This window comes from Mya arenaria, chromosome 4 (assembly GCF_026914265.1).
Source record: "Mya arenaria isolate MELC-2E11 chromosome 4, ASM2691426v1".
NCBI classification, from domain to species: domain Eukaryota; kingdom Metazoa; phylum Mollusca; class Bivalvia; order Myida; family Myidae; genus Mya; species Mya arenaria.
Genome location: NC_069125.1, coordinates 65,817,167 through 65,889,255, shown reverse-complemented (window position 1 = coordinate 65,889,255; position 72,089 = coordinate 65,817,167). Strand labels below are relative to the sequence as shown.

At 34.7% G+C, this 72,089-nt stretch overlaps 4 protein-coding genes across 5 annotated transcripts in view; all 4 read left to right on the top strand.

Moving 5' to 3' along the window:
* Positions 1-4,327, top strand: part of LOC128231002 (transcription elongation factor SPT6-like) — a 24,361-nt gene extending 20,034 nt beyond the window's left edge. Inside the window, exons 27-32 of the mRNA XM_052943426.1 lie at positions 42-164; positions 396-556; positions 716-969; positions 2,589-2,785; positions 3,262-3,385; positions 3,765-4,327. Coding sequence (XP_052799386.1) covers positions 42-164; positions 396-556; positions 716-969; positions 2,589-2,785; positions 3,262-3,385; positions 3,765-3,925 — 1,020 coding nt within the window. The 3' untranslated portion in view covers positions 3,926-4,327. The remainder of the gene's footprint in view (positions 1-41; positions 165-395; positions 557-715; positions 970-2,588; positions 2,786-3,261; positions 3,386-3,764) is intronic.
* Positions 4,328-6,852: 2,525 nt separating this feature from the next.
* On the top strand, positions 6,853-10,354 carry LOC128231984 (serine racemase-like). The gene is made up of 10 exons (XM_052945297.1): positions 6,853-7,163; positions 7,391-7,432; positions 7,646-7,812; positions 7,988-8,072; positions 8,293-8,419; positions 8,560-8,610; positions 8,740-8,867; positions 8,976-9,026; positions 9,321-10,069; positions 10,215-10,354. The coding sequence occupies exons 1-9, from the start codon at positions 6,975-6,977 to the stop codon at positions 9,477-9,479; spliced, it is 999 nt and encodes a 332-aa protein (XP_052801257.1). The 5' UTR covers positions 6,853-6,974; the 3' UTR covers positions 9,480-10,069; positions 10,215-10,354.
* A 2,325-nt stretch (positions 10,355-12,679) lies between these two features.
* On the top strand, positions 12,680-24,034 carry LOC128232519 (zinc finger protein 76-like). The gene is made up of 16 exons (XM_052946105.1): positions 12,680-12,731; positions 13,327-13,474; positions 13,649-13,837; positions 14,130-14,323; positions 15,967-16,120; positions 16,337-16,417; positions 16,618-16,752; positions 17,230-17,435; positions 17,735-17,821; positions 18,731-18,838; positions 19,053-19,254; positions 19,464-19,643; positions 19,851-20,123; positions 20,889-21,010; positions 21,399-21,554; positions 22,930-24,034. Exons 2-16 carry the CDS (start codon positions 13,360-13,362, stop codon positions 23,134-23,136), a joined length of 2,409 nt encoding a protein of 802 aa, XP_052802065.1. The 5' UTR covers positions 12,680-12,731; positions 13,327-13,359; the 3' UTR covers positions 23,137-24,034.
* Positions 24,035-31,157: 7,123 nt separating this feature from the next.
* Positions 31,158-53,428, top strand: LOC128232330 (very-long-chain 3-oxoacyl-CoA reductase-like). Of its 2 annotated transcripts, XM_052945825.1 has the most exons (10): positions 31,158-31,399; positions 34,037-34,159; positions 34,779-34,889; positions 35,364-35,428; positions 35,868-35,912; positions 38,459-38,575; positions 38,983-39,048; positions 39,335-39,484; positions 41,354-41,475; positions 41,651-43,410. In XM_052945825.1, exons 1-9 carry the CDS (start codon positions 31,213-31,215, stop codon positions 41,465-41,467), a joined length of 978 nt encoding a protein of 325 aa, XP_052801785.1. In that variant the 5' UTR covers positions 31,158-31,212; the 3' UTR covers positions 41,468-41,475; positions 41,651-43,410. The 2 variants fall into 2 exon arrangements, with proteins under 2 accessions (XP_052801785.1, XP_052801786.1); XM_052945826.1 differs by lacking the exons at positions 41,354-41,475; positions 41,651-43,410 and adding an exon at positions 52,990-53,428.
* Positions 53,429-72,089: the final 18,661 nt, after the last annotated feature.

The following is a 72,089-nucleotide window of genomic DNA, read 5'->3' as shown; positions in this document are numbered from 1 at the left end:
CATCTTTCTGTAAAAAAGTGCATGATTGTATATTTTGCCAGGGTGCAGACCACCTGACTGTGACATGGAAGGTAGCTGATGGGGTCTTACATCACATAGATGTAGTGGAGCAGGGCAAGGAGAATGCCTTTAGTCTCGGCAAGTCCCTACTCATCGGTAATGAGGTATGCAGGTTTTCTGAAATTTGCATGTCATTTGTTTTGTTCCATTTAATTAGTAAGAATTTATAAGGGTTTGTGGGTTTCAATGGTTATTGTACCTAAAATCTACAAATTGTTTAGAGGCTTTCTTGTACATGGTTAAAGATTGTGTTCCTTTCATTTTATTTGGTACTCCTACACATGTGAAAAACAAATATAGCAAGTATCCTTTATGGTGTGTTTTTCCTTTTGTAGGAGTTTGAAGATCTGGATGAAATCATAGCCAGACATGTTCAGCCCATGGCATCCCATGCCCGTGACATTCTCAACTTCAAAAATTACATGGACATGGATGGAGGAAAGAAAGAGGTTGCAGAAAGGAAACTGTACGAGGAAAAGAAAAAATACCCATCTAAGTAAGTTACTCCATTTTGACCTATAAGCATGGGTGGGGTTTATTCAAAGCAGTTGATTAGTGATATGAGTCATAACAGCAATAGGTCATTCACTCGTAATTTCTGAGAAGAAATATAAAAAGAACAATGAAAAAATATATAAGAGATTTCCCCCAACAGGATTCCCTACTACCTGAGTGCCACAAAGCAATATCCCAGCAAGTTCCTGCTGTGTTACATGCCTCGAAACAAGCCACGTTCAGAATACATCAGCGTGAGCCCGGAAGGCTTCAAGTACCGTCACAAGAGCTTCCATTCCCTCAACTCAATGATGCGCTGGTTCAAGGAGCACTTCCGGGATCCCATAATTGGCATGGGTACACCCAGTGGTAGAACACCCATGGTTGGCCATACTCCAAACTTCAGCATGCAAGGTGAGTCATTTTATGCAAAATGAGGTGTCAAATTTCACCAAAGATTAGTGGGCATCTCCTTGCGTGTGTGTAAACAATAATTACATATATTGAACTAACTTGACATCACTTTCAGGTCCTTTTGTTTTTTTATGCCCCCGAAGGTGAGCATATCAAAATCGCACCGTCCGGACGTCCGTCTGACTCAATAACTCAGAATATTATGGACAGATTTTAAAATAACTTCCCACATGTGTTCGGCATACCAAGATGACATGTCGCGTGCAAGAACAGTGTCCCTACCTCTAAGGTCAAGGTCACACTTAGGTGTTTATTCCCAATGGAATGCTGCATATAAGGACATAGAGTATAGGTTGTCGTGTCCGGGCTGTAACTTTCCGTTGTATGGACAGATTTTAAAATAACTTGCCACATGTGTTCGGCATACCAAGACGACGTGTCGCGTGCAAGAACCGTGTCCCTACCTCTAAGTTCAAGGTCACACTTAGGTGTTTATTCACAATGGAATGCTGCATATAAGGACATAGAGTATACGTTGTCGTGTCTGGGCTGTAACTTTCCCTTTTATGGACAGATCTTAAAATAACTTACCACATGTGGTCAAGGTCACACTTAGGTGTTTATTCACAATGGAAAGCTGCATATAAGGACATAGAGTATTGGTTGTTATGTCCGGGCTGTAACTTTTTCTTGTATGGACAGATTTTAAAATTACTTGCCACATGTGTTCGACATACCAAGACGACGTGTCACGTGCAAGACCCATGTCCCTACCTCTAAGGTGAAAGATACACTTTGAGTTTATTCACAATGGAATGCTGAATATAAGGACATAAGAATGTAGGTTGTCAAGTATGGGTGGTATTTTTTATGTTCAGAGGCAATTTAAAATAACTTGCCATATATATTTGTTTGATCTTTAACTTTTTATGTACTGACCTTGTTCATAGGTCAATGTCACATTCGGGGGCATTCGTCACATACTGTGACAGCTCTTGTTTAATCATGTTTTTAATTCATAAAAAATCCACAATCTTTTGTATTATTATTTTTATACCACAGTTATTTAGCACTTTTATCACAAAATATATACGTTCAAAAGTGCTTAACAAACAAATATACGTATACATACAAACAATCAATAGAAAGAATCCATGTCAAAAATACACATGGTAAAAAGCAACACTATTAAAGTCTACATACAAATAAGATAAAAAGCAACATTTAAACTGAACTTAAATGATATGGACAGAGTTAAGCAATCACAAAGTATACAAAAACATATTAAAACTGTTCTTTAAGATATCCCAAAAGTACAAATACTTATGATCTGATAGATCATGTACAACTTGTTTACTATCTTCATATGATAATACAAATACTGTCATTCATTTGTTCCTTATTGCAATAAAATGCTAATAGATAATTTGCTGGTTCATAGCTAAAAATGGTGAATTGAAGTTTAACAGGATCCTTAACATGTATTAGTTTAATTTATTGGTATTAAGCAAATGGTACACTACCAGTATTCAACTATCTAACATGAAACATGGTCTGAGGTATGTAACTTTAAACCAATAGTTGTCTCCTTATTTATAATTATGGTTTCTTGCAATAAGGTGTGGATGCTGCAGCCATCCATCGTGCAGCAAAGGGTCTTCCCAGCAATATTTACAACACGTTGGCCCAGGTGGCGGGCGTCACTCCTGCTGCTGGGGTCACACCAAGGGTCACACCTGGATTCACACCCGCAGGGTTCACCCCCAGGACGGGCTTCACTCCACACACACCACAGGCTGGCACCAGTGGATACAGGGTACGCTGGTCTCAAACTTTTATGTTTATTAATAAAATACAATACAATGGAAACTGGTTAAATAAACACACTATTATCATTTTTAGTTAAGATGGCAGTCAATTCAAATGAATACGCTAACTGTATATTGTTGTTAGAAATGCTGGGTAAAGATTCTCTCTTGGCCTAAATTGGACCTTATTGAATGGCACCCCAATTATAATGAAAACATCTTCAAAAAGCTGCTAGACACTGCTCTCCAAATGGGCTACATTTACAATGAAAGCTTAATAGTTTTAAGAATAAATACTAGCTCTGGTATCGGCATTATGCCCAACAATTCCTTATATCTGAGATACTTCCTTTTTGCTGTTTATATTAAATAATAGTACTTGCATCTCCCATGCAAACTCATTCAGGCATGATTTGAATAAGCTAATGGCTGTCTTTGTAATTGAGTGAAATGAAATAACTAAGTATAAACTTCATTCTTTCAGTCTGGAGTAAGTGTGACCCCACTGCTGACCCCAGCAGCTGCTGCCACACCCTCCTATCAGCCAACCCCGAAGGCCCAGTGGCCAGGTGCTACACCCAGGACCCCCCGCAGCAGTGGACAATCTAGTATGTATCAAATACTGTTTACGAGGGGTTTTCAAAAGTTCTGTTATGAGTAAAGCATATATTCGGGGTTTTTTACTCTAATTTTTGTTGGAACATTATTTGGGGCAGGCATATAATACTGCAAATTACATTGAAAGGCAAATATGGGTTTACAACAAATTAAGATTGTGGATCTAATGTGGTCAGCTTAATATTAAAGTGAAGATGTAACTTTTTGAAGGACTCCGGTATGTTGAAAAATCCGGTGCTAGTTAAATGAAAGGGTTATAACTTTAGAAAGAGTACCTGATTTGTTTTTATGTATTTGCTTAATTTCCTTTATATCAGTTATGATGGCCATCTTTTATATGATTATATATCATTTACACTTAACTTACAGGTAGCAAGGCGGGCACAGACTGGGCAAAGGCTGCGGAGATGTGGGCCAAGCACAAAAAGTTGGCCCCAGGGACCCCTCGCAGTCCCGCAGTGCGTCAGTCCCCCAGGGGTCGCGTCGGACAATCTCCCGCGGGAGACGCCACACCACTGTTTGATGAGTGAGAGGAGATGGGACTGGCAGATGGATAAAATACGTGGACGAGAATAGAGAAAATATGATTGATTAATGGCCAAATCATGAAAGACCATATTGACAAAAATCAGTCTTCTGCATGTGACATTGTGTGGATTGTGTCAAGTGGTGTATTAAGAATTTTACCTTTGGTATTCGATCTGTTCAATTTAAGTGGATGCCAGGTTTTTTCAGCAATTTTCTCAATCATGAGTTGCTTTGCCTATTAACAGTGTGAAGTTGATTGTTTTACGTTAAAATGCATGAAAGCATAGTGTCAGAGCAAAGTATGCGTTTGTAAAGTGTCTCTTCCTCATCATGATAGAGAAATGTATATACAATGTAGATTTTTTTATTTGTCTTATTTTATTTACAATAAATATTTAAGATAATGTTGATTATGTCAGAGGTTTGAAACCGCACTCATGTCATTATTAAGTTTTATATCTGCCTTCTATATAGCGTGGGGCCTATGATAGAAAGTATGGTTGCAAAGTATGGTAGTAAAACAAAAATACCTCCATACATGCACGTGCATGTACAGGCTGTCAGACTTTTCAACCCCAAGACTTTTCAACCCCTTTGTCATTTGTGAAGTCAAAGACTTTTCAACCCCTTTGTCATTTGTGAAGTCAAAGACTTTTCAACCCCTTTGTCATTTCAACCCCTAAAAGTGCTAAGACTTTTCAACCCCACCTTAAACAAAGACTTTTCAACCCCTAATAAACGAAGACTTTTCAACCCCTTAATTTCTCACCTTTTTAAGAAAATAACTACAACAGCAAACAATTTATTTTGAAATTTCTTTTAAAAATCAAGAATATCTTAAGACTAAAAATATAACAAACAAAAAATATGTAATACATACAAAATATACATACTTGAAACACATGATATTACAATAATTCATTAAATATTTACATTGAAATAAATTTAAAAATGCTCGACTGTCCATTTAGCTATTTAGTCACTTAGCCATAAATCCCTCCCTATCTCCCTGAGGAAATCCTCACACAATATATTATGTGCATGGTACTGCTCCATCAATTAATTGAAACAGCGTTTGTTTTTCTTTTAGTTTGTTTTTAAACACTTTTTTAAAAACATTTTGTCATCAATAAAAAAGACAATAAAATGAGTTGAACTTTAAATAAAATTCTTCATAATATTTCAAAATATCATGATTTAGCAGACAATGTTTAAGAAATACAAAAGTATACATTGAGTTCAAAGATGTTAAAAATGTATTATAGATTGAGTTCCAAATGCTTTCAAATTACATAAGTGTAACATAAGATTTTATTAACGTTTTTTTATTTCTCAGTTTAAAAAAATAAGGACATTCTATTATAAAGTGGTATATATGTAAAAAAAAAAAATGCTATAAGCATTGTATTGTCTTTTCATATATGCAATTAAAGAATGGAATGAAGATCGCACATTCATTAATGGGCAACAATTATTGTGTGACAAGGTCATAAATTCCTAAGGGATTATAACACATTTAATTGAGGTTATAGTAACTTGAAAGTGACAGTTTATTATGGTTCTAATATCATGGCCATCATTCCAAACTATGGGCAGCTTGATACATTTTGTGTATGATTTTCAGGATTTAAAACCAAACAAAAAATATATTTTATTTATTTATACCCGCAAACTCTGAATTTTTAGATGATACATTATCAAGAATTAAAATCAAACTATACCGAAATAGCAATATGGTACTACAAAAAAAGTTTCCACTGTTGACCTTTTTTAAAAGCAATGAAAGTTTTATAAATGTTCAAGTTCAGGTTTTTATTGGCATTCTACAGGCACAAAAAGGAGAATGTTCCGTAAATTCTTCTTTGCTTTCATTTTCTTTTGCAATTATTCAAATTTGTTATTTAAAGAACACAATTATGGTAATAACATTGTACATAATATATGTGAATTCGCTGAGATATGTAATATCCTTCAGAATAATACAACAATTGCATGTTCGGAGTAACCAGGCACCAAAATCTTACTTTACCGTACCATTGTTAATGTTCGGAATATTATTTTGAAAAAACCTAACCATCAAGTGCTTAGTAAATCAAGGCAAAGCCTTTGTAAATTTCATCCAATACTTTGGAGAAAAGTGTAGCAAACAAGCCAAACAAATCTCTAATTGTATTTCAATAACAACTGGTAAAGTTTCTTGCAAAAACAATGAAAAAGACAACACCTGGCTGACAAAAATAATAGGGGTTGAAAAGTCTTTGATATAGGGGTTGAAAAGTCTTCAATATGGCTATCAAAATATTTCAACTAGGGGTTGAAAAGTCTTTGATTTAGGGTTTGAAAAGTCTAAACAGGTAGGGGTTGAACAGTCTTTAAAATAGGGGTTGAAAAGTCTAAGGGTTGAAAAGTCTTCATTTTGAGAAGGGGTTGAAAAGTCTTGGGGTTGAAAAGTCCTGCTCCCCATGTACAATATGTTTGTGCAGTATGGAAATACTACATGTGTATGTACTGAGGACTACACTGATAATTACCGTGAGTTGGAGAAGCTGCCTTTTGTATAAAGGTGGTTTATTCGTACGGTAGTATACATGTAGGCTTATTCTGATGCTCGTTGTGGTCGCACGCAATATGGATGACAAATGTGGCAATTGTTCAAAGTGTTACTGCATCTTTTGGCCGTAGAAAACAACAAAAGATTTGTGTAAAACTGGTTTAACATAAAAGTACAAACAGTGCTTAAGTTCTTAATTAGTATGCTCATGCTTATGGAAATATGGCTGTTTATGATTGAAAATGCAATAAAAATGAAAAAAAAGTATTTTCTCTTCCTACTGCTTGCCAGTTAAAGCGACCTACTGCTTAACCATGGAAACGGGAGTTAACTCCAGTATATTCAACAGTAGGGCAGCGTATTTACAATGATATTATGTCACAGACAAGGTTTTGATGCGAATGCATTAAGTTACCAAACTTCATGTACTTGAAAACAAAATATATGAATTGTGTGCACTGACTAACAAGTAAAACGTGCAGCTTTGACGCTTCACAAGGATGAGTGGACGACTAACAATAACAGTGAATGACATTTTAAAGGCTAAGAACAGAATCCACTCGTGTGTTCATACCACACCTGTGTTCACCAGTTCAACATTTGATGAAAGTTATGGCAGAAAGTTCTATTTTAAAGCCGAAAATCTTCAGAAGACCGGGTCGTTCAAAGCCAGGGGGGCACTTAACGCGGTGAGTTTCAAACAATATTTACTTCATCTGAAATATATCAACTGGCGTGTACCTCAGTGTACGATACAGATTAGTCAACTGTTTGCAATAGTATACCTTCTATGTTAATGCTAGTGTAGTTTCGGTCACTGGTGATAAATAGTACAAATATGAACGATATATACTACATGTAAACGTATGCAGGAATACCCGGTATACATTGACCTTGAAAATCCATTCTTTTCCAGGTGACGCTGCTAAAAGAGGGCGAGAGTCCGCCCAAGGGCGTGGTAAGAGCGGACAACATTGATCTTAAACCCACTTTACCTAGTATTACTTCATTTGATGCGAATGGCTGAACCCTACAAAATATCAGTATGCATATAACTCAAATATGTTTCACCACTAATATTGAGAGTATTCGTATATCCATGTTTTTCTCTTCACGAGTTGCTCTTTGCATGCAGACTGCTAGAAAATAAACGGGTGCTTTTTACTTGTAGGTAACGCACTCTAGCGGGAACCATGGGCAGGCACTGGCTTGGGCGGCGAGGATGCGGGGACTACAATGTGCCGTGGTGGCCCCTAACAATAGCCCCAACGTCAAGCTGGATGCCATCCGCGAGTACGGTGCCGATATCGTCATCTGTGATCCAACACCGACCTCCAGGTCTCATATGGTTTTACTATCAAGATGTATTGCTTCATATCTACCTTTTTCCAGAGGTACCTGACATCTCTTTCAAGATAATAATGAAAGAAAAGTATATTAGCATTAAACTGTGTGACTAATGTTTGTTTTTATGGCTGTTCACAGCAGAAACATGACATCTTATTTCACACAGACAGGAGACTTGTGATCGGATAGGGCGAGAAAGAGGCTTCCATTTTGTGCCGCCATATGATCATCCGGATGTCATTGCGGGACAGGTATGCACCCAAGCTCTATACATGTTGTCTTTAAGATGTATAACCAGTTTAAATGATAGTGATACATATGATATTTAAACGTCCGACATGTCGGTAATACGAACCCATTGATATGCATTTTAGTCAACAATGGGTTCGTTTAGTACGTAATTTCGTATTATATAATATATATATATATACATCTAGACGTTAACAATTGTATAGCACATATATTACTCAGGGGACGTTGGGTGCCGAGTTTCTGGAGCAGATCCCGGAACTGGACGCCATCCTGGTTCCCACGAGCGGCGGCGGCATGGTTTCCGGCATTGCTATCGCCGCAAAAGCCCTCAAACCCGATCTCAAAGGTAATATCTTCATACCGAAGATGTATTCAGTCGTTTAGTAAACAGATTAATACGTTTTTCATAATCTTACATTGTATTTGACAATATTGTCATTCGGATCAGGACGAATGTAACCGTTCGTATGGTTTGAATATTTTCAGTTTTCATAGTGGAGCCCAATGGAAAGGATGTTGAGAAATGCTTACGGGCAGGTGAATAAAGTTTTGTACAATTACGAAAATAACTTAAAATATAACGCTTGCAGTGTATAGTTATCTACACCATTTTCTTGTCATAGACTTCTCACACTAAAACATAAAATTAATTTTGCCGATCTGCAGGTGAGCGCCTGTGGCCGAACCCGCCTCGCTTCCTTGAGACGATCGCGGACGGCATCCGACTGCAGCAGCTCGGCCACGTGACCTGGCCTATTATCCGAGAACTCGTGCAGAAAGATGTCTTCTCTGTGGTATTAAGTTAATATATTGACGAGTTCTCAAAAAATATAATATTTCGGAATTATTTGTAAATATACAGTAACGAATACATGTACACAGATGTGTGTTTTCTCTTTCAGACGGATGATGAAATAATGAAAGGAATGAGATTTGCTTTCGAACGAATGAAGGTGTGTTGTGCGGCTTATACATTCAAACTATGGACTCGAGTAACTTAAATATAGATATGTTTTTCGTTACATGATACAGAAAAAAGCTAAACAAGCTACAAGTAGTTGTATGATTATCCATGATAACCCAGATAAATGCGTTTTGCTACATGTGTTGGAATGGTACACTAGTATATAACAAATTAGTTAATACTGGAATAAAGTTTGACGTAGCCATGCGTTAGTCATTTTTTTTATTCAAACAATAAAATGATAAAAAGAAAGTGCCATAAACGTGTTTTTATGCATTTCCAGCTGGTGGTCGAGGCGGCGTCGGGTGCTGGTATCGCTGCGGCCATGTCTGAGCGGCTGCGGCAGATGGACGCGGGGCTCCGGCACGTGGGGGTCATCCTGTGTGGTGGCAACACGGACATCGACCGCCTGCCTTGGTACCCAACACCAGCACACTCCTGATCGCTCCTCGGATTTTGTTGTTACAATCATGCTAGGTTTTATGTGTGAGAGCTTAATTGGAAGATGCAAACACGCAACACGTTCCAATGATCGAAGTGTTCAAATGTTTCATTCTTTTACTTATTTTGTACAAACTTTATTTAGATGGCCTGTTTTCTGATGATAACACGCCAGAAAACTTATCACAGTTTTAAACACGTATTCAAACAGTATAATTATATTAGTGTTGATATTATGTGTACTTTTATTCACAGTTATTTGATATTAATTAGACAACTATATTACTGATATTTTATGTAATAACTATGTATTAAAATGTTTAATAAAGAATCAGGAAACCAACTGTGTTTAATAAGAACAAAATTCCGTTCCCAAATGTTTAAGCATTATTATTCGAGAGGTCTCTTACATTAATTTCTACTGCTGCAAGTACCTTATCTCCTTATCTCGTTGATACTTGTGAATGTATGCGGATCTGATTATTCAAAGAACTTCAGTCTATGAAAACGATGCGCAATATGAACATTGCGTTTTTCTTTACTTGTTTGGTTGGATTTTTCATCCGAGGCCATTATGGGATGTACTTTGCCGTAAGCACTTTCATAATCATTAATTATATGGTGTCTTTATCAATCATGTATATAGCACAACATTGTGTTACCTTCTTTCAACATAGCAATTGATGACTATTGTTAAAATCAATATAATGAATTAAGCATGTATACTTTTCGCAAGGGTGAGTGCGACATGAGTAGCCTGAGTACGCGGCAGGCCACCTGTCCTCCGGGCTCCTGCTGTTGTAGCGACCCATCGGAGCCCACTGTCAACTACTGCAAGCCAGTGAGTGGCGAGGGCGGCCCCTGCTATGCCAAGGCGGTGGAGTGGCCCGGAAGCTGCCCCTGCCCCGTTCACATGACATGTGTGCCCAATCTACAGGTGCCAACGTGGACCTCGACGTACGGGCGCTGTCAGAACGAAACGAAATAGTAATTCGATTGCCATGATTAGACAGTGTGAAAATGAACATTTCCCGGTTAATACGTTCCCATCGAAAGTGTGTTCGCTTTTCTTGTAAACGTGTGTATCCACAGTATTGCAATATTTTATCAAGGTCATATGTAATAAATCCTTTTATAAACGCTAACTGTTGTTCATTCGATATATTTATACAAACAATCAGTCTTGAAAATCGTAGTACTTGTGACAAAAGTGTGCTTTTTGATAACTATTTCACAAAACCAGTGCTGAACGTAATGCTTAAACTATAAATGAGTGTTTTATATTGTCAGTGTCCTGTTTTATATCACTAGTGTCGTTGAGCATGCCCTGCTTCTCCTGGAACTGTCATATGTGTATTTGCTAGGTATATTCTAATGTCATCGTTAAATTACGTGTGTCACAAACTCTTTAGGCATATAGATTTTTCAATCAGTCTGAATTGATGTACATGTATCCACTAGTTTTAGTAACAAAAAATAATATTTTATTGAAACCTGGACGGTACACGCATTCCAGTGCAAAACATAAACACAATCAACCGCAGCAACAATTGCTTTAAGTTTTATAAGTATAGGACCATAGCAAATCGTGGACAGATAAGTTTTGGGCTTCCCGATCGAAAAAACAACAACCCATTTTACATGATCAACGATCTTGCCGAATATATTTGGTTTCCCTTTTCCATAAAACCGCCTACAGAACAAAAGTGTAAACAACATTAATCATATTAGTACTGGTAATTTTTGGCATTTGATATCAGAAAATGATAAATTTTATGTGGGAGCTGTCGTACTAAGGGTTGGCGCTTAAACGTAAAAACAATTTGGTATGACCTTAAGTATGGGTCTCTCGTTACGTGCATCCGGCACTTCAAGACTAAACGGGAGATCCATACAAGATACAAGAATCTTTATTTAAAATGGGTGAATTATAACATGTCATAAAACATTAGCCCATCAAGCTATTTTCCGACATGAATAACAAACATACATAATAACATAACTAAACAAAACAATGAACTGGTGACTTGAAAATTAAAGCATATAGTTTTAAATATGTTGCATGTTTGGAAAAGCCGTTTCTTATTACATTCATGCAGACAATTGCAAAAAGTAAGACGTAGGCTAGAGCACTGTATACAATGATAACATCAACTAGTTTTGCCGGCTGTACGGCCAGTCCACACGTGCACGGATCCGCTAGTTCACATACCACTGTAAAATGGTTAGTTCTTTAAAGAGTATAAATTAAGAATAATAATGATATACATTTTAAACAGCCAATTTGTAAGCAGCATTATGAACATGGGATTTACACCATGGGATAATAATGTGTAGTTGGTAAAAAAATGTTTTAACTTATTTCTTTTTTTACTTCAGCTTGCTAGAAAAAATATTTGTAACCGGTAATTGCTTTAATTAAAGAGGTAATTATTAGGACAAAGGATACAATATGTTCCGGTGAAGCACCTCTTAATTCTCAATTTCTTTTTATTTTCAATTTATAAAATATTATTTACAAGTGAGCCCTGTCCAAGTGCGGATCAGCCTTCTAAATTCCAGGTAGTTTTGAGAGCAACATATTTCATTTTGGAGGCTGTTCCATACCTGACTTGCCTCAAAGTTGTTCTTACTGATGGCAAATGATGACATCTACACAGTTTTCATATCTGAGATTAAAATTATAAGTTTTAAAAACTGAACATATTCTAGTGAAATAGCGTACAGGCATTTGTAAGTCAGTTAAATAGCGATGACTCTTATCCTTCTCAGATCTGTGATATTGACAATTGAACTAACATATAACATAACAAACAAAATGTTTATGTTTCGGTGTACTATTTTATAGATAATAATTTCATCTGTTACAAGCAAGTTAGTTTCTTTCATAGTAACATTTATGACACATGTACTATTTTAGCAGCATAGTAATCAGTCTGGGCCGGCTGATGATACAACTCGCGGCACTTTCCGGCGCCACTTCATCATTATTAAATAATTTTATTTTATTTTTTCAGATCATTTGTGTTTTTTCCATTGCATATCCAAAGTATTCAGTTAGAATGAGTGCTGTGAACATCTATAGGTTAAATTAGCAGCAATATTTAAGGAACATAGCTTAACTACAATATTCTGGAAATATTTGACCGACTTTTTCTACGCCGTTATAACATAAAATAATTACTGTTTTCCTGCTGACTGGTTCCCTGTAAAAGTGTCGCAGTGCATGGCGGTACTTGCTAGGGATTTTTGGGTAAGTTTTCCCAGTGTTCCTTGTCAAAAATGAAAACAATGGTCCTGGATCCTAAAATGTTTGTTTTGAGTTGGCAAAGCTGTCTGATTATGCAGCTGAATTGTTTTATATAAATGGTACATTAAGTAATTGAAAAGATTAAGCTTAGTTATTCAAAATGGCTTCCGTTACTGAGGGCAGGTAAAACTAAAAGAATAATTCGTAACCAAAGCATTTGGTTGACCTACTTTCGGTTTGATTTCTCATTTTAAAATAGGTTTTGCTGTATTTTGATTGTCTAGAATGTTTGTCTAGTTAATTTGTTCTTCTCTAATTTATTGATTTAGGGTAATCATTTAATTTTTGCAGTCGAACGAAAGTTAGCTGTAAAACATATTTTCGTAATCAAACTCATTCACACTATTCTTGATTCGCTCTGCTTTGGAGTGAATGATTTTTTAAGGTATACAATATTGCTGTTAGAATGTTTCTCCTTTAAACAATGGTGAATGTATTTTGTTGTTTTAATCTTTCAAACATGTGTGTACATAATTTTAAATCCATTAGCTTTAATATTTTTCTAGCCAGTTCATATTTGTTATTATACCTCAAATAGGCCAGTACAGAAAAGTGTTAGTACGTGTGTGCTATGGAGGAACTACAGGAGGAGGGGGAACATGACCTCATTATGTCCGAACTCTCACACCCGGACATCAAACAGGAGATACATGATGCAGGAGAAGCTGTTAGCATTAAAGTATTATGTAAGTTGAGTTGACTTAACTTGATTTTCATGAATACAGAATGCTTAATTATCTATTGCAATTACTAACAACGGCTGGAATTACTGATACTATGTTGCATATGCAAAGTTGTTAACTTGATTCATTTTAAAGAACATTCCTTAGAATTATATTTAACATGCTTTCACTTTTCAGGGAGTCATGCAGATAGTGATTCACAGTTGGAGACCATTGAGCTGATGCCGGAGAGTATTAAGGTTTATAAGTCATCCAGCACAGATGATGAACAATCCCTGGGAGGCCATGACATGGAGGCTGGCGGAGATCAGATCTTAGGAGAGGAGGGAGACCTCTCTGTTCAACATGAAATAAAGGAAGAAAACGGTTCGTTGATTACATTCCAAAAGCTTCTTGTATTCTATAATATGATTAAAAACAAGTTCAACTTAAATTATGGACTGAAAATCTGAGCTTTCCAGCTAAAGAATATTACTTTTGATCAAAAAAAAATTTAAGATATAACAGAAACATTTACTTACATTTCTTTTAAACAAAGGAGAGGAAACTTTGTTGGGCTATGTTTTTTTTAATGCATTTGGCATCATTAATGTAAATCCTTTCTTTATTCACTGTAACAGTAAGTATTTCATGTTATTGTAATACCTTTCTTATTAAGATGGGAATGGTCACAGTATGTTGACAACCGGGGAGTTGTCAGACAGCCACATCTTGCCAGTGGAAGGGAATGAGCCGACCATGCTTACTGAAGAAAATGGAAGTATTGCAGTGACGGCTAACCTGCCCAGTGACATGGCTGGTGCAACTGACCATGATGTCATACAGTTCTTGATGCCAACATCTACAGATGAGGTACTTAAGTAAATGATAAATTTATTGTTGTGTTGTAACATGTCAGGAGTTCTTGGACAGATTGATATTGCTCGACATCCTGAGCAAAGTATTATTATGTGCCAGAACATGTGCATATATTTTCATATCAATTTGATTACCTTTTTAGCTTGAATATTCAAAGAATAAGGAGAGCTATACTACTCACCATGGCATCTGCGTCTTCGTTAAGGTTTTGTATGTAAGCACCTTAAAGTCATTATCTCAACAAATACATCATGTATTGCATTGAAACATTAGATATGAGGTCACATTCATCAAATCCTATATTAATGAAGTTAGATAACCTTTTTACGAATATAATGCAAATATGGGCCTTTATTATTCAACTCCGAAATTCTAGTGAAGGTTTGGCGTGTTAGCACTCATAGGATAATATCTCTGCAACTACTTGATCTATTGCATTGAGACATTATACAACATTACTCAACAATCCAATTTACATGAATCACCAAGTGAGTCTTAGACTTTACTAGACCTGACCAAATTACAACTAGATCAACCTAGCCTAAAAATAGGACTATTTTGTTAATCTGATGATTGATGTTTTAAATGAAGTAAGATTTCTTAGAAAAATGCCTTTACGCTTTTGCTTTCAAGTAATTTTCTTTTCATTCTCTTTTACTCTTTCTTTTCCGTGACTTATCAGTCTTTGGGTGTTGTTTTTTTAAATCAGTATTTAAGCAGTTCCATTTTAAGTATCATCTACTAAAAAGGAACATTTTAACAATTTGAAAACCAGAAACTAGTGTTGTAATATTTGGGAAACCTGAACCTGCTCACACATAAATAATACATTTGTTTAAATTTGATCTGATCAAACTGTTTTGTGACACATTAGGACTCAAGTGTGCAGTGCACAACTACATTTATAAAGAGCCGTATGCATGTTTCACCAAACTTTTCCTATCCTTAAACTTATAAGCTGCAGAATATTTGTGTGCGCTGTCTCTGTGACAGCTCTTGTTATTACATATGCTTCCAACAGAAATAAAAACAGTCAAAATTTTCAATTGAAATAGTTTATTTTAGAAACAAACTGTGAAAGGTCATAAATTATATAATATCAACAAACTTAAAACTAAAGTTCAGCTCTGTGGGAATTATAAAACTAGGCTGCTAATGTCATCGCTAGGGCTGTCACTAATCTAATTATTATATATGTATAACTCTACTTTTCCAAAACATGGGTTTGCATTAGTGGCTGATCATTTCTTTTGACCTGTTTCCAAATCAGCCTATGTTTTACAATTTCTACAATTTAAACACTAGAATTAACAGTGTTTAAACTAAAAAACAACTAATTTGATTACAAAATTCCAACAAATTTTTATTACATCATTGAATGCCTTTTGTAAGTCACTAAGTGGCTTGAATGCTTGAGGCAGGAAATCATTTGATAAACAACTAACAGAAAAAACTCTTTTAGAAACAACTGCCAGGAAAAGTGAGCTCTTTTAAAAAAAAAACTATCAGAAAAATACTTGCTTTAATGATTTACCTTGTTTCAAACAAATGATTTATTTTTTATTTTTGCATAAGTTTATACATGTTATTTTGTTGAAGTTGCCCTTAAGTTGGTTCTTGTGGTTACGGTGTTCCAGGGTTCTGAAGCAGGTCATGCTGGTGTCCAGCAAACAATTAATCTTAACCTGGATTCTGTGGGGCTTGCTGGGAGCCAGGTGCTAGCTCAACCCACACAGACTGTACAGGCCATTACTCTCGCTGACGGAAACACCGCCTTTATACAGCACCCTTGTAAGGAAACTTTCATTTTAGTTTCTTGATAAAATTCCTTTCATTAGAATTAATTCATAGAATTTTTGTGTTGATTGGCATTTAATATGAATTGTCAAAGATGAGATGAGTATTTAAAAAAAGCTGGTAAAAATAAGTCTTATGTTGACAATAATTCTATATCTGGTTTTTTGTAAGAACATGTACAATTTTGTTAATTTAGTATGAATATTTCAGCTGGAGCTAAATTCCTTGAGGGTCAAACAATTACACTGGAGGATGGAACTACAGCAGTTGTTCAGGCGGTTACTAGCCAGGGTACCATTTATTTTTTGTCAGTCATAGATGAGTAGTTAAGAATGACAGATTATTTCCTTTTCATTGAATTTTCTTTGTACAAGTTAATTATTTTGTTGATGTTAGAAATTGTAAAGAGTGTCTGTTCAAACTGACTGTGGTAGTTGAAATCATATGCCTTGAAACAAGCACACTAAGACACTGATTGTTTGTGTTTGCAGTTCCATCCTTGAACCTGCTGTCCTCCATGGGCGCTCCTTCCATGGGATCTGGTGACCCTGTTTCAAACCCTGTTGTTTCCCAGCATGGCTCTCTGGAGGACCCTGCTACCTCATTCATCAATCAAGCAGTCAAAGGTACTCACATACTTTTGATGGCTTTTCTGCTTTTCCCATTTTTTTTAAAAGAGATTTGTAAGCAGATCATTAGTGACTAAGAATTGTAGTTTATTGTAATGAGTTTTTTATTTTGATTTTTTGTTCATTTAATCTGGGCAGATTACTTGCTGATTTTATTAATGTATTTCAACAATGGGTGGAAACAATCATCAATATCTTTTTACTAAAGCAGTTATTGAACCTCTGTCAGTCTTTATCTAGGCTGGCCACATACCAAATGTATCCTGATATTTGAATATTAAAGTTCGCATTGCTGCTATATTTATGCCTCTGAAGAGTGGCGCATAGTTACAACTTCTTTGTGTCCTTTCTTGTTTTTTATGCACAAATGTTTATCACATTAATATGTGTTGGGCACAAGTCTGACTTTGGGGCAGTTCTCATTATGAGTGATAACTATGTTTTGAATCAATATACCACTGCCGTTGTTTCAAGATGGTCTGCAGGCAATTATATTGGAAGATGGTACAACAGCATACCTGGCGACCCAGCCTAGCCCACTGGGTGGTCTTGTTGAGGGGCGGAGCTTTGAACCGACCACCCTTACCCTTGACCAGCTCACTACACAGGTTTCTGCAGTCCAAGGGGTACTCTCAAATGGCATTCTTACTGTCGACCCCCTCAACAATGATAATTCTCAGGTAATACTAGTCAAAAAAGGATTTTTTGAAGGGAGCAAAGAAGACTGTAGTTTTGCATGTTTCATACTGATAAGAAGACATGGTAATGTTTATATTGTCTGTATAGTATTTAATAGTTTACACTGTACATGATTGTAAGAACACAAAATGACTAATGCAATGGGATTATAACATTTGACAAATTCATATAATTTAGACTCTATTTCCCATCTATTAAATTATTACTTTAGAGAACTGATATTAACACTGAATCTAAAAAGTTTTGAATACTCAAATTTCATTCCTGTTTGTTTTGCAAGGTTGGCCATGTGGCTACAGTGGGGGCCTTCCAGGAGACAGTATCTAACACTGGAGATGACAAGAAGCCTGGGCTCTCCACAACCATTGTAGGGAATGTTCTAGTTCATATGCTATACAAATGAATAACTGTAGTCTCATGTCAAGATAAAAACATGTTTACTTTACTGTTCTTATTGAAGACTTTACATTTTGTGTAGATTCAGCTTTAATCTCTTCATTGATATCTTATTAAGTTATATCCCTTTACCTGCAAGTTTTTTCTTCAATAGCATATCATTTGATGTCTAAACTTTTAAGGAAGTACCAGTATTATCAATGTTTTTTCCCAAAAGCTATATTAAAATCACACTGTCTGTCCTTCTGTCCGTATTTCATGTCCGGTGCAGACCTACTTCCCAACTTTGAAGGTCAAGGTCATACGTAGAGGTTAATCTGGTTAGAATTCTGCATGAATGCAGATGTATTATAGGTGGTTGTATCCAGCTGTGACTTTGCTATGCACAGAAAGGAATTTTGAACTAACAAGTCACAGATGTTTGAAACATAAAGACGACATGTCTGGTACAAAACCCATGACCCTAGTAAGAATGTCATGGCTGAACTTTTTAATATTTCAAGCAGGTAATAGTAAATTTGAAGCTTTCCATTGTCATTTAAGTAAAATTATCAAACAAAACATATGGCTTCATTATAACCATGTCCTTCCTTGGTGTTCCATGACGACAGAGCTACCTTGTTTGTTGCATACCGGTATACACATTAATGACAGAATATTAGACAAAAGTGTTAATATTTCTTAACAAATCATACATCACAAGTACTTGATTGATTTTGAACAGGCAGTTGATATATTTATTTAAAACAAAATGGTGTCTGTCAGATATCTAATCCTGTCTTAAATATGCTCTCCTATTGGTACATTTACCAACTGTAAAAATGACGTTGGGTACATGTCCAATATATTCAAAGCCTTAAGTTAAATGTGTACATCCCAGGTACAGAATTTTGATGGTGACAAGGTGAGCCAGCTGATCCTGGAGAAAGGTTACCGCTGCAAGTTTGAGGGATGTGGGCGATACTACACTACCCTACATCACCTAAGGGTGGGTACTGGTGATAACATTATTCTTTTTAATATAGGAAAACTTCTTAAACTGCTGTTTAGATATAGTCGAATCGGGAATGTTTTCAGCATTTATATTGCATTTGATGTGTTTCTTACAAAATGTTTTCTGGAAAAACTAATTTAGATTAATAGTGCTTTGAAAAACATCAATCGGTTATTGTCTAAAGGACTGTAGTAAAAATAATGTGCAGGTACATGAGAGGTCACACACAGGAGACCGACCGTTCAAGTGTGACTATGAGCACTGTGGAAAGGCATTTGCCACAGGATACGGACTCAAGTCCCACATGCGTGTTCACACAGGCGAGAAACCATACAAGTGTCCACAGCAGAACTGTGACAAAGCATTCAAAACATCTGGCGATCTACAAAAACATGTTCGTACACACACTGGTATGTGCATACAGTTCATATTTTATAATTCTACAATGTGGATTCAAAGTTCTGCTTGTTTTTAAGAATAGTTTTGTGATATTTGTATGATAACTAACAACTACAATTAGTCTGCATAGTTCAAGAGGAACAAGTTTCATGTAACAAGGAACAGAAATTAAGCTTAGTTCAAAAATGAATATTACATTTTCAATATTTTGAATTTGCAGGTGAAAGGCCATTCAAATGTCCGTTTGTTGGTTGTGATCGGTCTTTTACAACCTCAAACATCCGGAAAGTTCACATTCGCACTCACACTGGTGAACGTCCTTACATCTGTCCTGAGGAAGACTGTGGCAGATCATTTGCATCGGCCACAAACTACAAAAACCATGTGAGGATACACACAGGTAAGTCTTATGGGATATTTGTATTATTTACATTTTTTCTTCAAATACAGTGTTATGCAGGAACGAGAAAGATGAGTTGTATGGTAAAGTTAACCTTATAAATTTTAACTGCCTATCATTCTTAATATATACAATATTGTGTTTGCAACACTTTACTTAAGTAGGCATGACAAATGTTAAATATTAATTCTGTATTACATATTCCAGGTGAGAAGCCGTATGTGTGTACAGTTCTTGGTTGCGGGAAGAGATTCACAGAATACTCGAGTTTGTACAAGCACCATGTGGTCCACACACACTCAAAGCCATACACATGTGACCGGTGTGGCAAGACGTACCGCCAGACCTCCACACTTGCAATGCACAAACGCACCGCTCATGGGGAAAATGTGACCGCTGAGAGCGAGGCCCTATTATTCCAACAACAACAACAACAGCAGCTACAGCAGCAGACAAAAATGCAAGAAGAACAAATGTTAGGTTCGTCTTTCAAGATTTAACCATTTGAAGTAGGAATGTTTATGTTCTAAAGGTTAAGTACATTGTTTTTAGATATTGGTTTATTACATGTTGAACCTCAAAATTATTATCGCACTTACTGTAAAACCCAATTACATATGTATTAAATTTCAGTATGAAATGTTTGAAGATTTTATTATCTTCAAAATTAGGTTGAGATGTTTAGAAACATAAAGCACGAAAGCAACTAGTCTTGAAATTCAGCCTTTTTTAAAGAACATACAATGATAAATCACAATGAGAACGTCACAACTTTAGTTTGACAGGTAGCAACCAATTCCATATTTATTACAACTAACACAGTGACACACATGTAGTCATATACAGCACTTTATCTGTATAACTAATCAGATACAATCCAGCTATAAAGCCTAGCTTCTACTGCTGTTTGTCTGTTCAATAACAAGGTTTGTTAAAATTGTTATTACCAAAACTGCAATTAATTTAACTTTTAAAACCTTTTCACAGGATGTTAGGAGAAGAGTTATATCTTTAGCTACAATGTTAATTATTTTCCAATTTGGTTTTAAAGCACCATTTTTATAAGGCTAAATTTTGCACATTTAGGGAAATTTTAGCTTTTACACCTATCAGTGCTTTTCCCAACCAGGCTGTGGAGGTGAACTTAAACTCACCCCTTGAGCAGGGAGATGTCAAAATCACCGGAATCTTCCTCACATCAAAAATCCTTTGAATAAAATCCAGCAAAATATATTTCCGTTTTAGGTCCTGACATAGAATCTCTTGAACCTCTTGAGAAAAGACCTCGGCTCAACTTCATCAACACACATGAACAGACAGATGAGGGGGAGGGTGCATTGGTGATAAACACGTCAGAACAACAACAGGTTGCACAACTAATATTGATGACTCATTTAATATTTGTTATTTAATGACCTATGTTCATGAGCACATTTGTTTACTTTCACTGCTATATGATAAACAACATTACTAATTAAATGTAGATTAAGTGTTAACCAGGATATTTTATACTGAACAATGTACATGTTAACAGACACCAGAATTCCTCCTTTGGACATGCTCAAATTCTTATTAAAATCAGAATTTGAACAAGCAGGCAAACATTTTACCAGTTGAGTGATTGCAGGATTGTACTTATTTCAACCACTGTTGCAATAGCTTTTTCGTCACAAAACATGCGTGTGTAAACCATAAGAAATTCTTATGGTTTACTTATTAAGAATGTTTAATTAAACTGTGATGCTATTGTTTCAGTTTGCGTTTGTTGGTGGTGACGGCGGGGTAGGAGTCCTGGCAAACCCCCTGACAGACCATACCCTCCTTCAGCAAGGGGGCCTGGCATTTACCCTGGGAGACAACACCCAGCAGGTGTATGTCATCACTGACCCCGCGCAGCTAGAGGCTTTACAGGTATGAACACTCTTGTGTTGAGGCTTGTCTTTACTTTCACATTTAATGATTTTCATGATTCATTACACTTTTTAACATGGAGGAATAATGACTTTAATATGTGTTTTTTTGGTTTGTTTTTTCCCCATATGTTAAGGAAGATGTTTTTGAGGAACTGCTATAATCTGGTAAAACAACTATGATCTGTCCTTTAATAATGTTATCATGTTGACTTTTTGCAATAACTCTGCTGATAACAATGATAAAGATAAGTGTTTAATTGATAGACTCTTAGTGAAAGAACTCAAAGTGAAACAACAGTTCAAAGCTTATTTAGTTATGTTGTTTGTTTTTTTTGTTAAAGTTTGGCCTATAATTTCAATTTGTCACATTGATATTACTTGAAAAAATATTTTGAAATCAGTAATGTATACAGTTGTTAGGTTTTCTTTTGGTTTAAAATGTATTTAGACATTTTAAATCTTTTAAAGCAAATTATAGAAATTGTTTCTACCAATTTCTATTGTTTTCATGGAAAATCATTTTTGTTCTGGTTAAACTTCAGTTTATTTTTCTGGCCCTTTTTGGGCCGGAATTTGGCTCCAAAAAGTATATTTTATTCCGCTACCTAGGCTTAAATATCCCCTTTGGAGGAGGACCATTGAACCCTAAACATTTAGCAATTGTAGCAATAAAGTGCCATCCATGAATATGTCAGCAGGTTTGTTAAATAAAAGGTTTGAAAACAAGTTGAACATTACATGAATCATACAGTATTTTTCACCTTTTTGCCCACACAACACTTTTTCCCCTTTCTGAGGCCCCCGCCATTCCCTTGAAAGCTGAAAAAAAGACTACAGTAAATTAGTTTATCAAAATTAACCGTGTGCCCTTTCAGCCTGTCCGTCCCTCCATCCATGATTTTTTTGTAAATGACTTATCAGCCGTTCCAGATATCACTACTACTACCTTCTTGAGTTACATTGATATTAAGTATATGTATATGATGATCAAAAGATAGATTTGTGGTTATATACTTAATAACATGGCTTCAAATTGCAACCCCATGCAAATGTGCCACCATTTGGGCAGCTTATCACTCTTGTGATGGCTCTAGTTCACTGCAACTGATTAGGAATGATTGAATCATCAATTACTGTGAACCATCATATTGACTGCATTGCCTTACTCATTTCTCCTCTTCAAACCCTTATCATATCAATGCAAGATTTTCATATAATTATTAAATGCAATATTTCAGCACAATATTTGTGTGTCCTTTATATGGAAAAGCAATTTAAAGGATGTCTTATTATTAATTATTATAAGTTTATAATGCATATTTTACATCATTCTTTTCTCACATTAAAATTGAGTTTGAGGGTTGATTTTTCAGCAAATAGCCAAGCACCAGCTGGACACGGATGGAGAAGATAATCCCCTATTGACCCCTGTGACCTCCTCAGTCCAAATGCCCCTGGATACGACAGGCATGACCATGGTTACAGAGATTGACATGGGCACGACCAGTCAGTCAGACATTCCACCATCTGCAATCATCAACTCAGCAGCACCGTCTGTGACTTGTATAGACAATATATGAGGAGAAATAGCAATTCAAGACAATGTTTGTTTCTATTGTGTGAATGAGGATTGAAATTCAAATCCTCACTACAAACACACACACACATGAAATATAATCAGCATTATGTATGGAAAGAACTGTAGTACTGTGCCCTGACAGTTAAATATTATCTGTTTTCAAGTGTTGTTTTCTGGCTGTGCTGATTTAAGGCACAATTCATACTATTGAAATTGATTTATTCCGGGGAATGAATAATCTCAATAAAGTTATAAAACACAACCAATTGAAGCAGAAATGTTGACATGTGCAAAAGTCAGTAGTGAGGGTTGGTGATTTACACAGTGAGCCAAAGGGCTCGATTCTGTATTAGTATTTTACATGACAAGAAGTAAATCGAGGTAGCGCAAATATTTGGTGACGTCATGATGTACAGTTATTTTATTCATACTTTGTAAGTATCTGCCATAATTAACTGCACATGAAGAAGTGATGTTTTTTCTTCAAATTAGATGCACATGCCATCGTTCATAAGAATGTCAAATGTATGTTTTAACTAAACTGAATGTTAGCAGAATATAAATTTAAGTCATACAAGTATGTAACACACACAACAGAAGATTGATAGTGGTCTATTAATTATAAAATTATATCAATTTTGCACAACTTTAACCTTGGCAATAACTTTAAAAACAGTTCAAGATATGCACTTAAAACTTTGAATCTTTTTGTGTTCACTGTTGCCAGTGACATGAAAGAGGGAATGAAATATGTTTCCAAAATGTACATGGATCCTGTATCCATTCCTGGTCATACTTTTGTTTTGAAAAGTCTTGGTACATACATGTTTGTTTATTGTTCTACTAAAAATACAGATTGTAGATTCAAATAAAGGAAAATTTACCTACATTGGTTTATCCGTGATATTTGTTTTGTATTTGAATTGAAAGCAAAGTTTTTTAGTTAAAAGTTAATGGTTGCTTTTACACCGCATAAAAGTGTTTGCTTTGCCATATTCAGATTGCGTTTTTAGGCCCTGTGAATGAACATCAATGCCTTGTGAGAACAGGAGTATGCAATGTCAAGTTACGCAACCCGATGAATACCTGTTGAGAATATTGTCTGGATTGCACCACTACAAGGTCTCACAACATACAGAAAAGTCGCCTAATTATGGATTTTATAGGCAGGGTGTGATGAAGGTGTGAGATGGTTATAGACGGGAAAACAATAGAAAACTTTTCACATAGTTTCATAATTGAGGGTAATTAATTGTTGACAATGTGTTCAGAAATTAAGTAAAATAGAGCTCACAGGGTTCTTTGATAAGCTTGACCAATCTCATGTGTATTTTACCTGGGACCAATAACAAATCCTACTACCTGATTTTTTGTTTTTTAGGCTTGAGTTTTAGCTCAAGACTTTTGTAAAATTCAACTGAGTCTGTTTGGAGTTGAAAATCATACTCCAATTCAGTTGTGAAACATGCCTAGAAAAATGTTTCATTTACAGAATACCTTTAAGTTTGGTTAGAAGTAAGAATGTATAAAAGATTTTGTATATTAAAAGTAAACACACTTAAAAACACAGACATGAAAGGGAAAACTCCTATATACTGATAAACTCCTGGTTCTGATTTTGCCCTCATTCGAACTATATTGCATAATAATTATATGAATAAGATGCTAAATGGATGGTAAATCAGATAAACAATACATAATTAATTCCCCGTATGCACTGCTCTAGCAGTGAAATTAGCTACATGGAAGAAATATACCCAGTAGCATTGTTGGTTATATGGAAGAACATAATATTCTATATCGTTATCCATTATTATGTACCTCAGATTATGCTTATCAACTTACCTTGGCTTTCATACTCCACCTTCTTGGTAAGCGGAGCTATTTTTCTCTACATAGCTATGTATTTTGGCACAAGTACAAAAATTATCCACCTTTGCTAATGTAAATTCTTAGGATTTATGAACATTTTAATGAGCCTTGTTTCCATAATAATATTGCTACGGATAATTGGTCTAAATATGTAAACTCTTTGTAATACTCTCTATGTTCGGAATAGAAACAGTATTTTCTACACTACAATTGTGTTCTAATTCTCATGAAAATGCAGTTGGTAAGCATAATAGAAAAACACACAACTGCGATTTGTCTCTCTCGTGTGCCTTTATAGAAATTATTAAACCATATACAATGCTCAGTATGTTAAGATGTTCTGTCAGCATTCATTCAGTTTTTCAAAGTCAAATAACTTGTTTACTTTTTATTTAATAAATTAATGTGTCAAATTGTATTTAGTATTGTTGTATTTTATAAATGCTGCTGCTGCTGATGATGATGATGATGATGAAGGCAGCGGTTGCAGTGGTGGTGTTGGCTGCGGTTGTAAAGGTGATGGCAACGGTGATGGTGCTTTTATGTTAAAAAGAAAAAATCGTTATCTGTCAAGCCGTATAGCACTTTCAGTGCATTGATTTGTCGCTCATTGAAGTTGATGAACCCTTAGCTGAGTTCATGAAATAGTAGAATGTATCCTTTCATATTCATAAATGTTTCTTTCGAAACGACTTCATTTTTTTTTACATTTCTTCCATTAAGGTCCACATCGAATGTTTATCATTTGGCTATAAATTCGTAACGGAGCATATTCAGGTTCATAAACATACACTTGTCCCGGTGCGGGGTGATACAGGAATCCAGTGGATTTCACGTGAAATCCACTCAAAACGTGAAATCCACTCAGAACTCAGTTATTTTAATTATTATTTTTTTGTATACATATTGGAAACAGCCTCATAAAGGGTTTATATTTTAAATTTTATTGAAATTGGTCAAAAAATGACGAAGTTAGAGCAATTCTTCGAAAATAGATCGGAAATCGAGGTGAAATCCACTTTTCGAGAAGTGAAATCTTCTCCTAACTCAGATATATTAATTAAAAAAAAAATTGTATACATTTTGGAAAGTGCCTAGTAAAGGGCTTACATTTCAAATGTTATTGAAATATATCAAGAAATGAAGAAGTTAGAGCGATTTTTCGGAAATCGAAGTGAAATCCACTTTTTGAAACGTGAAATATCCACTCACAACTCATTTATTTTTAACATTTTTTTTTTTGTTTAACAAATAATTTAAAAGGCTTCATAGTGGGTTTATATTTCAAATTTTATCCAAATTGATCCAAGAATAAGAAAGTTGTAGACCTATTTTGAAAAAAGATCGGAAATCGAAGTGAAATCCACATTTTGAGACGTGAAATCTACTCATAGCTCATTTATTTTTAACAGTTTTTTTTGTTAAACAAATAATTGAAAAGGCTTCATTATGGGTTAATTTATATTTCAAATTTAATGCAAATGGATCCAAAAATAAGAAAGTTGTAGACCTATTTTGAAAAAAGATCGGAAATCGAAGTAAAATCCACATTTTGACAAGTGAAATCCACTTTTTGAGACGTGAAATCCACTCATAACTCATTTATTTTTAACAAGTTTTTTTTTGTTGAACAAATAATTGAAAAGGCATTATCATAGGTTTATATTTAAAATTTAAATGGAGTTGGTCTAAAAATGAAGAAGTTAGATAAATATACTGAAAATATATCTGAAAGCGAAGTGAAATAATTTCTAATAAGTATACAAAAATAGAAAATTTATTAAAATAAATGAGTTATGAGTGAATTTCACTTATCGGAATCTGGATTTCACCTCGATTTCCGATCTATTTTTGAAAAAAATATATGAAAAATTGCTCTGACATCTTTATTTTTTGACCAATTTCAATAAAATTTGAAATATAAACCCTTCATGAGGCACTTGCCAATATGTATACACAAAAACGGTATGACTAAAATACGAAAATAACATATTTTCGCGAAAATAGCTTTTTGACTAAAATACGAAAATAAGGTTATTTTTGATGAAAATAAAGTTATTTTCGCGAAAATAAGAAAATAAAGTTATTTTCGCGAAAATAAGAAAATAGAGTTAGTTTTGGCGAAAATAACATTTTTGACCAAAATGTAGTAAGTTTTGGTCAAAAATAAGGTAATTTTCACGATAAGACTTTGAAAGAAATATGGAAATTGAGTTAGTTTTGGCGAAAATAAAATTTTTGACCAAAAAATAGTAAGCTTTGGTCAAAAATAAAGTTGTTTTCGCGAAAATAAGATTTTGAAAGAAATAAGAAAATAGAGTTAGTTTTGGTGAAATTAACATTTTTGACAATTGTGTGCTTGGGTTTAATTATATTTTCTTAAATTTTAACTACGAAAGAAATTATTTCCCATTGCTCAAACAAAGGCTACGTGATCAGTATGTTCAAACATGGTTCGATATTGTAAATTCACAGAGCAAATTAGAATATTATGTTAAGTTTAAAAAAGAATTTAAATTTGAAAAATACATCGATACCATCGACAAAGAAAATCATCGAATTGCTTTATCCAGATTCAGACTGAGTGCCCATTCCTTAGAGATTGAAACTGGAAGACACAATAACATTATTAGAGAAGATAGAAAATGTAAACTATGTATTATCAATATGGTTGAATCAGAATATCACTTTTTATGTATTTGTCCATTATGGACCTTAGAAACAAATATAACATAAACAGATCGTTTAACACTATTGAAAAATTTGCATTTACCTTATCTAGTAATAATTCAAGGACTATCTGGAACCTAGCGAATTTTTTTTTTTTTGCCATGTCCAAACGAAACGATGTACTTGCTGCCGGTGGCTCTTGATTTGTTTAGATGTTACATACAGTAGCATTTTGATTGTATTAATATATGTATGTATCTTATATGTGTGAATGTGAGCATGTGTGAGTAACCATGTGTAGCCTAAAATTATAGTTATCAAATACTTATATGTTTATATGTTGTTAATTTTCTCATTTCTTTTTTTGTGGCCATCTATGTGATATTTGATGTTAATTTTGGCCAAAAGCATGTATTTGCTGATATTGCCAATAAACTGAAACTGAAACTATGTGGTTAGTTTTTAAATAATATAAAGCTTTTTTTGCGAAAATAAGATTATTTTTTTTTAAAAAAAATGAGGACAATACCTTCTTTTGTTGCCGTAAATGACAATTTTTTAATCCAAAATATTGAAAAAACTTTTATTTGGTCTACATAACACAAGAGTTTCAAGAGTTTATTGGCGAATCGGCATGTTTGCCTTTGGCCATTTACAAACTATCTGATTATGGCCAAAACACAAAAGTATATTGATTTATAAAGCAATTATGTGATAACATTACATATATATTCACAAAAGCAATATCCTAATAATATATACGAAAATATAACCAATAGAAGCAGCTAAACTTCTAGCTTAATTTCTTAACGTCTTAATTTCATAGCACTATATGTAAACTTGGCTAAGTTTTGTAAAAATAAATCCCTCTTTACTGACATCAAATATTTAAATTTAGCCATATTTGGCCAATTAAATTTAATATGATATTTTTTTCTAAGATCTGAATAGGCTGTACAACAAAGTAGAAAATGGTATTCGGACTCCACAGTGTCATGTGAACAGAGTTTACATTTTCTGTTTTCTCTGTTAATATTCGTATATCGACCAGTCTCTATTTCCAGTGAATGAGATGACAGTCTGAATCTTGATAATTCTTTTCAAAACACATATGACAGGTGCATTAGTGTTTCGAAACAATTGTGTTTTTAGGAAAATTGAACAATGATTATTGATAGTATTTTGACATGCTTCTGTTGATCACACCTCTTTCCGAAATGTGCAACATCAAAGCGGTTATACACACTTGTTTGTCATTAAGCGGATTAAGTTAATGACAAAGACCCATAATTATAACTATAACCCACTAATTCTGTTCTGTACTAAAGGGAACAATCAAAGATATGTGCTACATCAATAGTAGTCTTAAATCACTAATTGCTGATAGTATTGCTCATCCCGATTTTTATGGTAAAGTTTTTAAGAAAATTCGTAAAATTAAAATGTTTCCAGCATGTAGTTGAGCAGATGGACTTAATGAATTACTTGGATTTTATTTAAATCGTGGATATAAAGGCACTTGAAGAGCACTTGCCTTCTTGTTTTTGAAGATGAATACCTGAAACAAAATATTAGGTTGAATATAGCATCTTTTCATAACTAAACTTTCAGTTCTTTGATTTTTATGAAGATTTTGCTAATTCATGTTATCTTTAAAACCGTATTTGGCGAACACGTTTTGGCATGTGACTTCATTTTCTTCAAATCTTTTACATTTCCAAATCATTTAGGAGAGATTAGCAAATACAAGTCGCTTTTATTTTTAATAATGTTTTTCATTATTTGTTCCCAGTTTTAGTACAATGATGCTTTTGATTCTTGATAAACATACCAATTATATATATATTTAATTATATAATTTTGTGCTGGTCTATGTTTCTTGTTTGTGATTTTGTGTTCTATGTCTTTGGCGTTTGCCCAGTGCCACTAAACCGGGTTTATGTTTAAACTTTTGCTACTGAGCTCGTTTCTGTAGCTTTTTGCATAAATATTAAAGGAGATGTCGACATGCATGCCTATGACAGGCTGAGCCTAAAATGTAATTTTCGCCAAAACTTTCAAGATTTTTACCAAAATCTTATTTTCGCGAAAATACCTTATTTTAGCCATAAATTAACTACATGTTTGTCAAAGATGTTATTTTCGCTAAAACTATCCCTATTTTCAGATTTTTAACAAAACTTATTTCCGCGAAAATAACTATTTTTTATCCAAAAACTAACTACATATTTTTCCAAAATGTTATTTTCGCCAAAATTTACCCTATTTTCAGAGTTTTACCAAAACTTATCCCCCCCCCCAAAAAAAAAAAAAAAAAAATAATAATAAAAATAAATATATATATTTTATCCAAAAACTAACTACATTTTTGTCAATAATCTTCCTTTCACGAATATTCATAAAAAATAACCTTATTTTCGTATTTTAGTCAAAAAAAGCTATTTTCGCGAAAATAGCCTATTTTCGTATTTTAGTCATACACCAAAAAAATAAGATTATTAATTAAAATAACTGAGTTCTGAGTGGATTTCACGTGAAATCCACTGGATTCCTGCAGCGCGTTCAGTAAAGATGTTTGCGGCGAACGTTCGCTGTTTGGTTTCCCGCTTAACGTGTATGCGCTGCGTTTGCAACAGGGATACAAAACAAAACGTTTGCTTCAAGTTCAAGTTTTTATTCGTCAATGCATATACTATGCATGTGACATAACAAAACAATGAAACACGTATTAATTAACATCAAATAAAACAGTGAACAAACATGTCAAACACAAGAAAAGAAAAAAGAAGAAATTTTTCTAAACGAAAAACGCTCGCCCTACTGAACGCACTGCAGTATCACCCTGTACAACACTTGTCCTGGTTCCCTGTCTACTACAGTGAGCAAAGATAATTATCGGTCGATACAATTGGTCGTTACAGGAATGACGTCACCATTACGTCATATGTACTTCCGTTGTGTGGAAAATTCTCAATAAAAAAAAATGTTCTTATGATTGATAGACATGTTTTCACATGCTCAATACACTGTAAATCAAAACTATCATTATTCCTGAAACTTTTATACCTTAAGTATCTATTCTTGCTTGATTTATCATTGAGAGTAGAGATTAAAGCATAATCCGCTGCCGTATAGTTGAAAGGTCATTTTGGAAGATCTGTCAAGGCGGACGGTGCAATTTTTAGAGTTTGTTTTTCAAGTGGAGTGATTTTTCTTAGGAATAACTTGACCCCCCTTTTTTATTGGCTTAAAAGGTAATTTAAAGCTTTTACTTTAAGAATATATGTGGTTATCATAGCCTGCATTCGCTCGAAATGCCTTTAATTGTTGTCTAAAAATCATAATTTTACATTGAATTATATAGGGAATAACAATGGTGGTGTGTAACCACTATTGGTCGCCAGCTTTAGTCTGGAGTTCCTTCCCCTAACACTATCGTACTGTATGAAATATCAGTAAGCAGGGAACCAGACTACTATTCCGATAGCGCGATTGTAAAGGGGGTTAACTCCAGTCCAAACAAACACCGGCAAACATGGTAGCTGATACCGTACGTGCGATTCTCGGCTCCTATACGGAGAGTTTTGCTGTAATTGGAGGGCTAACTGTGTCTTTCTTTGCATTGAAGTTATGTTTCTCAATGTTGAAAGTATTGAAGGTGTATGCCCTTGGAAGACTTGCAGGGATAGGTCGATCGTTGAAGACCAAAGGAGAGTGGGCAGGTTTGTGCGTGAATAACAACTGAACCATTCATGGGGTGAAAGTTCAACCCGTCGACACTCTTTATTCGAGACGGAAAAAATGTTATTCTATAAGTCTGTTTATTGATTGCTGTAGTCATTGGCAGCATGTTAACACGGGCCTTTTTGACCCGCAATCCCTCCGGCGGTTCAACATGTTCAATGAGAGTATCAGCTGATCATAAGAATCATTTGACATTCTTCATTCTTGATTTTATTGTAAGGTTTTGTAAAAATTTAAGTGTTAACATGCTGCCAATGACTACAGCAATCAATAATCAGACTTATAGAATAACATTTTTTCCGTCTCGAATAAGGTATGTCGACTGGTTGAACTTTCACCCCATGAATGCGGGTCAAAAAGGCCCTGTACCAGAAAGGCCCAGTTTGATGTTTTATCTTTGATAACTGTCGTTATCTTAGATATATAGAAATGAATATTTATTAAAAACGGCATAATGTCTTTAATAATCTTTTAAATCATTTCAGAAATTCGAAATTGCACCATTTTCAGTGGGTACAGAAAAATTCAACGGCGTGACATTAACATTTTTTTATTGACAGACATAATAATGCATTTTTCACAAGGTTAATGTGTTTAACAATGATAAATAGTATGAATATATCTTTATCACACTTCTTCTGCCAAACATTACTTACCTTGAAGTATCAAAGACACACCGCAACTGATAATGTGAAACGATAATTATCACCTTATTAAAGACAAACATCGTTAATCCTGTCAAAGTACAACACCCTCAAACACAATACAGGTGTTTCCTTTGATTTAAAACTAGGCCTTTCTGGACCAGGCCTTTCTGTACCGGGCCTTTCTGGTACTGGGCCTTTTTGACCCGACTCCGCCGGAGGCCCAAAACTCGGACTGTTATAGTTGTTATCTGTATTAGTTGCCTGATATTGACTATAGTCAATTTTGCACAACTTTAACCTTGGCAATAACTTTAAAAACAGTTCAAGATATGCACTTAAAACTTTGAATCTTTTTGTGTTCACTGTTGCCAGTGACATTAATGCACTAGTCAATTGTAACCACGCAAAACCACCGCATTCACCCGGCACTGCCACCTGGAAGGTTAAAACACAACCCATATTCCTGGTATACCCCTGGACCTGGACCTGGGGGGGGGAGTGGTAACAATTGACTGTTGCATAATATGCACTTAAAAAGGCCATTAACTCTGGTTTTAATAAATTGTTGAGTATCTGCATTGTATTGATCAGCTTCATAATCTGTTTAAACTTGTTCAGTATATATCTAAAATTGTTGTCCAGATATTCACATGAAACTTTGTACATACATTTCCCAGTGCGAAGGAAGACTCATGTATGTAGCTGTAGTTAAATGATAGTGAAAAATCCAGCCAATTTCAGATACAGGTTAAAGAGCAGTAGTGGGCAGGAAAAAATCCAGCCAATTTCAGATACAGGTTTAAGAGCAGTAGTGGGCAGGAAAATATAGCTATATTTAATAGTTTGACATGGAAATTAGCATTATTTGTATTCTGTCTTCATGTGGTTTATTTTTGTGTCTGTCAAATTGCATGATTTTCTTTAAAGCGCGCAATTATCATCACACTTTTGCTATGAATGAGTGTATTTGTGCTCAAGTCAGGATGAATTGGGTGTTACATGAGAAATGCTGAGTACAGCTTCTCACGATGCATAAATTGGATCTGTGGTGCCCCAATTTGGCATGAGCTCTTGACATGACAAACTTTAGACAATTGTACAACATGAATCCCTAGTTTTGATTGTTTCCAGTAAGGGAATGCATTATTTCCATCAATACTGCTCTGAGGAGAAAATCTGCTAAACACTGCTCTCCAACAACTAAAAACAAAGCCCTTGCCTTGTGGATGGGCATACTATTGTGGTTGAATTTAATAACTTTGTAGACCATTTTAGTCTTGCTGGAGTTATGGCCCTTTATATGACCAAATTAAATTCATCAATTGACTTTCTTATTTTCACAACTTTTTCCATATTTTTTTACAAACTAAAAGACAGTGTTTATAGGCATTATAATGTAAATGGCTTTTATCTATTAAAAGCCAAATGGCTTTACTCACTCCTGATTTATGGTCCGTTAATAGTTTGCAACTGTTGACTTTGCAGGGCTTTTCAGTGTAAAATTGGTAGAGGGATGCCCTTTTCATTACAGAAATATTGACATGTAAAAAACTCAAATTGGGAAACTCATTCATTAAAACAAAAAGCAATTGACATATTATTAGAAACAAACACAATTATAATATCAGTGCAAACAATGAGTACATGAATTGTATTATTATTATTTTTATTTATCTTTTTTTGGGAAACGTGTCTTATAATTGGGGAAAAATACTAAGCCCTATTCTAGGGCCTGCTAAAGAAGATGAGAAAGCCCTGTTATGGCCACTTTATTGGCAAATGATGCAAAGCCTTGTGGCACTCTTGTTTGATGAAGTCCTTTAATATATTATATTTGCTATTTTCTCTCAGATATTATTATATAAATGATATAACATAAATTTAATGACTATTAGACTAACGAAAAAGGCAAAAGGTTGCTCAGTTCTAAGTTGCATGTGTGAGTTACACTTTACATCTTTATTCTAGTTATTACTGGTGCCACAGATGGTATTGGTAAAGAATATGCCAGGCAATTGGCAAAAAGTGGGATGAACATTGTACTGATCAGCCGAACGCAGTCTAAACTTGATGACGTTGCTGCTGAAATAGGTAAGAATAGGTTTCATAATTAAAAAAAAAATATATATTGACATTGTAGTATTTTTAGTTTATGTCATAGTCTTTGTGTTGTCACTGTCAGCAGCATGAAAAACTGTTAAAAGTATTTACATTAAACTCATTGTTTAATGTTTTATACCCCTAGTACTCCAATACACTGCCCTCTGTCTTCATGTACCATAACACAAATGACAGTTAAAATCTTGTTTTCACTGTAAGTAAATCATCATTGAGGTTTTAATAGCTCTTCAACTACACATTTTTACAAGATTTTATTGTGTAATCCTTGATTGCTCAGTTTATAGCGCTTTTGACTGTTGGTTGCGAAGAATATTGCACTGAAGGTTATAATATCAGCAGAACCTCAAACTTCCGTAAATTTACTAACTTTAAAAGTAGTGCTAACACAATGTGTACCGTGGCTACACCAATGAGTAAAACTTGGTGCACATCTCGACATAACCTCTTGTGCTTAAATTATCATGCGGGTTACAATAAAAATGGCCTACTTTTTAATTGTGCTGCTTTACCTATTTAGAAAAAAGGATGAATGTTTGCATCTGCTGTGGTGATTTCAGGTAGCCTTAACAAATAATGCCTACTTTTCCAGGAGGTGTGTCCAGAGTAAAAACTAAGACGATTGCAGCAGATTTTTCTCAGGGAACCAGCATTTATGATAACATCCGTAATCAGTTACAAGGTCTTGATATAGGCGTGCTTGGTAAGTAATCTATATTAGATAGGTTTGTAGAAAGTGATTTGTTCATTACAATATTATGATAGTTACATAATGTCAATTATTATTTACCTGGGGGTATAAGGAATTGTTAAACATAGAGACTATAAAGAATATATTATCAAGAATTATCTCTTCTGTGTCATCAAATTAATTTATGTACAGATTTGTGCTGAATACTAAATACTTATAAGTACCTCATTATTTGTTTTCTTGTGTTTGGTTGTAATGAGATATATTTTGAAGTACATATTTTGGCTGGAAATATACCAGATACACTAATTTGTTTGAACTCATTTATTTTTGTCTGGTGATATTAAGATGGACTCTAAAGAATCTTATGTACTTTTATATCGTATCATTTTAAAATCATTCTGCTCTGAGCAGCACGAACGTTGTATATATAAATATACAAACATCTAAACTAATAGATGACCCCTATTTACATTTATATTTCAGTAAATAATGTTGGTCTATCTTATGAGTACCCAGAGTTTTTCCTCGATATACCAGATAGGGAAAAGGTAAGAGAAATCCTTTCAGAATCAATAAAAAAAGAAAATTAAGAAGGGAAAAAGATACCCTTGTGGACTATAGAAAAAAACAACCTTTAAATTAATTGTTGAAGGTCAGTTTCAGTACCTTATGTCATAAACATGTATATTTATAGTTTTATATAAATATAAATTACAAATATATATAATTTGCAAGGTGGTTAAAATGTTAATTTAGAAAATCTTACACATGGTTTATGTAATTCATGTATTATAACTGATTCATTAATAAATCTAAAAAACTGGTTAATTCTTTATTTGGGTCAAAAAGTTTATTGTTTGGTCAATATTTATTGATTTATTCTGTTAAAAATGGGAAATTGCAAAAATATAATTACATGTATAGAACATTGCTTTATATAATTAATTTCAAGAAAACTACCTTTAAAATGAATGTATTTTTTTCCAGCTCTTCATTGACTTACTGCATGTTAACTGCACATCGGTGACAATGGTATGTAGGTAGTGGTTACAAAGCTTGTGTTTCTTAAATCAAGTTTGTCATGTAACGTGCATGTGATCAGCGTGATAAAATGACACAATTGAGAGTTTCATACCAGCCGGCAATTTAGTGCAATTGCAAGTCAAAATGTTTGAAGGAAACAACATATTTTACGTCCAGATTATCTGGTAACCTGTGTATTATACATACAACGGTTATGTGCTGTTTTGTATTACTGTCAATCAAGCACTAATAATTAAAATTAAATGTTAACAACCTTACAGTCGTTTATGATGTGACTTTACTTTAAGAAATGCATGTACTTTAAAACACTGACTGGTCTGCTATTGCAGGTTAGGAAGTATTTTAAGTAACAACATGATTATTTAGATGATGCTTTTAAAAGGTTTAGGGTTGAGATTCATCACTGTTAATTGTTTTACCTACTCCTGAAAATGAGATCTTATTCAAGATATTGCTTTCCATATATATTTTATACATCTTCATTTGAACACTTCCCCTTCAGTATATCAGTAAATTTTTATTATGGAGATGTTTTGCTGGTCTTTTTTAGACACATAGTGACAAGGTGAGCTTTTGTGATCACAATTTGTCCGGCGTCCGTCCGTCCGTAAACTTTTACTTTAAACGACATCTCTTCATAAACCGCTTAGCCAATTTCATCCAAACTTCACAGGAATGTTCCTTGGGTGGTCCCCTTTGAAAATTGTTCAAAGAATTGAATTCCATGCAGAACTCTGGTTGCCATGGCAACCAAAAGGAAAAACTTTAAAAATCTTCTTCTCCAAAACCACAAGGCTTAGGCCGTTGATATATGGTAGGAAGGATTACCAAATGGTCCTCTACTAAGATTGTTCAAATTATGGCCCTTGGGTCAAAATTGGCCCCGCCCCGGGGGGTCATGGGTTTTCTCTATATGTTTATAGTGAAAACTTCAAAAATCTTCTTCTCTGAACTTACTTGGACTAGAGCTTAGATATTTGGCATGATTCATCGTCTAGTGGACCTTTACAAAGATTGTTCAAATTATGGCCTTGGGGTCAAACTTGGCCCCGCCCTGGGGGGTCATGGGTTTTCTCTATATGTTTATAGTGAAAACTTCAAAAATCTTCTCCTCTGAACTTACTTGGCCTAGAGCTTAGATATTTGGCATCATTCATCGTCTAGTGGACCTCTACAAAGATTGTTCAAATTATGGCCCTGGGGTCAAAATTGGCCCCGCCCTCGGGGGGTCATGGGTTTTCTCTATATGTTTATAGTAAAAAAAATCAAAAATCTTCTCCTCTGAACTTACGTTGCTTAGAGCTTAGATATTTGGCATGATTCATCGTCTAGTGGACCTCTACAAAGATTGTTCAAATTATGGCCTTGGGGTCAAAATTGGCCCCGCCCCCTTGGGGGGTCATGGGTTTTCTCTATATGTTTATAGTGAAAACTTCAAAATCATCTCCTCTGAACTTACTTGGCTTAGCGCTTAGATATTTGGCATGATTCATCGTCTAGTGGACCTCCACAAAATTTGTTCAAATTATGCCCCTGGGGTCAAAATTGGCCACACCCCGGGGCTGATGGGTTTTCTCTATATGTGTTATAGTGAAAACTTAAAAAATCTTCTCCGAACTCACAAAGACAAGTTACGTCTTAATTTAAACTGGATAACATATTTAGTACACATACCAATTTTCAATATGGGCCACATACAACAATTAATAACAAATATACATATATAGATACACACGTAAAATCAAGTAGTGACAAGAGCTTAGATATTTGGCATGATATATCATCTAGTTGACTCTAGTACCAATATTGTTCAGTCTTTGGCCCTGGGGTCAAAAATTGACCCCACCCGGGCGGTCATGGGTTTCCTTATATATGTATATGATGAAAACTTAAAAAATCTTCTTCTCCGAAACCAAAAGGCGAAGGCCTTAGATATTTGGTATGAAGCATCGTTTATTGGACCACTATTAAGATTGTTCAAACTTTAGCCCTGGGGTCAAAATTGGCCACGCCCCGTGTTCATAGGCTTAGGTTTTCAATATTTGTATATAATAGAAGCATTAAAAAAAATTCTCTCCGAATTCACAAGGACTAGAGCTATTTGGCATAATACATCATTAAGTGGACCTCTACCTTTATTGTCCAAACTTTGGCATTGGGGTAAAAAATGACCCAGACTTCTAAAAAACCTTAACTACTTTGAACCATCCAGATTTCTTATCAAACCAATGTGCAATATATCACAGGTGAGCGATTCAGGGCCATTTGGCCCTCTTGTCTTTAAAATGATATGAATTTTAAATTTATGAATGTCTATTTATTCTATCAGTTACTATAAGATTTCCTGTCAGAGTACTCAAACAGTATTTTAATTGTATTGGAAAGTATTTATCTTATGGTGCAGAATCATAGTGAAATTGTTTAATAACACCAGTCATATCATAAAACTGCACACATAAAAGTTGGGAGGACTTTGTTCTATGCACATACACGAGCACATACATGTATTCAGTTGCCAACATAATGTATTCCAGATGAGTAGCATAGTGATGCCAGGCATGTTGAAGAAGAAGAAAGGTGTGGTTATCAACATTGCATCTGCTTCTGGGGTGATACCCACACCCCTTCTCTCCGTATACTCAGCCTGCAAGGTATGGCATCCAGGTCGTGTCACTGAATGACATGATTATCCTCTTACTCTTCAATATCATGAACAGATAAAAGAAGCAAAAAAGTGATTGTGCTGTAAAAATTGAAATTTGCATTATATATCAGTCATCAAAATTAGTCTGTTGGATGGGAAAGCCCAGATTCTTATTCTAATGCTTGGCATTTCATTTTTGAACAAGCCCTGCTATATAAAATCCAGAAGCCCGGAAAGCATTTAACCAGTGCAGGGCATGTAGGCTTGTGCTAATTTCCGCCACTGATATTATATTTGATCTTATTGGCATTTCAGAAGATGAAATGTTAATGTAGGAATAAGTAACATTTATGCAGCATTACAATGGCTTTAGAACAATTTTATGTTAATTCTCTATGGTTTCGCTTATTACAGGTGTATGTGAGGTATTTGTCAGAGTGTTTGAACTATGAGTATGTTGACAAAGGAATTAATGTGCAGGTAACTTTTATTTCTAACATTGTTAGCTTGTCTGTTTTAGAAAGTCTGCGTATTATCATAGCATTGTTGTTATCATTTTTTTTGCGCCATAACTCAAAAACTGTAAAAAGATCTTAAAATGAAATTTTGAACAAGTTTACACAATGCACAGGTACAGCAAGGAACTATAACTTTGACTCTTATAATTGTCGAGTAACGTCCCTTGTTAGACTGTCAGATTTATCATAAAAAAAACTGTAGAAAGCTGTTCTCTGTTATTTTTTTTTAAGAAACATATTTTTTTTAGTGTGTGCATCCATATTTTGTGTGCACCAACATGACCAAGATGCGTAAATCCAGCCTCTTCATTCCTACTGCCTCCACTTTTGTGAAGTCAGCGCTGAATACTGTCACCCTTGATGCAGTGACATGTGGCTACCTTCCACATACTTTTATGGTAAGTACATGTAGATATCTGGCTGTGGTTCAGTATATCACCTAGTTTTCCAATATTATTCTGTGCTTTATAAAACCACATTGTCTTTCCTCAGCGTAATGTGCATATTAATTAACCAGGCACCAGTAGCCAATCATGTATTTGGCTGATCAATACATCAGTTTATTTGTGAGTCGATAAAAGCACATGATAAGTTCAATTCAAATCACACTGGTACATGGTTAATTGCACTCACTCTGGATTATACCCAGTAGTTTAGCTAGATCTTTGAGTTTCTTTGCAATTTCTTTTTCACATTAAGCTTATGTAGTTTGTTTATCCTTTCCTAGCACACACTTAGCATGCAGAATGTGATCTATTTCCCCACCCAATAGCCTACCTTCTGCAACTAAGCAATTCTCGTTTGTATAAGGTGACCTTTGGATGATAGATCCATGTATAACTAGTAGATTTTGCTTATTGCAGTTGATCAATTACCTTGCAACTTAAATTACAAATGGTATAATTGGAATGTTTTGTAAGGAACCTCTTTCTAAATATCTTATTATCTTCTGATTTTAAAAGCAAATAGTTATAAATGTGAGTAAGATGTTCTGTTAAAATACGAAAATAGTCTGGTGTAATCCTGCCTGTTACGTCAATCTCCGATCTTCTATAAGGGAATATACATGTATAATGGCTCCTTTTAAGCTCGACTATTTGAAGAATAATGAGAGCTATACTACTCACCCTGGCGTCGGCGTCACACCTTGGTTAAGGTTTTGTGTGCAAACACATAGATTAATATCTCAGCAACTACTTGATGTATTGCATTGAGACTTCATACAATGGTACTCAACCATCCAACCTACTTAATTAACCAAGTGAGATAACTCTAGTTTGCATTTAATGCAAATAATTGCCCTTCATTATTCAACTTCGAAATTCTGGTTAAGGTTTTGCGAGCAAGCACACATAGGTTAATATCTTAGCAACTACTTAAGGTATTGCATTGAGACTTTATACAATGGTACTCAACCATCCAACCTACATAATTAATCAAGGTGGATAACTCTAGTTTGCATTGAATGCATATAATTGCCCTTTATTATTCAACTTCTAAATTCTGGTTAAGGTTTTGTGTGTAAGCACACTTAGGTTAATATCTCAGCAACTTCTTGAGGTATTGCATTGAGACTTTATATAATGGTACTCAACCATCCGACCTACTTAATTAACCAAGTTAGATAACTCTTGTTTGAATTATATTCAAATAATGGCCCCTTTTTTATTTGACATAGAAATTCTGGTGTTTTGCATGTAACCACATTTAAGTCAATATCTCATATCTCAGCAAATATATCATGTATTGCATTGAAAGTATACTCACAATACTAAACAAGTAAGATAATTCTATCTTTCATATTATATAATTTTTGCCCCTTTATTATGTGGCTTAGAAATTCTGGTTAAGGCCTTGCATGTTAGCACACGTAGGATAATATCTGAGCAACTACATGATGTATTGCATTGAGACTTTATACAATGGTATTCAACCACCCAACCTACTTGAATAACAAAGTGAAATAACTGTATTTTGCAAATAATGGCCTTTAATTATTAGACTTAGAAATTCTGGTCAAAATTTTGCATACAACCACATTTATGTTATTATCTCAGCACATCATGTATTGCATTGAAATCTAATCTAACAGTGATCCATGCATGTTTTGCCAAAACCTTTCAATCCTTACACTGAAAAACGGCGGAATAGTCGAGCGCGCTGTCTCTGTGACAGCTCTTGTTGAAAAATCATGTTCATAAAGTTCACTTTCCAAGTTCTATTGCAATAGTATTAATAAGTAACTGCTAGTTTTGTAAAATTTGTAGGAAAGTGCCTTGGGTATCATTCCTCGTTCCTTGGCTGACAAGTTTCAATTTAACAACTTGTTGTCGGTATCCAAACGCGCTAAAAAGAAGGCTGCTGCAAAGAAATCCAGTTAATTAAACATGTAAGTTTTGGATTTGTAAAGTGATTATATCTCATTTTCTAGCAAGGTAACATATTAATTTTCCTCACTATTTGTATGAGTTTATATTATGTCAATATAAGAGGTATTAGATGTATTTGAAGAAGGGGAATTCCAGTTGTGATCACTCAGTGGCATGCAATGTGTGTATTTTCAGGGAAGTGACTCTATATTCTGGTCTGCCGCCTCTAAGAAGACATAACAGCAATTCTTGAATAAAAGCTTGTGTGTTGAATGAGAAAAGAATAACAATGCATAATCAAAACAGTTAGACACAGTTATCATGTAACATATAATTTTTACTTTGCTAGCACATATTCTCAGGTGACTTGGCTAACCCTTTTTTGCTTACTCAATTTTACTATTTTCTATTTACATTTTAAACTCTAAAAATAATTTTCCAGTAGTAAAACCTATACAATTACATTTTATCTTGAATTCCTCTCCATAATTCAGAGGAACCAGGATACTCATAATTTGTATAGATGAGCTCTGGTTTATAATAAAATTGAACTAGACACAAGTTCACCACCGTGATACGTTTTTGACAGGATTTGATTACATGCTCTTTGTTAGAACATTTTGTGAAATTTCCAAACACATGTATATTGTAGCCAAATTCTCCAAAATTTTGTTTAGTAAATATGTAAAGCCTTATATTATGGAAGACAACAATGTTCAAGGAATCAAAATATCTATCCGTGAAGTGATTGCTGGTCCTTCGATATTTTTGTAATTCTCATGCCAAGAATACCAAGTCTCCGGAGAATGCTGCAGATGCTACTACAGCCGCTTGTCTTCTGTGTGATAATGTACATTAAAGAGCTGATTTAAAACATATTTATACATCTATAATTAAATAGGTAGTTTTTGGTTTTAGCGGTGATACTATTTGGAAACATTCAGTTTAAACTTATTAACGGTTATGAAGGTCAATCTTATTTTGTTTAATGATAGAATAAAAAACCTTAGATTATCTTCCGGAGCTGTTCAGATGTGTGTTCATTATATAGCTAATGATTTTTTCCTTCCTTTTATAATAGCTTACGTTTTTAGCTCGACTATTCGAAGAATAGGTGGGCTATACTACTCGCCCCAGCGTCGGCGTCCGGTTAAAGTTTTAGGGCAAGTTGGGATTTTCACTTATAAGTCCAATACCCTACATTCAATTGACTTAATACTTCACACAGTTGTTCAGGGCCATCCCATAATGAGGTTAGATAACTCAATATTATCTTTTATACAAATTATGGCCCCTGATTGACTATGGAACTTAGGTTAAAGTTTTAGGGCAGGTTGGGATATTGTTTAATAACTTCTATACCCTTCATTCAATTGACTTAATACTTCACACAATTGTTCAGGACCATCACCCAATGAGGTTACATAACTCCATATCCTTAATACAAGTTATGGCCCCTGATTGACTTAGGTTAAAGTTTTAGGCAAGTAAAAGTTAAGGGCAAGTTGGGATTTTAATAAAAAAAACTTCTATACCGTTCATTAAATGCACTTAATAAAATTCAAAATTATTTACGACCATCTTACAACAAGAAAAATAACTCCGTTTTAAGCCTAAATATAAGTTATGGCCCTTGATTTTTTTATTTTTTTTTAATTTCCTTTGAAAGGCATATTTGTATATTCTTAACCACATTTTCATAATGGGAAATCAAGTTATTTGAATGACTTGCGTCATTGTTTGGGCGGGCTGGTGGGAGGGCAGCATCAAAGTCACCTTATGTATCAAATAATTTTAGTTAGGTTTGACATAAAGAGACCAAACTTGGTATTATTACATCGTTATTGTATTGTAAGTCAAAGCGGCGTAGTCGAGCGCGCTGTCTTACGACCGCTCTTGTTTAAATAATTTTGTTTTAGATTATCACTTTTATATAGAATAAATAGTAAAGTACATCTGTAGTTGCTTGATTAACATGGTCACATTGTAAGCACGGTTTCTTTATTTATAATATATGTTGTAATGTGCATGCATGCATTTTAGCCCAACTGAGCACAGCGTGTATGGAGAAGTGTTATACTTTTATTGAAGAGGACGGCCTATTATTTGAAACTGTTTCAAAGGTACATATATGTTAAATTGGTGACAATGCCTGTTGTGATTTGTAATGAAAGCGTTGATAGGTTGTAAGCGTGACAAGGCTCATTTTACTTTGTTTATATACACGACCGTGTTTCGACCAATCCATAACCAAATCCTTCCATTTACCCAACGTAATCTGACCATAATACGATCGATCAGTTCGAATTGAGTTTAATGTACTTGTATATTTATAATAATGTTAATGTTCAATGAGTATTTAAATATTGTAAATAAACAAAGTAATCAATCCAAACTCGTTGCATTAATAAAATTGTTCATAAGAAAAATCAAATGCTAATGCCTTTATAGGTAGTGAGGTAAGAAGGCTCGGACATTGTTGTCAAGAACGACAGATCTATTGATTGAATGGTGCACTATGTACGCACGAACACATACGTTAATATTGCATTTCATATCGCATTGCAACATAGGCTTCTGCACTCTTTCGTGTACCAGAGGCAATATATTGTTTTGTAATTCTAAATTGCATTTTGCAACGTTTGCGACTTTGCGTTCCGTTAGGGTTCTAGTTAAACTAGTATTTTAGAAACATTTTATAGAACAATACGTGCACACACGAACACTGAAGTTGAAATATTTTATATAGTTTCACATAATAACATTAACCGACTAAACACGATGTATTCAAACGTCGGCATGACGTCAGAAAACCGACGTTGGTTTGATTTTCTATGTTGTCGGTATTCTTACGTCGACGCTTTAGTTTATGAAGACGTTAACACTGTATATTGGCTTCGTAACAACGTATGTTCTCACAAATATCGTGAACGAACAGTTGATACAAAATTTGAACTAAAATAATTTGAAAATAAGTAATATGTTGAAACTATGTAATGAACCGAAACAACGTTGAAGTTCCACATTCAACGTTGCTCGCCTTAAACACAAAGCTTCTTTTGCAAACAAAGGATCACTTTAACATGTCTTGTCTCTGCTTGAGTTCAATACTGAACTTTATGAACTTGTACACATACGGATAGGTAAAATAATATCGTTTAACATATTTTCTTGGAATAAGATCGAAACATGTACATGTACAAATATAATCAAATTGGATTATTCGATAGCTCCTCAATTACAAAATTAACAGTTCCTTTCTTCACGTTGAATTTGATTACAGCTTCAATTCGTATAATATGGACTGAAAGTTAACTTGGATAACATTCGGAGCTCCTCGGCCATTTTTATCGAAAACATAAAAATGGCAGAGGAGTTGCGAATGCTTGGATAAAGGACAACCGTAAACTGTTCGGTAACATATCAGTAATGCTTGTAAGCAAATGTCGTTTTGAATTCTCATTTGAAACACATTTAAATACTGGTTTATCCAAAGATCTATACCATTCATGCGTAAAACAGTTTTGAATCCACACAAGAACGATTTCTCATTCATTACAGTAGAGTATGATCATTCTATTCGAAACGGTACCTTAGTAATTGGTATCATTGACAACCTCAATATAGGTTGGCCATTTTATGTCCAATTTTCCGTAGAGGACCGATAATAATAGTGATATACGTCTTTTTTTATTGCCGACGTCGTGGCCGATCCGACGTCGTATTTCTGTTGTGATGCTATCATCTTGAAACTGGGGTAAATGCTCGTCTTTTTGAAATCTAGGAGAATTGTACTATGAAATATGTTGTTCAAAATCTAGGTACGCAATTATTATTGAAACTTCATGGTCGTCGCCTACACGTAGTTCTACCAGTGTACTTTTTTATCGCCAACAAATTCTAATCACTTTCACAGAAGTCATCATTTGTTTATTACCTCCTGGCACCTTCCATTGATTCTATATAAGTTTACATTGGATTTAAACATTGAAACTGAAGTTCGGTTATGAGCCATCGGTGTTCGACTTTTCGTCCGTTACAATTTGGTTTTAACAACATACTATAAGCATACAGATATCATAGCTTAATGTTTAATACGAATTTATAATCAATACATTACTCAGTAACTTCTGGCAAGATTCCAAAATATGTTTACGTAACTCATTGCGTTGCTGTTCTCACTTCATTTAATATATTGACGACAAGAACACTTTACAGGTCTATTTTGGGTTATGAAATGAACTGGCATTTCAAAATACATTTCGAGGTACTTTTCCGATAGTCTGATTGTTTTCTGTTCGGGATTACATGGGGCTAAAACAAGAGCACTAGGTCAAATCTCAAAACATTATTTGGAACTAAAAGAGGCATTATATTTGGTCAAATATTTAAACTTAATCAGAATGTTTCCCTTTGGTCTCTGAGTCAAATCTTATATTTTTTGTTTGGAACCATCGGTAAGGATTGGTTTTTATGATGTTCAAACTTGGTCATACTGTTCCCTTTTAACCAGTCTCAGTCGCTTGTAAAGGTCGATCACATGTAGTCAAAAACTAGGCAACTAAGTCAAATCGTAGAAATACACTGGAGGCATCATATTTGGTCCATTATTCACCAAACTCAGTCAGAATGTTCCCACTTGATGAACTGTTGTGCAAATGTAAAACTGGGTCACATGTGGACAAAAACAGGTCAGTAGGACAAATCTTCGGTTTTTTTGTCTGGAACCATCATGGTAATCAGATTATGTTCAAACAGAATGTTACCCTTGATAAAATCGAATCGTATTTCAAAAGTGGGTCATATTGTGAGGTAAATAGGTATAATAGGTAAAATCATCGAAATGATATTTATAACGTATTAGAGGCAATATATTTGATACATTTTTTTAAAACTTAATCAGAACGTTTCTCTTTATGAAATCATTCACATGTTGGGACTGAGTCTTAAAAGGTGAGAAACTAAGTCATTTAAAAGAAAGAAAAAAAACCTTGTCTGTAACCAAATATTGGCATTGATTGATCAATCTTTGTTTAAACTGTGGTCAGAATATTCCCCTTGATGGTATTTTGGTAGAAATTAAGAGTTTTTCCTGGGTCGAAAACTAGGTCATTAGGTGAAATGTTAGAGAAGTCTTGGGAAGAAACAGTTACAGTATATCCACAATCTTCATGAAACTTGATTAGAATATTTTGCTCGATGAAATGTTTGATTACTTTGAAACTAGGTCGCATCGGATCAAAAACAAGGTGACCATGTCAAATCTTAGAAAAAAAATTGTGAACATTTAAGAGGCTATAATTTTGCATTTATTTTATCCGATTTTCATGAAACTTGTACAGTATTTAGATATCCATCAGAGCTTGGTTCTTTTCGAAAACCAGCCCGATCCGCCCATGCATGCCTAGATTATGGGCATTGAAAGTTTAAAAAAATGCTTTTTTAGCTAACCTGTATTAGCCAAGTCTGCATAAGCAATTGTCTATTTTTAGCCAAGTTTACATGTAAAGTCAAGTCTAGGATTAAAGGGAGACAACTTCCTTTTTAGTTCTGCAGTTGATTTTGTGAATTACTCTGCCTTGTTCTTGTTAAAAGTCCAAAGGCCATTTTTAGCTCTATTGGCTCTAAGTGTCTGTAGTTCGCGCATTCATCTAAACAAAATTGGTGGTACATGTTTGTTCAAATTATGCCACCGGGGTCTTTACTGGCCACGCCCCAGGGTTCACAGGTTTGGAATACTTAAATTGGGAAATGTTTGAAAATCTTTTTGTGTGTTCGCGCATCCATCTTAGCACAATTGCTTGAAAATGTTTGTTCAAATTATGCCCCTGTGGTCATTACTGGCCATCCCCCGGGGTTCACAGGTTTGCTTTACTTAAATTGAACTAATTTAGTGGTCTGCTACCATGGTTGTTCAAAGTATGCCACTGGTGTCAAAACTAGCACTGCCCCGTGGTCACAAGTTTCCTAGAGCCTTATTCAAGAAATATTTTCAAAATCTTCTTCTTTCAAACCACAAGGCTCATACCTTTGATATTTGTTATGGAACATCATATGATGACTCTCAAGCGAAACAGTTGAAATTATGACCCTTGGGCCAAAGCTGGCCCCACCCCTTTTGACCTTTTTTATTTTTAAAGCTACAGCAATGATATTTGGACCATGTGTACAGTTTTGGAAACAAGCATCAATGTTATCCTCGGATGACCTTGACTTTGACCTTTTGACATTTTATTTTATTTTTAAAGCTACAGAAATGAAATTTTGACCATGAGTACAGTTTTGAAAGCATTTTTATTTTTGTCAGATGACCTTGGCGTGGCACATATTAATTAGTTCATACAACTAATCTGCTTACAACACTTTCTGTCCTCAGATGTTGAACGTGCAACGTTTTCAGGTAACCCAAACAAAAAACGTGAACTATATGTCTGTTGCCTTTTACCCATACATACATTCTCTGGATTAAAAATGACCACAAGAGCCATGCCAGTAGAGCAAAGGCCTCATGGGCCTCTTGTGTATAGATTAAATGGTTGAAATAGCAATTAAAACACATAACGATATCTTTTTTTTTAATGTCAGAGTTCGATATGTCTTAAAATTGTACAATAAGCCGTGATTGTTTTTTTATCAAATTTGAAACATGCATTTATAGGCTCTGACATTGTGAATCAAAACAGTATTATGCATATTAAACATAGTATAAAATTACGTTTTTGCAGTGTGTTTGCGCAAGATTTTTTATCTTTAAAGGCGCGTATACAAGACATATTAGCGGTTGCCATATGTCTTAAAACTGTCGACTGGCGTCTATTATTGGTATTTCAACGTCATACATTCATAGATGGTAGTATATAGAGGATATTTGTTTATTTCAGTGTAAGATCGTATTTTATTTCACGAGTGTCATAGAAAAAACATATTTTCACGAGTGGCGAAGCCTGGAGTGAAAATGTAGTTTTTTTATGATCACGAGTGAATTTAATACAATCTTACACTGAAATAAACAAATTTTCTATTTCTTTTATGCTTATTTTCGGAGTTTTATTTGTTTTTTTATTTATTTCTGAATTACCCCCTTTTTGAAAAGGGTGGGCTTTACGCCGCTACCCATGGAGCGCCCCGCATGCATAATTATAGCATTCGGAGCTCCTCGGCCATTTAATCGAAAACAACCTCGGATGTATGCCGGTACATCTGTTGAAGTAGTTCGTAAATTTTTGAATTATATCATTAGTTAAATGTAGTGTTTTAGAGTTGTATTTATTGATCTAAGTTTAAATTTATTGTCATTGAATTGTATTATTGCAAACATAATGAAGAATCCCAAGAGTTAAGTCACAAAGTTTAACTGCTAAATAAAATTACTACGCGATCTACTTGCAGCGGACTTAAACGTACCACTTTTTGAGTGTGTAAACCATCCATATACATCCGAGGTTGTTTTCGATTAAATGGCCGAGGAGTTCCGAATGTAATTATAGCTGTCAACTTTTCTACTTTCGGTTTGCTGAGAAATAGTTCTCTGCTATTCATTCTTATAGCTTAATATTCGCTCGTTTTTTCTTGCAAAGCTTTATGAACAGTAAAAAATGAAGTATTATTAGTGCACAAATGTTCCAAAAAATATTGAAAACACTTTATTTTAACCAAATTACTACGCCGCTATTTATAGAATGAAAATTTGGAAGGTCAAATGTGTTAGCAAAACAAATGTGGATACTCATTGGATTTTAACCATTCTTCTTAGTTTAAGACTGCATATACGCGTGTTTTTATAGAAAGTTAATATTCAGTCATCTTACTGTCAGAGACCAGTCTGTTTCGCTTTAAAATGTTTGTTTTCCAGAAGAGTATATGCCACGCTAGTTTGTTGACACATTTTGAGATGTGGGTGGGGTAAAAAATATCGGATCTATCTGTAAATTGTTGTGTAAATTCTCCAGGAAGCTCATTTTACGTACTCCAACGGTTAACAGTTCAAAATACATTTGAATGATGCTATAAAATTTTATTTATGTTCGAACAGTTGTTTTTGTCTGTAATTTGTTTGGAATGAAAGCAAATGTTCGAACATTCAGCTTCAAAGATCAGTAAAATGTTTGATAAACGGGATAACCGGTAATAAACGGTAAGTTGTTAATTTCCAATTATATATTTATTTAAATTTATAAGGCAAGTACTGTACATGTAACAACAAAGGATTTTAAAAGTAGTTCTGAAAATTGATATTTTCACTTCTTATTTTGCAGTGAAAATATCAAATTGATATTTTCACTGTTGTTATTTCACTGTTTAAACCCCATATTTCATCATAAAGCATGAAAGAAAACAGATTCTTTTACGACGTCTGTACATCTTTGTAAAGTTCATTTTCATTCAATTTAGACAAACAACTGTTAAATAGTTTCTACTTCAAAAACTCTATACTGTACTGCATGCATGCTACGTATTTATGTAAGGAGTTAATATCTCGCTCATCACAACAGTTAATATTATTTACTACAAAATAACGATAATGTTCAATAATCTGACCGAAGATTTTAGTAAATGGAGTCAAAATAAATATGAATATGGTGATGAAAATTTATAATTTATATATGTTAGTTTTCCAAAATAAAAGTACACACCGTCTATAATTGTTAAGTTTGTGTTCTAAATCTTAAGCTTTACGCCTCTTGTAAATAGCATAAGTACAAAAGTACGAGTTGTGTATATTCATGTGCTGCATGTAGGATCATGTTTCACTAGTCTTGAACTATATGTCTTACGACTTTAAACAGGGTTGAAGTTTTTTTCTTATTATTATTTACGTGCAAACCGAAAATAAATACTATTTAAAATGGTTTCCATAGCTTGATTCACAATACCATATACGGCTCTAAACAAGAAATATTTTCATTGGTGTCATTAACGCCATGATGGCGTTCCACTTGACCTTTTCACGTGATATGATTTACCTATGCTATCAAACCTGGCAATGAAAACTGTATTTATTTTGGGTCAAATGTCGAGGTCATAATGACCTTTCCTAGAACAAATATTGGCGACACCAGGGGCGGCTCAAGGATTTTATTTTAGAGGGGGTGTAACTTAGGGGCGTAACATTTTGATTTTCGCCCCCTTCCTCAGAATCCAAATTAATTTGGTTTAAAGTGTTGACAGGGATGTTTTTTAAAAACATTTTCTAGTCCGAAATGGCGCATTTCCGGCGTATTTCTGTACTCTTTTTCTCCTGTATTGAAATAAAAATATACTTTTAAGGGACTGGGGGTATCTGTACATAATTATCTGTTTATGTTTGGTCCTTTTATTTTAAATAATTGGGTTTAGGAAACACATCCTCGGAGAACTTAAATGGGGGTGTGCTGTATATAAAGAGGATATGGACAGGAAATGCCCTTTTACGAAAGTTCATTCTATGTGCTTTCGTATAAGTGAACTTTCTGTATAAAGACATGTGTAACTTGTTCTTCAAACATGAACCTGCTTATTTCCTAGCACGGACGGTGTTTCATTCCAAGGAGCGCACATTGTTTGCGTGCATTTCCTGCCGTTAATTGATAGTATTAAATATAATTCAGCTTACAAAATGTTGTTTGGTAAAGAGTGTTATGATTGTGCGAATTTCATTTTTTTTATCAATTTATCAATTTCTTTCTTGAGTCGTTCATATTTTATTTTTGAAAAAACAATACGCCTTCTTGTCAGGTCTATTTAATACTTGTTATGTTACAAGACCGTCACATAGGAAGTTTTGATGTTGCGATGAGCAGCATATATCAGGCCACAATAAAAATCAACAACATTGGTTTATGCAAATATGTATGTGCATTTACAGCATTTTAACTGGAAATAAAACTGAAAATTAATTCGGTCATCCGCGATAAACTGGCTCAACGATTGGGGATGAAATCCATGTTTCAGCACGTACTGCAATCCAATTGCTCTCCCTTTACGCTCTTCGTTCGGTCAGGACAGGATTTGCACGTGAACGGAATATTTTACTATTTTTACATGGTTAATCCTGTTTTGAACGTCTATTATTTTAGACAAGACAGGATGTACATGTATAATCAAACCTGCTTCAAATGAAGAGAAATAAAATAAAATCGGAAAATCCCGCATCGTTTGGTAAATTAAAGCGCTTCTAGTGCTGGTAGACTCACAGCATGTCGATTAACATTTTTAGCTCGACTATTCGAAGAATATGGAGAGCTATACTACTCACCCAAGCATCGGCGTCGGCGTTGGCGTCACACCTTGGTTAAGGTTTTACATGCAAGAACACATAGGTTAATATCTCAGCAACTACTTGAGGTATTGCATTGAGACTTGATATAATGGTACTCAACCATCCATCCTACTTAATTAACCAAGTAAGATAACCCTTGTTTGCATTTAATGATAATAATTGCCCTTTTTTATTCAATTTAGAAATTCTGGTTAAAGTTTTGCATGTAAGCACACATAGGTAAATATCTCAGCAACTACTTGGGGTATTGAATTAAGACTTTATACAATGATACTCAACCATCCAACCTACTTAATTACCCAAGTTAGATAACTCTAGTTTGTATTATATTCAAATAATGGCCCCTTTTTAGACATAGAAATTCTGGTTAAGGTTTTGCTTGTTACCACTTTTAAGTCAATACCTCAGCGAATACATCATGTATTGCATTGAAACTTTACACACAGGCTCCCAACCATTTAACCTTCTTCTTTAATCAAGTAAGATAACTCTATCTTTCATATTATATAATTTTTGCCCCTTTATTATGCGACTAAATTCTGGTTAAGGTCTTGCATGTTAAATAGCACACATAGGATAATATCTCAGCAATTACTTGATGTATTGCATTGAGACTTTATACAATGGTATTCAACCACCTAACGTAATTGAATAACCAAGTTAGATAACTGTATTTTGCAAATAATGGCCCTTTATTATTAGACTAAAAAATATGGTTAAAATGTTTCATGTTAATACATTGATGGTAATGTCTAAGCACATCATGTATTGCATTGAAATCTAATCTAACAGTGATCCATGCATGCAAACCTTTTCAATCCTTACAATGAAAAGCGGCGGAATAGTCGAGCGCGCTGTCTCTGTGACAGCTCTTGTTGAAGATCTGCGCTGAATATTGTTATTGCCTCCATTATTCCTTTCCTAATAGCCGTGAGGATAAAAGTCGCCGTATTCATAACCCAACACTGTCACACCTTTTTACAGATAAATAATGTTTTGTTTTGTTTTCGATCATCGAGATCTTCATTAATTCCACTATATTTATATGCAAAATTGGATAAATGTCCGTTTAGTTTAATTAATATGTTTCAATTTTCTAATATACTTAAACATGCAAACTGTTTGGATATGATACTCAGATGTGTTCGCTTGCAAAATTAACCTCAAAAGTACGAGATTTATTTATTTATTTTTGCATTTTATTTTTGTTATGCTTAATGGTAACGGTTGTTTTATATTTGAATGTTGAGTAATTTTATGATGTTGTCTGTTTCAGGATTGGGTTTTGCATATGATGCCTCGGATTGCTCACGTGATATTGCGAGCAGAAACACTTCTCAGAGTCAAGAAACACATGACACAGGACCTAAAATATGTGTAATCACTATGTGTTGTGTCTCATATGTTTTGACTAATGTGTTTAATGACTTATTGAGCTTGCTTTTAAAATTTCTGTTTATTTAAAATACATTTACGGCGAAACCGACATGGTGCACGTGTATATATGAATACAGAAATATTAAGGGAATCATTAAGGCCTTTGTTTTATTTAAATAACAATATGTAGACAAGTAAAAATATTCTAATCGGTCACTCTTCAAATTCCATTATAATTGAAGATGTAAATAGAAATTAACTCCGAACAACATAATGAAGATGGCATGTAGTTTCTACAGCATACCTACTGAATGTTTGACGTTTCTTCGCCAATTTTATCGATTATTTATGTGCAATGCACTGGAGTCGTTTATATTAAAGCTGTTTCAAAGTTTATTATACACTCTGCACATATAATACATGTGATACGAGGTTTACAACAAATAAACATACAAAAATTAAATCGGTCAAGCTGTGTAAGTACTTGGAAAAGACTTCTGGAGTAAACTAAGACAAATATAATAAATATCTTTATACAAATTTGTAACAATTTATAGTAAAATTGAGGTAAGTGCTGGTGTATTTATAAAATAATCCTGTATAAACTTAAAAAAAACTTCACTAAATTTTATTAATTTCTTTTCATCTGTTTCATTCATCATTTTTTATACATAATTGTGTTATAGCATCAATAAAGTGAGTACATTTAAAAATATAATGAAATTCGTCACCGACATCGTTTGATTGAAAGCTGTCGTGCAAGTATTAAAGATAGTACGAATTCGAACAAGCAAGAAACATGGAGAAACAAACATCATAATTATTTCAAATGCGAATAAAATAAAAAGTATGAGGTCCTTTGTGAGTGTAAGCCTAGGTCTATTTTCACAACGCATTATGGAAAAATCTACAGACTGCATGGATTGGTGTGCTTTTATGCTCGATGGAGAAAGTTCATGACAAATCGCGCCAGTACAAAAGTAAATGAACTCTGCACTATTGCATGGGATTCTGAGTGTGTCCATTACCACTTGTCTCGGTGGAAAGCCTCGGTGCACGTCGACCTCAGCTGAAAACGCAAGACAATATAAACATAGCCCGACCTGGGGACAACTTGTGTTTGTGAGGAAACGGATGACGTATGTCTTCTCGAGATTTCGCACTTCACCATATTAAGATGGATATTGGTAGGGAGCTTCGCAGTACACCTGTGAGCGTGTATGTGCTGTTCTGGGCCATACATGCTTGGATTTTGAAAAATGTCTGGGATAAAGCCAAATTAACTGTTTTTGCCAGTATAGAATAAGAGTATAGAGTAACTGTAACCTATAATCACCGTTTTCACAAGTAGTGGTGCACATTGAGTACATAGTTTGTGGGAAAACATGAGCCCTCGTAACATTATAATGCCATCCCAACAAACAGAGCCACATCAGTTCTTGTCGCCGAGTTAACTTATTAAGTTTTCACACATCATATCCGCGAGACGAACCTAACGTTCAAGCCGAACATAACGTTCAAGCTTCGTAAAGTCAGATACATAGAGTGACTTGATTACATTTTCAGGGGCTAAAGACTTTCCTAGTGCAATTCCATACTTGATGCGCGATTTTGTTAACAACTTAGATGTTAAAATATTTCAATAAGCTAAAATTTTAACTCCTTAAAAGTAATTGCAAAACTTGTAATATGATTGAAGGGTTGCTCAACTTTGGTTTGTACCATGTTTTGGACATGGATTTATAGCCAAGAAAAAGAAGCTGATATTACCAGCCAACGTGTTTATTGGTGTTGTATTTTATTGAAATTCTATTATGCCCCATGCGACTTCTGGTTGTTACCATTTATATGTACACATTTGTATAACCATTACTGTGAGATCCAAATTCCAAAAAATAACTCCCTTGATATCTATTATGTTTTTGAAACACTTTATTGGTGCTATTTTTGTTTGGAAAAGATAACAATGTGAACTGGTAGACAATGTATTTTTTTAAACGTATGTGTACATGCAAAATTGCTGTAAATTATATTATATTGTAAATTTCTTTTTCATGGAAAGGAATTAATCTAATTTATTTAACTTGTTTTCCAATCCATTAATCATCATGTTCATGTTTTGTACCTACTGTCTGTACAATTTTGTAATAAAATATTGTTTAAACTAAACGTACATTTTCATTGATTAATTTTCTCATATCGTTAGTTTACTAGAAATAAGGTTTTTGTTTATAGTTCAGTACAAATGACATGTAAGAAATTATCTCCAGGACAATGCTTATGGTCTTAGAACAACATATTACTGCATGACCGTTATTTGCATAATTGTCACGATTGACCTTTAACATACGCCTTTAAATTGCTTCCCCCTTTTCATGTATATGATATTATTATGGACTCTTTCACAACCTGGGGTATATACGTGTTTTAATATCATGTTGGTCAATTGGAGCTACCTCTCAGGAACCTTAAAACAGTTTTCGCAATCGCATATATAGATATGTTCACCTTTTTACGTTAATACTTCTAAAACTATGTGTATCAATACTTAATTCCGAAAATGAGTTGTAAAGGCAGTTCTAGTCATAGTGTCTATTTTTTAGGTTTGAAATGAATCTTCAAACCATAGCATTAATTTGGTTGCCCTTATTACCTTTTCCGAATATGTGTAGATTTCAACTAAAAAAAAAACAATAATAGCGAATAAATAACAAGACCTCCGTTTTCCCTTTTGTGTTTTGATAACCAGAGTATTGTTCAGTATGGTCAATTATGACTGCAAAGTAACATCACGACCACAAATAGAGTCACTTGGAACACATTTATCTTGGGAACGGGCGTCAGCACTGGTACATGCCCAACAATAGCTGTGGTCATTTGCGCCCGGTCGAGGTCAGATGGGATGTATTGGATGATGACAGGGTTGGCACCTAGGATATTTACGACCTGTTAGGCAAGTTTTATGAGCATTAAGGATTGTCTCATTCGTGCAACTTAGAAGTAAAATTACAGACTATTGCAACTGCTCATAATAGAAAAAAGATTTAGTTTTCCAACGAGTGTTGACAATGGTTATCTGGTTGGCTCACCTGGCCCCTTTAAGCTTGACACTTTTGTTTCATATTCTGTATGTTGATATTTATGTTATGGGTATGGGCAATGCACACCGCTAAGTCAGTGCTAGGACCTGTACATAGGGCCGACAAAAACAACAACAACATGATTACAAGTGAAGCAGACTTTCAATGATGCCAACCATTTTCTTGTCTCTATGTTTATGCCGACTTACAAAATCTGCAATTTATGCAAATGTTCCGTACAATATATCACTCTGCAGGAAGTTAGCAACGCCTACAAACACTGACCGATCCCTGCACGTGACATAGTGATTTGTCTGAGGGCATAATTAGTGCCGAATTCATCTTAACACGTGCATGTAATGTAAAGTGGTGTTTTTTTCTATTAGGTTCGTGATCACTACAATGTTCTGTGCACCGTAAGAGCGAACAATATTAACTTTTGCAACAATTAATTGCATTTAATTACGTTCTTTTACCAACACAAAGTCAGTTATAAATTATTGTTTATGTCATTATTCTTGGATGTGTATAAATAAATGAGTGGTAATGTGTCAATCTTTACAATACTCTTGAATGCCCTTCACGTAACAATGTACATATTTGTAGTTTCAAGAGGGGATTGACCACTGGCCACTTCAACAGGACAAGGGAACAGAACGGTTCAGTAGCACTGCAAGAGGAGAATCAGTGTCATGCTGTAACTCTTACAATTGTCAGAAAACAAGCATTTCATACAAAAGCCACAGAAAAAGAAAATTGTTTAGGAATTCGTCGTGTCCATCTTCAAAACAAAGGTTCAATTTAAACTGAAGGGGTAAAAATAAAACAAAGTTGTATCCTTTCGGGGTATTGTTTGGCTTTGTTTGGACATAATATGATCTAAATGAGTAAATGTTTGATTACAAATCTGTTTAATGTTTCTTGTCCTGATAGGTATCCGACCCAAGTGACAAAAAATAAGTTCCTTTTATGTTTTACATTAAAAACGACATTAACGCCACTTAAAGAAATGTTTTAAACACGAGTGCCATAACATAACCCGGTTTGTAAAGTAACGAGATGCAATAAAATTCTCATGAACATTTAACAATAAAGTTGGTTTCCAATCTTATTTTCAAACTGGTCCAACTGTCAGAATTCAGCTGTTTTGGGGTGTACTTCAAACTGGTCCAACTGTCAGAATTCAGCTGTTTTGGGGTGTACTTCAAACTGGTCCAACTGTCAGAATCCAGCTGTTTTGGGGTGTACTTCAAACTGGTCCAACTGTCAGAATGCAGCTGTTTTGGGGTGTACTTCAAACTGGTCCAACTGTCAGAATGCAGCTGTTTTGGGGTGTACTTCAAACTGGTCCAACTGTCAGAATTCAGCTGTTTTGGGGTGTACTTCAAACTGGTCAAACTGTCAGAATCCAGCTGTTTTGGGGTGTACTTCAAACTGGTCCAACTGTCAGAATGCAGCTGTTTTGGGGTGTACTTCAAACTGGTCAAACTGTCAGAATGCAGCTGTTTTGGGGTGTACTTCAAACTGGTCCAACTGTCAGAATGCAGCTGTTTTGGGGTGTACTTCAAACTGGTCAAACTGGCAGAATCCAGCTGTTTTGGGGTGTACTTCAAACTGGTCCAACTGTCAGAATGCAGCTGTTTTGGGGTGTACTTCAAACTGGTCAAACTGTCAGAATCCAGCTGTTTTGGAGTGTACTTCAAACTTGTCCAACTGTCAGAATGCAGCTGTTTTGGGGTGTACAGTTTCATCATAAATATACGCAATATGAAAGACATGATATTCAGTTCTGAGATAGATAAGATCAAAACGTGTGCATGACTTCGAAAACAACGCAAATGCACAAACGACGAAATATATTTACCTTCACTTTACAGTTACTTTGTATTCCCTACATTGCATTGGCTTAGTGAGTTTTTTTTTATAAAATTAAACGCTTTCAGTCACTATAGCCAATATTTGCGATTACTGTTTACATGATCTTTCTTTGGGTGTTTCATTGAACCAAATGATGATATTTAGTATTTGCATATCTGACGCTCAAGCTTCATTTAATTATCGGTCAGTCAACAAAATGTGGTCATAAATTGCAACAATGTATTCAGAAGCGGACTTAACAATGTCTTTGCCTTTATAATAACCGTCAAGCACAAATTAACATTCCCATTTCTTACGTCCAAAGCTAATTATCTAAAGTCATTGAGAAACAATACCTTGTTTATGGACAGATTGTCACGTCGGACGTAAATTGATGTAAAACTTGGGATCTGTAGGATCGGGCCCCGCCCCCGCTATTGCTTTACACGGCACGGGCCACCTGGGAATACCAACAATGGTCCTTGAAGGTCCAGCGGGAGCAAGGCCGATTGTAAATGGCCGGACACGCCCACGTTCGGAATGGAAACCATGCTCACAATGGCTCCAACGGTTTTCACAATTGGCCCCATATCTTGACACCTCTATCCTACTTGAGACCACTCACGCTACCAAACCATGTACCCACTATCCAGTCTGGTCGTTAAAATGTTGGTCATATTACAAAGCTTTTGGTCTTTAAATGAATACACTTTTTCGTGAGTTTTGTGTTTTAGCTGCTAAAGAACATTATGCATTGAAACACAGACAATTTATAGTTTTCTTGGGTTGTTGTTGGTTAGCATAAATACAGGTTTTATTTCCATATTTTTAATATAAACCGTAACTTGATTTATCCTATCAAGGAACTGCTGTAGATGGAAAATTCAAGCTTTGAATTAATGCGCTTGGATTGTTCTAAAATATTACCCGCAATTGATTGCCGTATAATGGTAAATAAATATCCTGATTAAGTTCCCTTTAAATCATTTCTCAGAAAATATAAGAGACGTTCTCAATCTTAATACGCTTGTTATTAAATTTCGTCGTTAATTCAGGCAATATAGTCGAATCAATGTGACACTTTTCTCACTGGAAAAGACAAATTTCTAATATTTATACCTAACAGCAATGCTATTCATTTTGCAAGACGCAATTAGGCACTCATTTCAGCGTATTTAAATTCTTTGATAGCGGTATTTAGGGAACAGCCTGTCCAAACCAAATCCCCATCGTTGATGTAGCAGTAATTAAAATACCGTTTCCGGGGGGAATGAGTTTTATTCTCTCCGGATATGTCGAGTAATCCACTTCTCACTGCGGCATTTCCTTTCTTATTTCCCCGTGTTTTTTTATTAAATGTTGATCATGCTATCAGAGACATTTAACAGGAAAGAAACGCACTCCCAATGAAATGAAAGTATGTTGAACCCTAGGGAAATAATTTAAGGAACTTAGTGGAAAACGGAATCAGTGTTACTGAAAATCAAAGTTCCAAGAATAACTGCCCAATTAAAAGATTAGTCAAAAATTGCGTGCTTAGTTTGTAATGCGAATTAAGTTTATCCATGTTATATACCAAGTGAACTATTTCCCGAAAATTGTATTTCTTATTTTATAGTTTTACATGTACTCCATGTCTTTTGCTATTAGACAAGACATAGAAAGAAGATCTGGCTCGAGTCATCATATAAAACACTTTTGGAATTAACTTGTTAGTAAGTGATACTTTTTATCACAGGCCTTCTCCGGTCATTATAACAAAAAACGACCTGTAAATCTGTTTCAGCTGCGACGCTGATTAACCGACCATCACAGTGACTATTCCCGCGCTACATGCATTCCAGACATGTATTATGCGGAAGAACTTGAAACAAGTTTTAATTCCGTTTAAAAGTGAAATATGATAGTCAGGCCCCCAAAATAACGTAAAATCGCATTCTCGCATAGAATTTGTTGATTAAACAACTTTGGTGAAGATTTCAAAGAAAAACTAATCTGCAGCAAAAATATTACTGAGTACAACTCATTGTTGATGTTTTTTGAATTATTCAAGTATATCTTTTTCTTTAGCTTTAGTTTTCTTTCAAACATTGAAAAAGGCTTTTAGCAACATATTTTACTACAAAATACGTTTTTAAAAAACGGAAAACCTAACATATTATGAAACATACATACATACATACATACATACATACATACATACATACATACATACATACATACATACATACATACATACATACATACATACATACATACATACATACATACATACATACATACATACATACATACATACATACATACATACATACATACATACATACATACATACATACATACATACATACATACATACATACATACATACATACATACATACATACATACATACATACATACATACATACATACATACATACATACATACATACATACATACATACATACATACATACATACATACATACATACATACATACATACATACATACATACATACATACATACATACATACATACATACATACATACATACATACATACATACATACATACATACATACATACATACATACATACATACATACATACATACATACATACATACATACATACATACATACATACATACATACATACATACATACATACATACATACATACATACATACATACATACATACATACATACATGTTTTCCGATTAAAACCGTGAAATAAAATACGATCTTACACTGCAATCAATAATTTTTCTGTTTCTTATATGCTTGTTGTCAGATTTGGTATTGTAATTTATTTTTCTAAATACACCCTTTTCGAGAAGAGTGTTTGCTACGCCGCTTCCTATGGGACGTCTCCCACGCAAAATTTTGATCGCCTATGGGTTGGTCCTCATTTCTACACCAGTTCCTGAAGAAAAAGTTCTCCAAGATTTTTTTTATAGCTAAGCTTAACTCATGTTTTTTTCTGCAATCATTTAATGAACATTCATCAATGAACTTTTCTTAATGCAAATGAACACAGTTAATGCACGAAAGTATTTTTTTACATCACCAAATTACACTGGTCTCAATTTACTGAATGAAGTTGGAACTTTTGGCAACATCTACTGGTTCATAAGTGATGTGTTAAGTTTTGAGAAAGGGGAAGCAACTTCATTTGATTTTAAAAGATTGCAGTGGGATATCAATTTCATTGTTGTTATAATAATACAAATATAAAAATAAATCTTGGATTACTATTTCTCCACTAGCCGGCGTTGAAATGACAGCTACGTCATCAGCGATCAAAAACTTGAGGGTGTGAGGGGCGCCACACGGGTTGCAGCGTAACGAATGTGTTTTCAAAAACGGGGTTGTTTCTAAAAAATAAATTAAAATATCAATGAAACTCAAAAAAAGTAAAAAAAAGAAACGAAAGATGTTGATTTCAGTGTAAAAATTTCATTCATTTGCGATCATATAAACTAATATTTTCACGAGTGGCGAATTGAATACGATCTTACACTAAAATCAACAAATATCCTCTATTTCTTCGTATGATTTAGATGGGTATACTTAATTTGATTAAATCTTTTTCGTAAAACATAAGATGAGAACTAAATATATACATAACTGGATGGTTACCAATTAAGCAATTATGTTTTCAAATGAAATGGTTTAAAAATATTCAAAATTATTTATTTTCGGCCAAGTCAAAATTAAGCGAAGTTAAAATACACAAGTTTCGTATTAAATATTCGTACTGATTATAGTTAGCCGGTAAAAAGTGGTACAATGTGATGATAGTATTTACATTCACTTATCATTTATTTAAGTCTATGTAGAACTAATGAGCCCCGGGATGGAACCAATCCTCAGCGGAGAATGAACGAAAAAAATATATAAAAGCTGAGGTTCACTGCAAGTATTAGTGAAAACGACACCACTTGCAACACTGTTTTGGTACATGAATTACCATGTGGTCAACTAAGGAACAATTCTCTGTGAAATTATTTCTATATTTTGGTCAACATTTTCTTTAACAAAAAGACTGTCCCGTTTTTGACGAATCCCAACGGTTTTGGCAACTTTGGTAGATGTTCTCCCAAGAACTTATTCTGCAAAACTATTTCAAAGTAGTGCCAATGGTTAATGACAAGAGCAGTTTATTTCCGTTTCCGATTAATAAAAATCGTGGAAAGAGTAATTCCCGTGATTAAAAAGCAGTTTAAACTACAAACAACGAGAGATAACAGGCCACTTTAACAGCTCTTAAATGTTCCCATTTCGAAACTTGTACTCTTTCCTCACTGTAGCGTTGGCAAGAGTGTCAATGGTGAGTTTGCAGAAATAATCAGAGGATGTATTTTTTTAGTCTAATATGAGTTCAAGTAGCTGATAATCAGAGGATGTATTTTAAAGTCTGATATAAGTTCAAGTAGCTGATAATCAGAGGATGTATTTTAAAGTCTGATATAGGTTCAATAAGCTGATAATCAGAGGATGTATTTTAAAGTCTGATATAGGTTCAATAAGCTGATAATCAGAGGATGTATTTTAAAGTCTGATATAAGTTCAATTAGCTGATTGTGAATTAGAAAGAAAACACCAATAAAGAATTCACACCATTCCGTTTATAATTCCATTCGAATATTACAGGAAACTAAGGCTAAGAAATTCTATAGCTTACGCGGCAGACGAACAAACACACAGAGTCCGGATCAACATCATTAGCAGCAATGATAACATTCCGCACAATAAAAGACCGATACATTTTCAAAATTGATACACAATCAAAAGCCTTTCCTGTCGCAGGTGGCTTGAGAGAGATTTGCACTTTGATATTCGTTTAAAAATCGAATAACTGTCTATTCAATACATTTTTATTTCGAATTCATCATCTGCTTAAAGCTGCTCGTGTGCGCTGTTCGTATTGGCAGTAATTACAAGTTTGATGATATTGGCGGATTTTTTCATTGCACGCTTATTCTCCATTTTTTCTCTAACATGTAACCCAATATTAATATATGAATACCAGGCAAAACCTTTCAGAAAAACTACAACCTTGGTATTATGAAATCTTAATAAAGGCATTCATTAAACTTTCAAAAAACGGAGTGAATGTCATTAAGTAGCGAATTTGTCGACGTTTTGTGGAGAACACTTTAGTGTCGTATCAGGTGTCTGTATAATTTAGACGAAATCATGTCTAAATGTAACAATACGGCAGTAAATATATTACTGGGTTACATTTGTTATAAGTTAAAGGTCAAACACTGTGAACAAAGTTAACTACTTCTTTTATCGGAATTAATGATTCCCTTCCTGATATTTGAAAGAAGCGATGGCGATTAACACTTTTGTGTTTCCTAATCTACCATGGAAAAATAATGGAATGGTTCTTTTATACGTTTGAAATACCCGGCAAAGACTTGACGATAAATTCACATCTGAAGATGCTTAATTTTGTTATGGTGTTTAAAAATACTCTGAAAGTTTTTTTCTTGATAGCCTTTATCTTTAATTTTGTGTAATTCAATTTAAATTTGGCTTCAGTTTCTGATTAGAAATCCAATAGGACGTAATTAGCAATTCGGCACCATCCTGACATCTAATGAAAGAACCAATATGAATCAATCTGATCAAACTAACTTGTAGCGCAAAACCTTTAATAATGGCAGATGCTTAGCGTATAACAGTATTAGCGACGAAAAAGAGCAAGGTATGGGATACCGAAAACAAGCTAAGCTGCCTGTATTTTGTACCTTACAATTACTGAGACACTTCTTAAAGACACATACACACATACACTCGTAAATACACGCACACACACTCGCAAATATACGCACACACACTCGCAAATACACGCACACACACTCGCAAATACACGCACACACACTCGCAAATACACGCACACACACTCGCAAATACACGCACACACACTCGCAAATACACGCACACACACACACTCGCAAATACACACACATACACTCGCAAATACACACACAGTTTTGCATTTCTGTAAAATATTGCGAAATGAATTAGGATAGTAACGATACTAGGTATTGTAAAGGCCTTGTACCATGAAAGAAAGGAATCAAGAGCAGCGAACGAATGAGCAATGATCTTATTTAAACACCCATATAATTCAACCATTTTTTGACAGTGTCTGTAACAAAAAAAGGGAAAAAAAGACTCTCACAAAAAAGGTCTCCCGATGATGTTGAATCTGAATGTCAAAAACGGGAAAGAGTGCGACGCTCTTGACCCGAGTGCTTAAATGTACTCAAAAAGATGGTATAATTGTTGTTCTACAGCAGTGCGTACGCCTCATGTCAATCATGTTACGGTTGGCTGTGGACGTCAATTAGGCAACCGTGATTTGGATACTCTTGCGTCATCAGGGCCGTCATTGACACGAATATTAAAACCTAATTTGTGTCAAAGTTTTTAAGCGAAACAAATGTGCAAACAATTAGCTTTCACTTTTTGTAGGACTTGCGTAACGTTGGCAACATTTTTCTGTCCAACTCAATTGCTTAGAATTTAATAAATCTAAAATTTAAAACGGTTATTTGAACAATGAAAAATGAACTTCGTGCCAAATCTGGCTAAATAAGGCAGTTTTATTTCTTTCTTATGTCGGTCACGTTCGGTCAAGAACATTTTGTCTGTCTTTTTCCGATTCAAATATAGTTAATTGCTAATTATCACTTTTCTGAGTTATTTGTCATTTTTTCATCCTACACTATTGCTAACGTTATATTTGAGTACAAGTACGAATTGTGTAGAAAGAGAATTGGGGCCGTGGTTAGGGGATTGTCGAAACTAGACAATTCAGGGCTGTATAAACGTTTAAGTGTATTATACATTTTTGCACGTCATATCAACAACATGTATGTAAATATATACTTTTGTTTGCTTCACGCTTTGGTTATTTCACATGCATTTAAGTAGATAACATTTAACCTTTAAAGACTAATATTCCTTTCGATGAAAGTATTTTTGATCTGACTATTCGTTTATAATACCTGGCCTGTCAAGCGTCACGCCACATCTTATGCTACTTTTATTTCTCTTGAATACCTAATGTAAAATAAACGAAGATTTATAACCTTTTGACAAAACCTGAATAACTGATTCATCTTTGTAAACCTTGATAACCCATCGTTTAAAATTTAGAATGCAACAAATTGACACCACAGCGAATGTAGAGCTTATAAAATAAAGCAATGGATCATTGCGGGTTATTGCATTGGCGGATTATTTATGCACAGAATATCAGCAGTTCCAGTAAAAGTTCGGCCTTTTTGGTCATTGCCTTCATTAATATGATGAAAATATTAGTTTCAAAATCACAAGAATCAAATTCGCTACAAATATATTCAACAACGTGAAGCGCTGAATGGTTCCATCGGGTTGGCCATGCCACTTGTTTCCTCGGCAAAGGTATCAAAACTATTTAAATTAACCGTATAAACAATATCGTCCTCATATTTTATATACATACTTTACAATTCTATCAAAACTGTTGATAAATATGTGCTGAAAGTATAATAAATACAACATTCAAGAACATATGGAGGATCTCCTGGCTGTCCTTACATTAGTCTTTGCACGCTTTACCGCCCTTAGCAAGCGTGGATATGCATCAATATTTCTCCTCTGCATCGATGCAGACATGCACACTGTTATCGACTTTTATGTGCAGTCACTTGGCGGCAAAATCAAAACTTTCTTGTAACTTTTGAGCGGGAAATTCAAGTTGCCTAGATGCGTTTTTTGATCCGTCTGCCTTTCATGAACCATCAACACTACAAAATTAATAATATTTTAATGAAATACCTAATAAAGCATGTACGGAGTATGACAGTTGGCAAAGATCAGCCCTTTATGCACCCTAGATGCATGATAGCTGCTCGCGTCGGAGTTTTTCTAAGACCACGTGTTCCGATCAAAGTGAAAACGATTCCAGCTCTTTCACACAATAAATGATCACACGCAATATTCAAACATGTATTAAACTCGTTGCACAAACAAAGAAATGGAATTGAAACGACTTAATTCAACAGATCACCATGTTTCAAATCTACCAATACAGCTGCCATGAGTGCGTAATACACGTTTTCGTCAACAGTTTCAAGATTTGCAATGCAGTTCTTTGTCTAATAGGCTTTTATCGAGACAAGATCTATACCAATAGTTGATGCAATGAGGCTTTAAAATGATTTCATAAGGCAATATTCTTCTAACAAAGATTTGCAGCTGCACAGAGGGGTCTTTTTTAGCCTGGAAATAGCCGGCAGCACTGCATCTATGGCTCATATTTTTGCACCATTTAGACCTCCAGCTGCTTAATGTAATGAGAATCAGCTTGAAATAGATAAATAACGGTTCTGATTAACCGCTTTCATATGCACATCTCGACAATTTTGTAAGAGGAAGCGCCTTCCTGAGCTGACTATCAATTTCAGCGGTTCTTTCGCGAGTGTGCCTCACGTCAGCCATACAAGACTTTGCTGTGTTTTTGCCATATTCGAAGCACTTCTTAATTACAAGTCCTTATTGCTCCTTTTGAAATGGTTGTGCGTCTTATTGTAAAGCCTTTTAAGAAATTCCACGTGTTTGTCATGCGAAACATGCACCCCCTTAGACAGATGACGAACGGATTTCTAGGGAGCGGAACTGCAGGTTTGCCTAATCCTTGCGGAGCGGTTGGCACCAAGAACCGCCAACAATAACAGGGAAATTGGCCTCTGATCCTCCAAATGTTGCCTCAATACAAAACCGTTTTTTCATGAGTAGACTTAACCTTAAGGTCATTCGTGATTGTAAAACAGGAGCGACATTGAAACGGTACCACGATTCCTGACAGCGAACCGCTCCAGACCTATTAGCAGAACTAGAGTCATTATGAGCGGCATATTGCTAACTGCGTCTTAATAACTAGACCATAGAATACTGTAATTTGTAAAATAGAACGTTCATATAATTTTCGATCGTTTCTCGTAATTTCCGTCACATTATTTAAAGCATTTCTAAAGAATGTGGAAACAAAAAATTATAACACCCATTTACTTTAAACAGGTTTTCATACTTTTAAGGACCACCCACTGATGATTTACACTATGCACGTGGGTGGTATCTTTTGCCAAGAACTATTGTACCCAAAGTCAAAGTCGTATTTTCCCAGGTTAGTGCATCATTAAGGCATCATTTTTATGTTAATTCTTTTTTCTCGTTTTTTTTTTCTTTACAAATCCAATTGCAATGAGAAAAATGTCTCACAAAGGGACAACACTTTTGTTGCCAGTCACATTTGTCAAAAAACGCCAAGCACTTCATACGGAGGCTTCGCTCAGACTGAATGTAAAAGAATCATAATTCGAACATATAAACCGACTGAAACAGAAATCATCATACATACGGTTAAGGACAGATTGCATAGTTTATAAACAAGGCGCATTCTCATAGAATATATATTTGTGTCTGTATTAAAAGAATAACAGATTAGAAATATCGATAAAAATACGATGAAACAATGATCTTCATGACAACAAAAATACATTATGACCATCTGCCTCCTACGAGCAGACAAAACCACCCATATAAACGTTAACCGTATTATCGCAATCATATTTGTCATGTACCTTCACATCAAAGGAGCGGAGAACATCCAGTAACGGGATGGTGAGACAGCAGGGTTATACAATGTCTGAAGGACAGTGTTCTGTCAACTGAGGACCAACAGTCTCGTGACCGATGAGGTAATCAGGTGGCGGGGCACAGCAGGAACCCTCACATGATACCATTATAATGGTTCAGTCTTTTGAGGACCGCTACACTGAGGTTTTCACATATTGCTGGATATCATTTCAGGAACAACGTCTTAATGAGTGTGATGCCGAAAACAGTTACTTTAACACTGGTCGTCTGTTAGGTTGAATGACAATAGATTTCATCAATTGAACTGTTACTTTTTTGTTTTTGTTTATTTTATTGTTACTTTACAAAAGTGGCAAACATAGTACCAAGAACACAATTGGGTCCCAACTACATACATACAAATATTTAAGAAAGTACATGTAATGTAATAACCGTAACCGTTATTGCGCAAAAATAGTTCCTGCAACAAACACCGCCGTTGTTCTTCCAAAATAATGTTTTCCACAATTATAATTGTAAGAAGACTCCTTAAAGACATTTATATGATTATTTTGTCTCATCTTTGTTTTTTAATATGTCTGATATTTCTGGTTTTGTGACCTTACGCAACAGTGAAACCTACTGTGACCTCATAAATCTCATATATTCGAAACCATTTACAGCACTAGCGAGTAGCAATATGTAGAGTTCATAGATATTGAAAAAAATATTTAAGATTGTGAACTTATGGGAAGAAAATTAAACAATGGTCTATGGCCATATGCACAATATATTGTAAAATTATAGATACAATACAAGATTGCATGTAGGTCAGCTTGTTGTAAGTGATTTGGACAGCTCTGTATGCATTTTTCTATCAGTTTACGTAAAACATGAAAACTCAAAGAAAACCCAATAATGCCCCATGAGGAACTACAGACATTTGCTTACGAAGATCTTCCCTTCGGTAAGTGTTGGGCTTTGGAAGGATCGCTCTTCCAGACCTGATTTATTTCGTAAGGTATCCGATGTACAATTGTGTGAAGTTAAGTTGCCTGGTGACGTCATACTATTTAGGCATCATTCCAAACGTTTATATGTGTACAAGAACAATATGTAAAATATCATACCAATCAAAAATGAATTTTTTGGCCTTGAAAGATTGTTAGACTGGTCACATTCAATTTAAGTTGAAATGAGAAAAACAATTACAATATGCAATTACTTTATGTATGTACTTATGGTAATCACCAAGCAAAACCATTCAAATGATACTTACATTTAACATTGACCATAAAAACGTGTTAAAATTCATAACAAATTTGATAGGGGACAATTGGTAAATGCTGCCCACCAGTTAGTTCAGCTCTGGGCCAAGAAGATATATTCCTTAAACTGGCATCTCCCGTTTTGGAGTCGATATGCTCAGCACATTTTCGTGATAACGTCAAATAGATGATTGTTGGCGATATAAGGATCGATATATACCAGCAGAATGAAGTACTTGTGAATGCGAAAACAAACTGGCTTTTAAAGTTCGTCAAAACTTAACGATATATGTAATCTAATTATAAAAGTGCCACATGAATGCATACCCTAATGAGCTATAGAATTGCATTACAATGATACAGTAAGGGAACTCCGACCTCGGCGATTTTGTTGATGATCAGGTTTTGAAACTGTGTTGTTAATGAAAATGATTTTGGAGGAGTTACAAAAAATGCTTCGTTCATTTTCATGTTTTGTGGTGAACCCCCCGAAAGTGAAATAGAATAGATGATAATATATATATATATATATATATATATATATATATATATATATATATATATATATATATATATATATATATATATATATTGCCAAACAAACTGAAACATATAAGGCGTCCTATTTAATGCATTGAAGTTGAGTTTTCACATGTAAAGTAATTTTATCATGCTGTCCAAAATGCTCGAAATGGATATATTCTAACGAAACTAGTTTAATCGAATCCTTTCTGTTATTCACCATGTTTTGAAAATAAAAACATGCAATGGAGGAAATATATGTGTATAGATAATGGAAATGTGTTGACTAAAAGACCCTGTCTTATACAAATAGTCAAAACGTCCCCAGCAAATATCGGGGTTTATTTAATTAACTTTACACTTATTTACAAAAAACTTGCCGTAAAAATGTTCATATATTCTGGTACACAAAGGTTCATCAGTTACTGTAATAAACTAGCTTATTGTATTAAAAATATCAATTTACGTTACTTATTTGACATTATTGGTTACAGTTCAGGGCCACTTAAACGAAATTTTGGGTTCGATTTTTTATTGCCGGTGAACATAAAGGTAAAAAAGTTCAATCCTACAACCTTCCAACGCTTTCAGCGCTTTCATTTTTGTTTGTGGGAAAATAATTTCGGATTTTATAGACTTTTCTCTCTTGATTACATGAGATTCACATATCGGAATATGCTTACAAACATCAACATGTAAACGTATTCATTTATGTATACTAATAGAAATTTTGACAAAGTTATTGTAGTCTTATCGTGTTTTTTTCACCGATGATGCATTTTCGAAGAACGAATATATTAATAAGCTTACATGTGAAAAAAGCAGTCATGTTATTCAGATCTATATTCTTGATTTGTTGTCATTAAAACAACAGTATAAGTCACTTTCAAGTGTCCCTGAATTGCACAAGTTCTTGTAACAGCTTGTAAAATACGAATGGGCTTCATATAATAATATTTAAGTATAATAAAAATATATATGTAGTGTGTGTTCACAGCACTTTGACACCAGCATAAATATGTTTCTCTTTGCATAGTCCGCTGGTTTATATACACTTTGTCATTTTATTTCCTTTATAGGGTTTATGTTGTGCCTGTGTATCGTGTTGCAGATTGTTCGTTCAGAGCCGCTTGTAAGATAGGCCTTATGGTGTCTGTAGTATTTACACAATGTGTTTAAGCCATATCCTTTGGTTCAGTTTGGTCCCATATTAGGGTCGATCTTCTAGAAATATATGATAGTAGAATCAGTAAAGTATATAGTAAAAAAACTGCCAAGAACGCCAACATTGTATAGTGGACATCCTTTGTAAACAACATGAATCGTGATGGCAAACCTGCTGTATAAGGCAAATCAAAGGAAGTGTTACAATAAGGTCCGGGTTAAAGCTTCTCAAGACTCATGAATATGTTTTCCAAAATTAAACAAATTGAAATTTCAAATGATACAACAGGCGATGGAACTGCTCGCACGTTTACCGGTTTACCGGTTTGAGGGCCGATTTGTCGAAAATACTTAAGATATAACAGGATTAAGCTAAGCTCATTTATTTTGTTTCTTCTATAACTTGTGCAATATTTACTTTTTAGATTATTGAAGTTATCCGTTTGATTGTTACAAACAACTAGGGCAAACATGACCATGTATGGAAGCACAAGGCTAAACATTACCATATTAAGAGGCACCAGGTCAACCAATACCATGTTTAGAGGCACCAGGCCAAACATGAACACTTTTAGAGGCACCAGGCCAAACATGAACACTTTTAGAGGCACGGGACCAAACATGACCATGTTTAGAGGCACCAGGTCAACCAATACCATGTTTAGAGGCACCAGGCCATACATGAAAACTTTAAGAGGCACCAGGCCAAACATGACCATGTTTAGAGGCACAAGGCTAAACATGGCCGTGTTAAGAGGCACCAGGCTTCTCATGGCCATGTTTAGAGGCACAAGGCAAAACATGACCGTTTAAGAGGCACCAGGCCAAACATTGCCTTGTTTAGAGGCACCAGGCCAAACATTACCTTGTTCGGAGACACCAGGCCAAATATGACCATGTTTAGAGGGACCTGGCCAAACATTACCATGTTTAGAGTCACCAAGCCAGACATGAACACGTTTAGAGGCACGGGACCAAACATGACCATGATTAGAAGCACCAGGCTAAACATGACCATGTTTTGAGGCACCAGGCCAAACATAACCTCGTTCATAGGCATCAGGGCATATATTACCATGTGCATAGGCACCTGGCCAACCATGACCATGTTAAGAGGCACCAGGTCAAACGGCCTTGTTTTGAGGCACCATGCTAAATATGGCCATGTTTAGAGGCCCCGGCCAATAGAGTCACCGGGCTGAACATGGCCATATTAAGAGGCACCAGGCCAAACATGACCATGTTTAGAGGCACACGGCCAATCATGCCCATGTTTAGAGGCACCAGGCTAAACATGACCAAACATGAACACGTTTAGAGGCACAAAGTCAAACATGACCGTATTAAGAAGCACCAGACTAAACATGACCATGTTTAGAGGCACCAGGCCAAACATGACCATGTTAAGAGGCACCAGGCCAAACATTGCTTTGTTCAGAGGCACCAGGCCAAACAATACCTTGTTCGGAGACACCAGGTC

Coding starts and splice junctions, on each gene's coding strand:
- LOC128232519 (XM_052946105.1), top strand. CDS start 13,360: ATGGAGGAACTACAGGAGGAGGGGGAACATGACCTCATTATGTCCGAA. Junction 16,418..16,617: donor TCAGGCGGTTACTAGCCAGG/GTACCATTTATT, acceptor TTGTGTTTGCAG/TTCCATCCTTGAACCTGCTG. Junction 19,644..19,850: donor CCATGTGAGGATACACACAG/GTAAGTCTTATG, acceptor TACATATTCCAG/GTGAGAAGCCGTATGTGTGT.
- LOC128232330 (XM_052945825.1), top strand. CDS start 31,213: ATGGTAGCTGATACCGTACGTGCGATTCTCGGCTCCTATACGGAGAGT. Junction 31,400..34,036: donor GACCAAAGGAGAGTGGGCAG/GTTTGTGCGTGA, acceptor TCTTTATTCTAG/TTATTACTGGTGCCACAGAT. Junction 35,913..38,458: donor ACTGCACATCGGTGACAATG/GTATGTAGGTAG, acceptor AATGTATTCCAG/ATGAGTAGCATAGTGATGCC.
- LOC128231984 (XM_052945297.1), top strand. CDS start 6,975: ATGAGTGGACGACTAACAATAACAGTGAATGACATTTTAAAGGCTAAG. Junction 7,164..7,390: donor CCAGGGGGGCACTTAACGCG/GTGAGTTTCAAA, acceptor ATTCTTTTCCAG/GTGACGCTGCTAAAAGAGGG. Junction 8,868..8,975: donor AGAAAGATGTCTTCTCTGTG/GTATTAAGTTAA, acceptor TTTCTCTTTCAG/ACGGATGATGAAATAATGAA.